General features: G+C 44.5%; 2 protein-coding genes and 1 long non-coding RNA gene across 3 annotated transcripts; 2 read left to right on the top strand and 1 right to left on the bottom strand.

The window, feature by feature from the left end:
* The first annotated feature begins 5436 nt into the window (after window positions 1-5436).
* On the top strand, window positions 5437-22525 carry LOC111954421 (homeobox protein Meis2). Its single transcript, XM_023974159.2, has 13 exons — window positions 5437-5956; window positions 6234-6466; window positions 6842-6983; window positions 7207-7257; window positions 7952-8002; window positions 8226-8372; window positions 11198-11312; window positions 15796-15935; window positions 18258-18334; window positions 19431-19489; window positions 19741-19830; window positions 20636-20733; window positions 21887-22525. The coding sequence occupies exons 1-12, from the start codon at window positions 5939-5941 to the stop codon at window positions 20692-20694; spliced, it is 1182 nt and encodes a 393-aa protein (XP_023829927.1). The 5' UTR covers window positions 5437-5938; the 3' UTR covers window positions 20695-20733; window positions 21887-22525.
* A 17125-nt stretch (window positions 22526-39650) lies between these two features.
* Window positions 39651-68445, bottom strand: LOC139023237 (uncharacterized). Its single transcript, XR_011474384.1, has 3 exons — window positions 68364-68445; window positions 40019-40207; window positions 39651-39799 (listed from the first exon to the last, which is right to left on the bottom strand). It is a non-coding gene; the product is annotated as an uncharacterized lncRNA (long non-coding RNA).
* Window positions 49011-53567, top strand: LOC111954629 (zinc finger protein 770-like). The gene is made up of 2 exons (XM_023974497.2): window positions 49011-49158; window positions 49647-53567. The coding sequence occupies exon 2, from the start codon at window positions 49780-49782 to the stop codon at window positions 53008-53010; it is 3231 nt and encodes a 1076-aa protein (XP_023830265.1). The 5' UTR covers window positions 49011-49158; window positions 49647-49779; the 3' UTR covers window positions 53011-53567.
* Window positions 68446-72089: the final 3644 nt, after the last annotated feature.

Here is a 72089-nt window from a genome sequence, read left to right as displayed (position 1 = left end):
CTTCCAGTGATCGACATCTTTATATGTATAGCATGTGCTTCAACACAGAGGTCGTTAACACATCCAGATACACACAGCAACATCTCTCCTATCCACAGCCCCATGCACAGCTCCACTCACCCAGACGCTGAGACCTGCCACATGTATACTGTTTACCATTCATCACCCACCCACCCTCTCTCCATCTCTCCCTCTCTCCCTAGACACGACACTGTGTACCATTCCACTACACTGCCTCACACACATGCACACAGATTTGCATGCAAGCACACACACACACACACACACACACACACACACACTACACACTCACACTACAAATGCATGCAAGCTAAAAAATGCACGCAACACAACACACCACACACACCATCCCAGTCTCTGCTGGCCTCCTTTCCAGGCCCAGTACTGACAACGCTAATGATTCTCACTAAGGCACTGGATGACGGGTGACAGAGTCAGCCAGACTAGGGCTGAGGATAGGGGGTGGGAGTGGGGAAGATGGGGGGGGGGGGGGGCGAGGAGGTCAGGGATGGTGGTTGGCCTGGGTCCGCTTTCTGGATGGTGGAAGGTTGGAGGATGCTCAGACACGAGGAAGATGGTAATTTATTACATTTAAGACAGGCATGACACCCTGAATCAGCCTGCGTTCAGATCACTGGCCGGGCGAGAGAGTGGGAGGGGGAGGTGGGGAGGTAAACACAAAGGAGGAGAAATGGGGAGCAGAGGAAATGGAGGAGAGTAGTAGGAAATAACGTGCAATGGGAGAATTTAGCCTCAGGCATGATGCATGTTTTGCCTATTTCTGTATAGTTAGTGTATTTATAATTCAAATAGCCTATATGCCTTCAATAATTCACCAGAATAGAATATCAAAGGGTAGTGCATAATGATATTTTTAAAGAGAATAAATAATAAAAGTGTGTTGTTTTGCTAGAAGAAATGACCACATGATTAAGGCTATTTCATTTCTTCCTCACTCTGTTGGTAATGATGTAGATAAAAGTGAATGGTTGTTTTTCATTTGCTTGTCAATATAATTATATAAAGGATTTTTTTTTTTGCTAGACTGTATTTTTGTTAGTTTTCTATAAGGTTATGAATCATATTTATTACACATAACCAAATGCCTATATATTATAGGCAAAACTATTTTTAACAGATTGAAAACAAAATATTGTTCACAAACACCGGGAGGCTTGTTTCCTCTAAACGCTAGATGGCAATGTAATTCAGTCATTTCATAAACCATTTCAGATCCAATTGATTTCATGTGTTAACTTCAGAAGTTTGGGCAGGTGGCTCCTAATGCTTCTTCAATGCTACAGAGAAATTGGAGTAGCCTAAGAGTCACATCAGCTCTAGTAGGCCTTCAGTTGGTAGCTATAGGACTAGCCTACAGATCTTCCAAAATCTGTGAGCACTCAGGCTTACATTTTTTAAGTGGAGAGTCAGATATCATACAGTAGGTCAGTGAAGAGAGGTAATGTTCTTGTTGACCAAAAGTTTATTGTTTTAGTAGGCTAGCTACTTATAAAAATTATTATGCTGCGTTCGCAACCAAGTGGGAAATGGGAATTTACTACCATAGATAAACCCCTTTTGGCATGGATTTCTGACATGACAGGAAATTACCTCTAATAGCATTTTCATCAGTTAAATGCAACTACCAAACTGAAAGGTTGATGGTTAGAATACCTGAGCAGACGAGGTGAAAAGTATGTTGATGTGCCCTTGAGCAAGGCACCTAACCCTAATTTGCTCCAGGGGTGCCGTACTACTATCACTGACCCTGTAAAAACACTGTTGGAAAAGCATTCCAGTTGGCTGGTTGAGAGAATGCCAAGAGTGTACAAAGCTGTCATCAAGGCAAAGGGTGGCTACTTTGAAGAATCTCAAATATAAAATAAATGTTGATTTGTTTAACACTTTTTTGGTTACTACATGATTCCATATGTGTTATTTCATAGTTTTGATGTCTTCACTATTATTCTACAATGTAGAAAAGAGTACAAATAAAGAAAAACCCTGGAATGAGTAGGTGTGTCCAAACTTTTGGCTGGTACTGTACTTCCATCTAGAATGTGTTATTTGAACAGGTTTAAAGCCAAGGGTGGTAATTCACTGCCATCTACAGTTATGGAATTTTTGCTCACAAGTATAATTCATTGGCTGATCCCTCCAAATGACCCGGATGGAATCATGTGACCCTTCCTTCATCCATAGGAAGTCCCACCCAGTTGACTACTTTAAAATGGTGTAGCCCTCAATGGCAATGTCCATGCCAAAACAGGTTTTATCCATGTAGAGTCCTGTTCTATGGTGGTAAATGTCCACTTCCCACTTGGTTACGAACGCAGCACTAGCCTGCAGGAGTCCTATAAGAGGGAACAGATTTACCAAGATCCAACTTTTTATTTTTGTATTCCACATTTTAATCATTTTAAACAAACAAACAGAAGACATTTGGTCATTTTTTATTTTAAACATTGGAATAAAATAAGCTTCAGTCGAAGAACAAGATGGTTTAGGCCATATTATATCACTAATATCGAGTTTGTATTACTCCAATGCACTTTATTGACATGTCATGTATTTCATTTTAGTGGAATAAAAATCTAGGACAGTTCTTTATTACAATCTAATAATAAAGCGAATATTTGTATTTTGTTATTTAGGTGTGCATACATTGCCTTCGGAAAGTATTCAGACCCCTTGACTTTTTCCACATTTTGTCACGTTACAGCCTTATTCTAAAATGGATTAAATAAATACAAAGCTCTGCAATCTACACACAATACCCCATAATGACAAAGCATTTTTTTTAAATGTATTAAAAATAATAAACAGAAATACCATATTTACATACCTTGTCAGACCCTTTGCTATGAGACTCGAAATTGAGCTAAGGTGCATCCTGTTTCCATTGATCACCATTGAGATGTTTCTACAACTTGATTGGAGTCCACCTGTGGTAAATTCAATTGATTGGACATGATTTGTACAGGCACACACCTGTCTCTATAAGGTCCCACAGTTGACAGTGCATGTCAGAGCAAAAACCAAGCCTTGAGGTCGAAGGAATTGTCCGTAGAGCTCCGAGACAAGATTGTGTCGAGGCACAGATCAGGGGAAGGCTACCAAAAAATGTTGCAGCATTGAAGGTGCCCAAGAACACAATGGCTTCCATCATTCTTAAATGGAAGAAGTTTGAAACCCCCAAGGCTCTTCCTAGAGCTGGCCACCTGGCCAAACTGAGCAATCGGATGAGAAGGGCCTTGGTCAGGGAGGTGCCCAAGAACCCGATGGTCACTCTGACAAAGCTCTAGAGTTCCTCTGTGGAGATGGGAGAAACTTACAGAAGGACAAACATCTCTGCAGCACTCCACCAATCAGGCCTTCATGTTAGAGTGGCCAGACGGATGCCACTCCTCAGTAAAAGGCACATGACACCTAAAGACTCAGACCATGAGAAACAAGATTCTCTGGTCTGATGAAACCAAGATTGAACTCTTTGGCCAGAATGACAAGCGCCACGTCCGGAGGAAACCTGGCACCATCCCTATGATGAAGCATTGTGGTGGCAGCATCATGCTGTGTGGATGTTTTCAGCAGCAGGGACTGGGAGACTAGTCAGGATCGAGGCAAAGATGAACAGAGCAGAGTACAGAGAGATCCTTGATGAAAACCTGCTCCAGAGCACTCAGGACTTCAGACTGGGGTGAAGATTCACCTTCCAACAGGACAATGACTCTAAGCATACTTACGTAAATGTGATAGTCTATTTCAGATACTGATATTTCATTTTTTTTATTTGTAATACATTTGCAAAAAATTATACAACTATTTTTGCTTTGTAATTATGGGGTATTCTGTGTAGATTGATGAAAACAATTTAGTCAATTTTGGAATAAGGCTGTAACGTAACAAAATGTGAAAAAGTCAAGAGGTCTGAATACTTTCCAAAGGCACTGTATACTGTTTAGGATTCTTTTTTTTCTCAAGTAAATGATTTAGTAACACAAAATGAACATTTCATTTAAAAATATTAGAAACTAATTTCCAATTTTAACATGTATTGTCATAAATGTTCCTGTTCTTCAAAATGTAATCATAAGATATGCCTATTATTAGCCATATTAAAAATACTGGCTTCATGTTATGTGAATAAAAGTTTATATGTTGTGTAAATGCATTTCATAACTGCCAATGCAGCGAAATATGTGTTCATCTACAAATAACTTACACTTGGACTAACTACACCTTACCACCAAATCTGCATGTTTCATAATGTATTTCACATGCAGTATTTGTCACCACAAAATGATAAGGCTATCTATCTTTATCTGTCCACACATTCCTTTATACACATGTTGGTCCAGTAGGCATGACTTGGTCGAAGAAAAAGGAGGAATGGAACGTCGAAAGGCAGAGAGAATTCGAGCCAACACGCCAACAGCATTCTTACAATCTGAAACACAACCTCTTCATACGCTGACCACAATATACATGTATAGTGTCTGTAGCCTAAACTCTGTTTACGGATGCATTGTTATCCAATCCTGGCGCTGGACCGGAAGGCTTACTTCAAGGTACCCATATCTGTCATAAAGAGCAAAATATGTGCCCAAAATATATCCGATTCAACCTATATATATGCCACACTCATAGAAAAAAAGGTTCTAGATAGAACCAAAAAAGGTTCTGTGCTTGCTTCATACATCGTTCTATAAAGAACCGATATTGGTTCCGCATATAATCTTATATGGAACCCAAGGGTTCTATATGGAACCCTGCAAAAGGGTTATAAATAGAACCTTTAGGGGTGCCATATATGAAGCAAGCACTAGAACCCTTTTTGGTTCTATCCAGAACCTTTTTTTCTAAGAGTGTATATCAAAATATGACTGAGTGACCAATGTCAAGGCTGAGTGAGGCTATTTGCGCCGAAATTCAACTCCTGTTTTATATCCTATCCATAGCCTATACTATGCATGCTATAATGTAAGCCTATACCTTGATCATTAGTACAGAAAGTGGAATATAATTATATTTTCTCAAGACTGCTCTAAAAATAATCAGACATTTGGAAAAGTTAGATCATTAAAACAAATAAGTACAGTTTTCTTGACGGTTACGTTCAAGGGGAATAGTTAAAGTGTTGAATTGTCATCCACCAAATTCCTTTCTAGCGCTAATTGCAATGGATATCCTCACCGCCTTGGTGACAAGATGTGACAGTTATTTTGCGTCACCCTCTGCCTTATCCAATGCAAACAACATTCGTTGGCGTGTCATGGGCTTCACTCCAGTCCCCCTTTATTTGGCAGTATGGGACTGGTTAAACCCTCCCTCTTTCCAGGTTCCGTCATCACCTTCTACCGCTGATCAGTGGAGCCAGTCTATCCTATAAGCGCGCTCACAGCCAACCTGCAAACATTCACTGACACCTTCACATTTCAGAGCAGGAGGCAATGGCCACGAGGACCGACGCATCGATATAGCCTGTTTATCCTGGGAAGTTCTTTCTTCTTAGGCTACATTTCATTCAAAAAGGGAAAACGGTGCGTTGGAAGCAATATACGGCCTTCTGGAACGAATCCTCTCTATCAACTGTATGGGCTATAGATTACCTTGACAAGCAGTCTCGGTGATTGACAGCAGGACCAATACACGAGGGTTGTCGATGCGCTTATTAGAAAAACTTTTAACCGAAGGTTCTTAGTTAGTTTTATCCGTCATGGTGATTTCGCCATTTAGGCTATTGCATTAATTATTCTTGAAAAAATACACATCTTCTCCTTGCTGCGGGTTTCCTTTTTATTGCCACTGCGGATTAAAATATTCAATTGGACGTAAAAGTCTCAACTTCATACACCACCTTCTCTGCGGACTGAGTCAGTAGCTGTTTCTTATCTCTCTGTATCTCCAAGACAAGCGCATGTCGATGGCGCAAAGGGTAGGTCTTAGTGCACTTGCAATGTGTAATTTCTGAGTTGATCAAACTGAATGCAATTTCCTTTTGGAATACCCATAAGAAGTCTGGACCCTGTATTCGATGCATTGTTCTGTTTTCCATGCATGGGCAATTTGATTAGATTAATGTTCACTGTCATCCTCATGCATAAAGGCTTGTGTTTGGAGGGGATGTCTGTAGCCTCTCTTATATCCGTGATAGAAGCATGCCAACAGACAGTCCTCGAGTTTCTCACACTTAACTGTATTTCTCCGTCCAGTACGATGAGCTGGCCCACTATGGTGGTGGGATGGACGGAGTTGGACTCCCGGCGTCTATGTATGGAGACCCGCATGCTCCCCGGCCGCTTCCGCAAGTCCACCACCTGAACCACGGTCCGCCTCCACATCCAACGCAGCACTATGGAGCCCACGCACCCCACAACATCATGCCCAGCAGCATGGGCAGCGCTGTCAACGACGGACTAAAAAGAGACAAAGATCAAATCTATGGGTGTGCATCAGAATTTTCCCATGGTTTACACTGGGTTTTCTTATTTTTGATATAGCCTACAAATTACAGTTACAAGTGAAGTATTTAAAAGCATTTAGTCAGACGTTAGAACCAAATCCTAACTTGACATGATTGAGTAAATCGAATTTCATTCATTTTGCGCAAAACAATCTAGGCCTATTTTATGAGCATATTGCATCTCAAGATTCGGCCCTTACTCTGAGTGGAGATACTTCCCTTTTGTCAGCTATTGTAGGCCACCCAGAAATATAAAACACGGATCAAGTGCAATGCAGTCCACTTAAAACATGTTTTTATTTAATATTCCTGGAAAGTGGGAACACATATTCACGTTTTGTTTCCATCATGTTGCAGTCACCCGTTATTCCCTCTGCTAGCACTGGTGTTTGAGAAGTGTGAGTTGGCGACCTGCACACCGAGGGAGCCTGGAGTAGCGGGCGGCGATGTCTGCTCCTCAGACTCCTTCAACGAAGACATCGCTGTCTTTGCAAAACAGGTAGGCTACTTGTGGTTTATTAAGCCACGTTTTGTCAGCAAAAATAGGGATACAGATATTATTGTTGTGAAGGCTACTGTAAATGTTAAACATGTTTTCCTTAATTTATTTAATGTTTGATTGATAGGTGGATGGATTGATTGACTGATTAATTGATCGATTGATGGACTGATTGATTGCTGTATGCAGACAATCGACTCATATTATATATATTTTTTTATAGATACGTGCAGAGAAACCGTTATTTTCATCGAATCCAGAGTTGGACAACTTGGTAAGCAAGTTAACCTGTAAATCCACTGATTACGCATCAATTGCGCAGCTGGATAAATAGTGTGCTATGGGCTTGTTTTGAGTTCACTTTATTTGAACACAACACGGATATTCAGAACGTTCATTTGAAGGAGCAACAGGAAACGCAGACGAGTCATCTATCCAAAGACACATTCCCACTCTGCAGTGGGAAGCCGCGAAGGTCCTTGCCTTGGGCATCCCCAAAGCAGGGACTCTAGGAACCATTGCTGTGCTATTGAATCCATTTGAATAAGAAAATACATTGTTTTAAGTCATGTAGAATACTGTTACATATCACTTTCTTTACTGTATATGCCTGCAGTGGGCGTTCATGCATTTATGGGGTTATTACATAGCGTTGCTGTCTAATGAAAACCTCATCTCCGTTTTCGCCAATTTTCTTCTTTTTTTTTTTTACATTAATTGAAAGCAGTAACTCCCCTCAATGTACTCTGAACATTTCATGACTCTAGGACCAAGAAAATATATTCAGAATAGCTTCTGAAGTTTTATAATATGCTCGTTAATAGGAAAATATGGGCGTTTTATTCTTTTTTTGTTGTTGAGAAGTTTCTTTAGATGAGCTTTTCAAGCGACGATAGGCTAGTTAATATCCATTTGAGGTCAACATGCCAGCATGAATAAAGCCTAACTCGTATATTTTCCTTTTCCAGATGATCCAAGCTATACAAGTATTACGATTTCATCTTTTGGAATTAGAGAAGGTAAATTATGTTGCTATATTGTAGACCTATATTTAATGCTTTACTCTGTGCTTTTTTTGTGTTATTCTATATTTTTGTCAAAACGTCCTGCAATCACTGATAATCGCACAGTTGTACTCATAACTGCATATTTTACTCGAACACACTAAGCATATAGTTTACCTGGCTGCTGCACGGATGTCATGTGTTAAGAGTGAGGCTAACACGAATTTTCATGGAATAGGTGCACGAGCTCTGCGACAACTTCTGCCATCGGTACATCAGTTGTTTGAAAGGCAAAATGCCCATCGACTTGGTCATAGACGACCGAGATGGCTGCAAATCAGACTTCGATGACCTGACAGGATCTGCCACAAATCTAGCAGATCACGTGAGTGGCTCGGCTTTGAAATTAGCCTACATATTGGTGCTACTTTTGACAAGGTGTCCCAATAACATGGTGTTTGTGACGTACAAAAAAATATAATTTCAAGAAATGTGCGTAATTGTGAGTCAGTTTAATAGATAACAAATGTAATCAACAGCTTTTAAAATAAACGGTAAAAATGTAATTTACTGGTATTAAACGATTTTTGTATTAATAACCTATTAACAAAACGTTATCTAATGCACATTAGTGTGTGCAAAACTGAGACAGTCAGTCCCTTAATTCATGTGTGTGTGTTTCCATTATATTTTGTCCTGGTGGTGTGTAGGGAAGTTTCATAGAGCCTTCTTAAATAGAGGACGAATTAGAGAGGGAATGATTTATTTCGTTCTTAACCTTCTTCTGCTCTATTGTATAAATCATCTACTTTATCTGTTTATCAGAGAGAGAGCGAGAGAAAATGACAATTGTATGCACGCATGACTGTAAGCCGCTTTGGATAAAAGCGTCTGCCAATGGCATATTTTGTATATTAGATGAGAATGTGCTTATTAGAAATGTCCTAAGTCAATTTTCTATAATTTTCTATTCTTTCCTAAATTGCATTTTTGATGTTTTTACTTTGAGGTAATGGATTAGTACAGCTGGATGTGTCCTGTTTGGTCTTTCTCCTCTCCTTCCCCTTCTAGTGTTTGATTTTACACTTGAATGCTAATCCAATCAGATTATTATTGTCAGTAAAGAGGGGGGTCTTTGTCAATCCATGTGCCCATAGCGTGCGCCCTACTCTGGCTCTTCCTCTTCCCAATACCCACTCCCCCTGGCACACATGTCATCTCAGATGGCATGGTTCCTGAACCTTAGCATTGGAGCAATGGCAGGAACTTTGTGTTGAGGGAGATTCCTCACATTAGATTACTGTCATGTATAGTCGATTTTTCAGAAGTAAGCCAAAGAAATGCTATCCACTGTCCACATCCACTTCCATTTTTGGATGATGTTGCACTTTGTTGATTCGGCGGTTGTAGACACAAACAAACATTGTCAAGGTTCATTCGTCTGTCAAGACAGAACATTTTCCTGCTGGTCATCCTGGGATCCAGTTCACCTTTCGTAATATAATATATGCCGTTTAGCAGACGCTTTTATTCCAAAAGGACTTGCGGTCATGTGTGCATACATTTGATGTATGGTAGGCCCCGGGAATCAAGCTTACAATCCTGGTGTCGCGAGCGCTATGCTCTACCACCGGAGCCATACAGGACCACTTCATCCGCTGCATTATGTATGAGCTGTAGTTCTCTGGGTGTGAGGGCACACGCAGTACACACACAGAATGGTGTATGTGAACGCCAACCACACCATATGTTGGGCCTAGTTCAAGTTTGAGAAGAAACACCAGCTGTTTGTTTATGTTAGCTATGTGCTGGCGAAGGCAACTTTAGCCTCCGTTTCAAGTCTTGCCCATTTGCATGATTTCAGTAACATTTGTGTGACTTGTGATACTAACGGCTACTAGTGTATGTGTGAGAAATTTATCAAAAAAATCTTGTGGAGTTTAGAACTATGTTTCCTCTACTCATTCTATTTCTATAGTGAAGGCTAACCCTCACAGTGATACAATGTGTGAGGGCAAGAAAGTATATTGGTCTGAGTATGCTTCTCTAAGTGGCATCAAGTTCTGCCTCTCTTTTTCCATCCCCTGCTCTTATGCAAATGTGAGCTCATCTCCCTCTTTGAGTGCACAACCCAGCCCATAGCCAAGAGACAGCACCTTTTTATATCTATGTTTAAATCGCACATTTACAGACTCATTTGAGTTAAGGTACGACTGGCTTGAAAAATTGATATTTGAATCAGGTTAACCAGCTAGTTGATACTGCCATTTTTAATATGATTTGAAGACCATGTGAGTTGAGAAATCAATCCAGATATCATAATGTCTTATTTATCTCATCAACTTCTCTGCCTTTATGGGTCTCAGTTTTTATGATACATTTTAAAGAACGATGGACCACACTGTATCAGTAATTAATGTAATCTTAACAGCTGGAGTGTGTGTGAGTAAAGAACCCCCTTCGTTTGCTTGATACACGTGAAAACACATGGCACTTTGAATGGGGCCGCCACACAAACAGCTTTCTAATTACTGTGTGTTGGGATGGAAAAGGGGTCTGCTCGTCGAGCTCGTCGAGAGGCATCATTCACACTGCGCTGCCATTGTTGCCGTGATTATTCTTGTCGTTGGCTGAGCTCTTCATCTGAGCACCATCCGGCAAACAGCTGACGCCAGGAGGCTGAAGAGGTTGCTCTGCTGTTTGGCCCTCAGCTTAAGTCTGTCTAAGTACCATGGTCCCTGCCCTTATATGGCCCAATAAATAGGGGTTCGGACAGATACTGGGCTTCTGATTCAGGATAGGGAGGAGTGTTGCTGGAGCTCTGATGCTGATCGGTTTTGCTCTACAGTATTAGCAGGTTTAGCTGAATATAAACTCTATTTGTTTTTGTTTGTTCTTTTTTGGGGGGCCATCTCAGTTTCAGGGAAAATGGTAACTTAGAGTTTGGGATTATCGATTGTTTGGAACTTGTTCTATTTTCTTATTGTGGTCAGGGTCATATTGTTCCATATTGTGTGCTGTGGTATATCGGCTAATAATGAGGAGAGAGAAGCGGTGCGTGCGTGTGTGTCCGGGAGTTACATTGATATTGAGTAATGGCATACTGTTCCACTGCTTTCTAATGTGATCTCTCTCTCTCTCCCTCCTCTCCTGGTGTGTGGCCGGGATGTGGGATATGTTTATGACCCGATGAACCTCTGTGGACCCCAGAACCCGGCGTCCTGGAGAGACCTGGAAGACGCCCACTCCACGCCTTCTGTGGGCACCCCGGGGCCCTCCAGCGGGGGCCACGTCTCCCAGAGTGGGGACAACAGCAGTGAACTCGGTAAGAGACCCACAGCTTCTCTTTAGACTCAACTCCATATCAAAGGTTGACCTCAGTGCTGACCCCATACAAAGGCAATGGTCTTTTCTTTGTAGGCTATAGGGTAAACTTAGTCTTTCCAGAGATCCTAATGATAAGCGGTTGTTGTTGCTCTATCCTTATCATTCAGATAAAGTTGATGAGATGTTGTTGTTGAATCAACAGCTATTTGATTGAGTTTTGATAGTGACTTTGTGGTTTATCACTTATCGAGGTCAGGTCATGGAAAGAGTTCTATAGTTTAATCTGGTCTCTGTTATATGATGGCTTGTCTGATGAGTGTCATTACTGCCAATTACTGGTTTTGCATGATTCTGCCGAGCATTGCTGTAGTGTAGCCTACTTGGGTTGCTGTCCGTGTGTCGGCTGTTAATTTGGCCTGTGATTTGCTCAGTGGAGTCTATAACGGTTTTATGACTTGTTTTTCTTTTTATCTCCTATGGCCACAGTAAAAATAGAATAGACTTTAAAGCAACTTACCACCCTCTGCCCATCAGGCATCAATAGCCAGGGCATTGAGCTAAACAATGGGAGGATGCTTTGCAAGACAAGAGCAATTCAGAGGATGAAAGGACAGTCAGAAACACAGATTAAGTCTCTTCCTCCTCTGATTTTACCACAGTTTCCTCACTTATCCTAACTATCTGAAAACATGTCAAACAAATTGCACTTAATATCCATGCCTGCATTTATTTGTAATGTAATTGGATGCTTTAACACAGTAACACTGTGTATCTGACTTGTATGTCAGCAAATAGAGGGGAAGAGGATGGGTGTGAATGACTTTTTCCTTGGTTCCTCGGGAGGGCTTTTTTTAAACAACAGCGGGGGAACACCCAAGGTCCATGCCTCCCTGCCCTTTTGACCTGGGTAGAGAATGCATAGAGGACGGGGGAAGCACAATCCCCCCTGCCGTGGAGCTGGGAAGGACAGAGCCACTTTATGTATGGATGAACAAAGAGGAGAAAAAGCCCCTGGTAGCAGGATCTGATGCTGCCGTGCCTACCTGCTGCTCCTCGTGCTCCTCCTAGGGCCCCTTTGCCCTTTTTCATCCCTCGTTTCCATCCCTTGTTTTCATCCCCTTTTCTCATTCAAGGGGATGAGGAAAGCAAACACTTTTAACATAGGAAGGGAACTGGGGCCCAAAGTGGGGCCCTTACGTCAGTAGTGCAGACCTGGGTAGGAGATTGCCGATGCTCTTCAAAGCACCTGCTACTATGAGGGAGCTCCTATTGTCCTAATGGACATTAGTCATGGTTTTCTGGGCCAATGATAAAAGCCTTTAAAGAGTTAACGTACAATCTTAACTAATCTGGGAGCCTTATGGTTGGTTGCCGCGTGGTTGTCGTGTAGTATCAACCACATGTATTTGATATGTGGTTAGTTGGTGGTGGTATGGTTATGGCTGTGTGGCTATGTTAGCCATGTGGCTAACCGCTAACCCATGGCTTATACAGTCTTTGGTTGTTTCCTTGTAAGCTGTGTGATGTGCAGAGGGCTTTCTCTTTGATAACACCTCCCCCAGGGTGACTCTCTCAGATGGGGCACAGGGGCAGAGCTAAAAAGGCTGAGATATCCTAGGAATGTTTTTTTGGGGAGGGGTTTTGAATGTCCATGACAAAGGCAAAAAGGAAAGGAACCCAAGGGGAGATAGCTGGCCGCAAAGCTCCTGTACAAGAGGGGAATGCAGAGAGGGAAGAAACAGGATGCAGTCAGTGCATCTTTTAGTCTCCTCCGGATTCCACCGAAGATGGCATCCGGAACAGCAATGACACTGCAGGCTAATGTCCCTATAGAACCTGTCACAAAATGTTCTCACAAATAACAAGGGAGTGGGACAGGAGAACTATAAGTGTTCATCTCCATCTAACCCCTATCAATCACCACTCGCCGTCAATAGGATATAGGCCTACGGAAGGCACAATTCTAGACATATGCATGATCTGGGGAGAAGATTCAGCAATTATCAAGATCTTCACGCTATGGATTCGGCCGTGTTTTGGCAAGCTGCCAGACAGCAGCTCCCATTTAGCAGCGTGCATCATGGGTAATAACAGGAGGGCTGAGAAGTGTCACTGGTGATGGATCAGGTCCCGGTGAGCTCATTAAGCAAGCTGCACTGGGCTCGCATCACCGATGCAGGACCGGGATACAGCAATCAGTTCTGCTAGCTAGTAGCCCACCCTGCACTTTGTCATATGGACATGTCATCATGGGGATTCTCTTGCCTCTAGTTGTCCCAGTTTATACCTGACTGTAGGACAACTGGTCTCTGCTGTTGTTGATGGGAGAGAGGACGAGAGATAAAAAGAGAGAGAGGCAGGGAAGTGGGGGGGTGGAAGCGGAAGTCAGACAAGGATGCCTCTCTTCTTCATATCTTAGGGTACTGTTTTTCCTAAAGCGCCCGAGGCGATACTCCAGCTTTCTTTGCGCCAGAGGCCCGCCCCCCCCCCCCCCCCTCCTCTATGTTACGCGTGTAGACACTGGGGCATGCAGGGAGGGAGCTGGGCAAGCAGGCAGGCGAAGGGGGCTAGGTCACGGGAGGAGAGTTCCATGGGTACAACTTTGTGAGTAGTGCACCATCACACTGGTTAGATTGGCTGAGTTGCCAGGGAACAGTCAGAAGTGATTAGCGTAGCGGAGGATCTGCCCTGAGGCCTTCCCTCTCTGGAGCAGGAAAAAAGAGAAGGATGGGGGAGAGGAGGAGGGGGGCAGGAGGGGGGTTGACGTTCCTTAGATATAATTAGGCCATGCTAGTGAGTTCTGTCCTGTCTTTCTTTCTTTTTTTCTCTTATTTTTTTCAGTTATTTGCTTCAGGGACAAAATTACTTAAAATGACCAATATTGGTTTTGGTCATTTTGATTTCCCGCTAAGCCCGAGCGTTTAACGTTTAATGATTGATTGGCATAGTTTGTATTGATTATTTCACCACTCAAGGCATGTCTTGAGTGGTGTCTCTCCCAGCCTGTGAGACGGGATACTAACTGTCCTCTCTGAAATGACAGATCTCTTCAACACCATCCTTCAAGTACTCTGCACCCACAACAAACCTCATCATTTCCTTAGAGAATTAAACTGTTATAACAACTTGTTATAACATCTACAGACAGAGAAGGTGGGGTATGGAGAACAAAGTGAAGCATCACCTATGCCCTGTCCGGTCCACGGATTACACCATCCGTCAAAACTCCCACCCCCCCTCCTCTCCCTCCCCTCACCCCCGTCCCACCCCACTCAGTCCAACTCATCCTTTTTAATGTCAATATTCATTAGCTTAAATATTTATGCATGAATATGGGTGCATATATAGAAGCCCCTTTGATTGATGCATCCCCAAAAACAAAAAGACATGCCAGGGCAAATCTTAAGAAAAGTAGGGTTCCTGTCCCGCCCTGGGGGAGGGGTCTCTCAGATGCATTATTCACATGCCCTCCAGGCAGGCTTTCAAGGCATCTCTGCCCAGAGGGCAAGAAAAATAACCACCACTGTTAAAAGTAAATCATCTCTGCTGATGCACAATTAATGGCGGAGAGGGAGAAGGAGAGACATGGAGAGAGGGCACAGAGAGTGCTGTGATGGGGAGCAAGGGCAGGGGCAGAAGCCGCGGAAATCTCAGTTTAAAAGGAAGCCTTGATCCGTGTGAAGGTTCCCGCAGAAATCGAACGAAGATGCCCTGCTAATAATGCCAGGAGGAGAGGTGGCGTACGGGCGTGTGTGTGCGTGTGCATGTGTGCGTGTGCATGCGTGCATGCGTGCGTGTTTGTGTGCGTGTGCGTGTGTGTGTGGGTCCGACAATCCAACACAGACAGACTGGAGGGGGGTGTGGAAGGGGTGGGGTGTGGGTCACTGAACACATGGGGGGGCTTGAGGGGAAATGACCACAACCCCCCCAACCATCCCCCAACACATCCCTAGCCAAATGTTTGATATGTTATTGTCCTCTTATAGCTTTAACCATGAGGTTACAATTGTTGTTTTTGTTATTGTTCGTGTTTTTCTTTTTTTATAACCAAATCATTAGTCTATATCAAACGGCGGCGTATATAAATAAATACGCTGCTGCCTGTGCATTGTGTCCGGCCACGGCACTAACAGTCATTATTCATGTCAAGTGTACAGCCCGGATCCCGCAGTCATTACTTCATGTCAAACGTGTAGCTCAGATTGAGTTAATAACTTGGCTTTTTCATTGAGGTCTCTCAGTACAGCATACTGTATGAACCTCTCTTCAATATCCAGACACTGTAGCAGAGTGTGGATGAGGAGATGCAAATGTGAACGATATGTGGAATATTGTGTTGCTATGCTGTTGCCGTGCCCTAGACCTCTGCTGCACTTTTAATGTGTGTTCGTGGCGAACGGAGGCGACGTGCCGAAATGAAAGCCTTCTCTCTCCTAACGTATCCCGCCACCTCTCTTCTCTACTTCTTCCTCTTATCGCAGGAGACGGCCTCGACAACAGCCTCGCGTCGCCGGGCACAGGGGACGAGGACGACCAGGACAAGAAGAGGCAGAAGAAGAGAGGCATCTTCCCCAAAGTGGCCACCAATATCATGCGAGCGTGGCTCTTCCAGCACCTTACGGTAAGACGGCAGGCCGAGCCTAGCACCAGCTCCAGACATTCTCCCTTCATGCAGTGGTTCTCAACCTTATTTTGGGTTATTGTACACCAATCACACCGTCAGGTGCAACTGGTCATGACTATTATCGATTTAACCATGAAGCCTATTATTTGTCCATATCTTGTCCATATCTTATGGCTCTTGTCTAGTACCCCCTGAGAGTAGGCCAAGTACCCCTAGGGGCAATAGTAATAACGGTTGAGAACTGAAGGCCTTGCATCCAACACTCAATGCGCAACAACACAAGGGCGTCGGCCTGTGGCTTTGTAGTCCTTCGCCGGGCAGTTTTCTCCCGGATGTTTTCTTAGTGAGAACAGTCATTGAGACAAAGGCACAGAGAGCTGTGTAAAAGACAAGTAGCGTATGTTGTCTAAACGTGGCCTCTCCATCATACCACACTTGTTAGGAATGATGCCACTTTACTCAGCGTCTGAACTACGTTTTACAAAAACAGAATAGGCTACTTTCCCAAAGTGAAAGGACTAGCTCACATTCCAACGACTTCCAACCAATCGTCAATGAGGAGAGTTTCACCTTTTATCTACGGACCTAAAAGACGCCGCCACTGCCTCTTACTCCTCAGTTTTTCTACTTTTCTCCTCTTCCCGCTCTCAGATGTTTTCATAGCCTCTTATTTGGTTGCCGGGTGAAAAGCGGCCACACAGCTCCTGTACACAGGCAGCAATCCTTTCCCCTAAAAACCCACCTTTAGATTCCCCAGTTAAAAAAGAAGAGGCAAAGAAGGGCTAATTTAATTATCCCCTCTCTGTTCCCCCTTTTCAGCCTAATTGGTTAAGCACAAGTGTTTGTCGTGGCAGGATGTGCCTCGTGAACACTGTGTGAGGGCCCCTCAATGTCCTCTGAATGGTCCAGTTGCAACACCCAGGCGATCAAGCATTCATCGGGCCGCGGAGGGTGTGAATTGTGAAAGGAGCCGGATTATGTTTTGTCCCGACTTTACCGTTGAGGCTGGCATCGGAGAAGGGACAGGGGGGGGGGGGGTTCTCTGGATGGTCTTAGCCTCCAGCTTTTGTGGTCCCTATTCTGAGGAAGAACTCTAAGGATCCTCCTCTACAAAGCTATAGAGAAAGCAGCTGTGTAAGGTTTACATTACTTCTAGGATTCCTTATTGGCCCATTAGCATGGCCATACAGTAACTGTTGGTTTCCATGCGAGCCATTCTGTTTGAAGACCTCCATCTGCATGCTGGTGAAGACAGATCTTTGTGAAGCTCTGTTCTAGACAATGTATATAATTAGTTACGACAAACATACATTGCGTTTTGAAATGCAGCTGTAAAAGGGTCCTCTTGTTCAACCATGAGACCCTTTCCTCTGCTAGGAGATAAAAGGATTAAGTCCACAGCTCAATGACAGGTTGCCCCAGAGTGACCTGAGTAAATTTGGTTGTACATTGGAGAGAGGCCCCAACGTGACAACAGTCTGTGGGATATTAGCAAAGTGTTGTTGTTTTTTAGACAGAGGGGTTCTGCTGGGTTGAGGGAGGAGCACTGAGCCATCCGTCACTAGACTGTCAGCCACCAAGCTGGGAGGTGACCATGACGATCACTTGTGGTAACAGTGGCCTTTGTCACTACCATGTCGGTTTCTGTGTGTGTGTGCTATATGCTTGCATGTGTGTACACGCTTGTGTGACTGAGTGTGTGTATACATGTGTGTGTGTGTGCCTGAAAGCCTTGTTTAAAAATGAAGTGCTTGGAAGCTCATCCTTCACCCGATGACCACAGGAGGTGGCTGCGGCCCTGACAGCGCCAAAATGGGGACGCGCCTCCGACCCTGTACCCTGTACATGGGTCACCTCTGTCTGCCATCTGCCACCCTCCTCCCTCTGTCACACCGCCAGCGGAGAGGCAGGGACAGGGAGACAGGGGCCGGGGCCCCTATTCAGGCCCTAACAAAGGCGGCAATTGTGTCCCTTTGTATCGCATCTGATCATTTGTCAAATAATGTCAAATAATGTCAAACAATGCCACACGCTTTAAGCCCAAAGTGTTTGGGGCGGGGGCCAAGCAGTGGTCAGTCTTGGTTGTTCACTTGTGCTTATGCTAACTAGAGAGAGAGACTTGTATGTATATGTGCCAAGGATCACTGTGGATGGGAGTCGGTCACAGGGCTTGATTACATTTCCTGAGCGACTTTCCCTTTAAAAGGGTGTTTCAGGGTGTTTCCTTCTAGACGTGATCATTCTAAATGAATGCAAGCTGCGTGTTCTTTTTTCGACTGAAGCACAGACTCTTCTCTTTCTGTCCTCTGTTTACCACAGCACCCCTATCCTTCAGAGGAACAGAAGAAGCAGCTAGCACAGGACACAGGCCTCACCATCCTGCAAGTGAACAACTGGTGAGTAGCTAACCCCAATGTCCCCACTCTAACCCTAACCCCTGCACTTCCTTCTCTCCTTCTTTCTTCCTTTCCTTCTTTGTCTGTCCTTTCTTTTCCTTTTCATCTTTCCTTCTTGCCTCCTCCCAGCACTGGTGAATATGCTCTCATTCGCAACTACACTACAGCCATGTTTTAAGAGAAGCAGAGACGTTCTAAGCTCAGCTCTTTGGAAATGGAACTGAAATGGAACTGTTTTACATGCTCTATCTATCTTCACTGTCTGGGGGACACACTGAAACTTTAAAGGGGAGGTGTGTGTGTGTCCCTCCTCCCCACACAATCCCCCAGCCTCATTTTACATGTATAACATGATGGATTAAAGTATATTTAAGGCCCAGCACCCTTGCCCCTTTGTAGATGGCTTAGCATATTTTGGGAAAGAGGAACAGATACAGGGGGATTTGGGATTTGGTTTTGAGGATACAGTTCTGGTGTGTCATCTAAAAGGCATCATTTTACTTGGGGCTTACACAGGGTCAGTTTTGGATTAATTGAGATGACATTGGCTTCTCGCGATTAATCCTCCCCCGTCCCAGAATCCCATGGTAGGGTCTTTTTTAAGTGTATCAGATTCTCAACAGACCTAATTACATAGACGTGCACCTCTAATCCCAAGGAGTTAAGAAGTCTATGGATTTGTCTCATGGATCTACTTCAATACACTAATCAAAGCAGGCAAATGCTTAGTTTACCTAGCTGTCCGTTCTTTTGGGTAGTGGTACGTCTCTGCCCAAAATTGGCAAAACGTTTAGCCTTATCACAGCCCAAGGCTAAAGGGGCTAAACCCAAATCAATAGACTTGGTAAGATACTGTATGTGGCTTTCTCCTAACACCCTAGATCACGAGAGATTAGAACGCTAGTAAAACTGGGGTAGGAAATTGTCACATTCTGTTTGATTTCTGAATGCTTTGATTGTGTAAGATCAAGTAGACCCGGGAGATAAATGCAAAGGAGATCTAAAGCAAGGAGAAGCTTTATGAACTGTATATTCCATGTTTGTCCGGACAGTGATTGGCTATTTTCTCTCCATTCTATCTTCCCTATCTCTCCAGGTTCATCAACGCCAGGAGGAGAATAGTACAGCCTATGATTGACCAGTCTAACAGAACAGGTTAACCATAACTTACATTTGTTAATTGATAATAATACGATGAGATGATAATGTTGCTCTGTCATATATTTAATTGTACTATACTATATGATTATTTTTATGTAGATAATGATTTTTTGAATGCCACTTTTATTGTTACGGTGTATCTCTTCTGTTTTATGGCCTCAAAACATACTGACCATAGAAATAGAATTATAATCTAGTATTATATCTCTATTTTGACCCATTTCTGGTTTATTTTACATCCACAGTGGGCCAGGGGACAGCATACAGCCCTGACGGTCAACCAATGGCAGGCTTTGTACTCGACGGACAGCAGCACATGGGAATTCGACCTGGCGGTAAGCAACCTTTATTCTCACCATGTCATATGCAGTGGTGGAAAAAGTACTGTATTGTCATACTTGAGTAAAAGTAAAGATACCTTAATAGAAAATGACTAAAGTAAAAGTGAAAGTCACCCAGTAAAATACGACTTGAGTAAAAGTCTAAAAGTATTTGGTTTTAAAAATGCTTAAGTATCAAAAGTAAATATAATTGCAAAAATATTCTTAAAATATACTTAAGTATTGAAAGTAAAAGTAAAAGTATAAATAATTTCAAATTCCCTATATTAAACCAACCAGATGGCACCATTTGTGTGTTTTTTTAGTTACGGATAACCAGGGGCACACTCCAACACTTAGATATAATGTACAAACAGAGCATTTGTGTTTAGTCAGTCCCCCAGATCAGAGGCAGTAGGGATAACCAGGGATGTTCTCTTGATAAGTGCGTGAATTTGATCATTGTCCTGTCCTGCTAAGCATTCAAAATGTAACGTACTTTTGAGTGTCATGGAAAATGTATACAGTAAAAAGTACATAATTTTCTTTTGGCATGTAGTGAAATAAAAGTAAAAGTTGTCAAAAGTATAAATAGTAAAGTAAAGTACAGATACACCAAAAAACTACTTAAGTAATACTTTAAAGTATTTTTACTTAAGTACTTTACACCACTGGTTATTTGTTCCTTTCTACCAATGTAGCCTAGAATCAGTTTTGGTTCAGGTTTGTCTATTCATGGGTTAAATATTGCAGAGTTTTATATGAACCTGTGTATATTGCATCATGTAATTGGTTCCTCTCTCTGTCACTCATTCTGCAGGACCAATGGGTGGCATGGGAATGAATATGGGTATGGATGGACAGTGGCACTACATGTAAACCCTCTCCAACCAAGGCAAGCCTGAAGAAGATAGTGAAGTAAGCACTGCCTTAATCTCTCTCCCCTGCTACATTTGTCACCCACAAGCCTCCCTCCTCTGTCGTTTCTCTATTCCTCTCCATCACTCCCTCTCTCTCTTTCTCAATCTTTCTCCCACTCCCTCCTCTCTACTCCTCTCCTCCTCACCCTTCGCCTCAATAGTCCCCCTATTCCTCCACAACACCCCATCTATTTAAAAAATGTTCTTGCTCTCTCCCTCCTCTCCTCTCCTTCTCACCCCTTTCCTCAATCGTTCCTCGATCCTTCTCCATCACTCCATCTCTCTCTTTCTCCATTTTTCTCCTCTCTCCATCCTCCTCTCATCTCCTTCTCGGGGCCCGATATGATTAAGAGTGTGGGGTTCTCGACTCCCTCTGTCCCCCTCCAGCCCTATCAGCTCTCTGGGCCCTGCTGACAGTTCACAAATCAAGATGTATCGCCTGCCGGAGGCACTGGAGCTCACCGTATTTTATTTAACACCCACACTCCACTGCTCAATGAGCCACGCTATAATGACACTTACCTTGATTAATTGAGCTCTTTATATGTAAATAGGGAACCCCGCGTTTGCCTCACTTTTCACTGGGCGCCAATTCCGCCAACACAGCCCCTTTCCCTTCCCGATAATCCACAGATTTTGCTAATGAAGTCCAAAGAGCATGATGGTGATTGCAGCGACGGCACACCGCCTAAATTTTAAATACAGCCCACATAGACATCTTATGCACTCAAGCTGAATAAATGTTGGCAATGTCATTTTTTGACTGTTTCATCCAATCATTTCTCATTGAATGATCATTGACCGGTTACTGTAATGGCGTAATACAGGAGGCTGTTCTCCTCACCTAATTTAATCTGTAGTGAGACCGTATGCTGATTGTGATGGCAGTAAATTTACCCATGGACCCATGTGGGGTTGTTTTGCAGTAATATGTGGTTATTCTATGCATGATGGAGTCAGAGCCATAACAGTTATCTATTAGGGAACCCTTAAGAATTACACCAAAGAACCAACACTGTCCCAATGTATGTATATGTTGTAAGGCCTAAGTTTGCCTCTGTCATGTGTGGCTTTGTCTTTAACTTATAAGATTTAGGTTCCATGTTTGTTTTTCTGTAGAGACTGACCCAGGCTTCTTCTTTGTGTGACAGGCCTCCATGGTTTGCTCAGGGAAAATTCCATCCTGCCGCGTGGTCCAATGAAAGCGTGACTCCGCCCAAGTCGCACCTGTACCCATCATCTGACCACGCCCACCTCACAACCGCACTGGAGCATAGAGGACCACACCTACCCTGGGACAACCCACACCTGTACAGACCCTGCCCACATTGACCTTTACTAACTAACCCCATGGCTGGAGGAAGACCAGGATCTAGGAATAAACAACAACAACATTTACAGACAACAACAACAAAAAATACTTCTGAATGAACAACAGAAGCTAAAATGACCTCAACAACATTTTGACAAATTAGTTTTCTTTTTTAAAATTATTTATTTATTTTTCTACAATGGTGGACCATTGGGACAAGAACTTTCAAGTATTTGCTCAAGATATATTGTCACAATTGTACATACACACACACACACACACACACATATATTCTCACACACACACACTTCATCCTATGAGCACACCATTTGAAAACAACCACTGTGGAATATCTAAAAAGAGGATGGAGACTAAGACTTTTAATAACTGTTGTGATGTATAGACTTGTGCTTTTTCATTTGACTGTTCTGTCCATGTTTGTGCTTTGTGATCACTAGTTTATAGAGTGAGAGTTTATCACTGATCCCACCTTTATGTGCTGTGGAAGAGAGAGAGAGATTGACTCAGTCTGCAGCTCCATCCAGCTCCCAGCAAAATACCAAGCCCGCTTTTTATACGAGTAAAAGACTGAAAGAGCTGATGAACTGACTCCATACTGGTAAGGTGGATCCTTGACTGACTTCCATTTAGATCATATTCAAATAGTTTTATAGCACACAGGAAGAAGGGAAGGATTTCTACACTAAAAACCAAAATAAAAACTCATTTTAAAACTTGACCTCAAATCTTTTGGAGGAATCTTTTTTCAGCACATATTCCCTTTCATCTGGGAAATAAATAACCTTTTGGAGAGAAAAATAAGAGGTATGCCTTGAGTTAATAATATTTTGTACAAAATATAATACGATATTGTGACCCAATTCATTTGGATAACATTAAGAACTGAATGCATTTTTTGGTTTGGTGTTTGGTGGTTATTTGCACATTAGCTACCTCCTGCTCTGTATCTATGGTAAACATTTATGAAATACCGCATATCTTTGTAAATTAAAATGATTTTCGTAATAACACACAACAATTCGTATTCACACATGAGGTCAAGTTACAGTTTTGGTCGATATGGGACGAAATTGCTGTCGCTGTTTTCTTACTCGATTGAGGCTGACAGGAATGATGGATGACCTAGGACTACCGGTATTCGAAATACAGGGAGATACGCTGAATACCAAAGCCACACTAATTCGTTTTTATCAAGACACAATAGGCTTATGCAATAAAAATTAAGTGGAAGCCTCGAGGAAAATGTCATATATTTTCAAATAATTTCGTATGACATCAGTCCCCCGACAAAAAGGGGGAAAAAATATTTCAAGATGGGTCTTGTAACTTAGCCTAAACAAAACGTCGATTGAGATAAATTCGTTGGTATACGGTTTAATAATGAGTCTTGTTGATATTGCTGTATTTTTCAAGGATATATTCGTTTGTCTAGCTGGCTGTCTGTATTGCGGGGTGTGAATTGGACTGAGAAAAAAAATGTTGTGGGCTACTTGGAGGATCGTTTATCAATGTCAACCAGTAACGATATTGTGTGCTGTATTGATGAGAAGAATTACATTATGGCGAGATGAGAGACTCATGGGCCAATGGTAAATGCGCAATTATGAGTTAGGCATACGAGTTAGACCTATTTATTTTTATTCATCATAGTTGGGAAAATTGTCCGTTGATAGGCTATGACTTATAAACATTAGGCTATACGTTTTATATATATTGTATCTATAAATTATGATGATTATTACTAGGCCTATTATTATTATTATTGGTATGTTATTTAAGCCGCATTTAATTATGTTTGTTATTTTGATACTTATTATAGTCCTAATCAATGTTATGCCTTTTGAAACAGTTACTATTATTGACGTGTCCTGTTTTTATCTCACACCAAATAGCAATTACACCTATTATACCACCGTCAGTGAACATTTTACATAACTCACCAAAAGATACCATCGGTTTTGTGAGATTCAATTTAAGCTTTCATATAAGAGCTTTTTACGTGTTAGAATCACACTTTTCCATCTCCTACCTCTGTCAACTCAATACGAATATGAACAAATAGGCTATATATACATATATTATTTTTGCGACGCAAAATGTTCACTACTGTGAAGATTTTTATCCTCACGAATTGTTCACAAATTAAATACAACTCAGGGAAATTGTTTTCTCGAAATAATATAGATGCTATAACCTGCATCGTGATTTGTGCACCGCATGGGTCGGTTATTGGAAATTATTTTCAAAAGTTAGTGTCAAACATCAAAACTGGTGGCCTAGGCAAAATAACAACTTGTAAGCCTAATTCTACCCTTATGGATATTATTTATTGTGTTTAATTGATCAGCTATGTCAAATAGCATCTTAAAGGCAAATTCCTTCATTTATTTTGTTTGTTTCATTAGTCCATGGTTGATATATGCCCAAACTGTTTGCATGCCAGCAATGAAGTTTTCAAGATATATAACTTTCAAAATACAGAAATACAGCTTGCGCGATGCATTTCAGACCAATGGCCTTAAACTAATGGTTTAATCCATGATAGTGAGATGTCTTTATTCCTTAGCCTATGTAATACGTAATTTCATAGCTGTAAATTAACTTGATATTGGTCTAAGAAAAGTATACATTTGACAAGAAACGTTCAAGCATTTCTTCCGTTATCCTCATGTTACTTAAATTAAAATCAACGAAATCTGCTTCCGCAAACAAACAAAAGGATTGGACGGTTGAATTTTCCAAGACACTAATTATTTCAATTGGAGATGATAATGATTTCAGAGTCACAACATAAAAATATTGAAATATAGTTTACACTGCATACAAGCTAAAATCATTGTGATAAATTAACTGCATAGGTCTGGATACCCATTGTATTTTCCAGATGTAGGCAACTTAACACACACAAAACAAAGAGCATACTGAAACGCATGCAGCCTTTTCCCGACTGTAGTTAAGACAAATGCGTTTTGAAGGCTGCCGGAAACAAGCGCCTATTCACATGAAATATGGGTCATCCCTCCCGCAGAAAGTAACATCACGTGGGAGAGAATTCTTATTTTCAGAACACGTCCATTCACTGGCGCGCGGAATACTGCCAACACTTCTGTTAAACCAAACGGAACCTGCGCCTCTACAACCGTAATAAGTGAGTAATGAATTAATTACAATAGTCCAGTTAACTTATCCCATATAGATAGGCCTACATGAACTAGCACACGAGATAGATGCATGGTTAGTCAGGAAAACAGTAACACATCAAATGAAGGCGTGTTTCTCTATGCATGCACTGTATTTTCTCCAACAAGTTTGCATCAACAATGAACATTGCAAACTGGGTGCATGCTCTGTTCAATTATGTTCTGCCAACGCGTTGCAGCAACCAACTGCACACTATAGCCATGATCTTATGGCCAGGTAAAGATATTAGGCAAGCGAGTCTGAACGTGCCCTCTGAAATTGCTCTAACTCTCCCTCCTTTAAACATTTATTCCATAACACCAAATGTCTTTTCTAATCTGAGGATCTCTCTTTCCCTTTATCAACCTTTTTGTCCAACACGCACACACACACATGCGCACGCGCACGTACACACACACACACACACTCTCACTCCTCCCCTCACCCCTCTCTCTCTCTCTTCAATCAAGGAATGGAGGGATCGTCAGAGGGTGATGCGGGTGGTTTTATTTCACCCTCTGGTCACAAAATCGCAGCCTACTCACCCAGCTCATCTTCTCAATCATGTCTTCATCCTGTCACGGCAGCAGGCCAGGCACCCATGTCCCAGATACAGGCTGACATCACCCAGAACAGGCTGGGGAGGTCTCCAGGCTCAGGCCCTGTACCGGTAGTCATACAGCCTGGAAGATGCTGTGAGAATCTAGCCTCTGGTGGGAAATGTGGCTTTATCAACAGGGGGTCAACAAGTTAACTGCAGCCACATGTAGGGTATAGAAAGCAGTGCTTATAGGTTACGTTCGGGTTAGGGGCTATATAATGTTTTTGTGACCAAAAAGTTGAAGGTTTTGTTTTGTTTTTAAGTTGGTAACACTGTCATCTACCCAGATTGTCACATGACTATATACTAAAAATAGGTAGATTTGAATGGTAAGATATTTCAGTAGATGACAGTATTTATTGAGGATTTATTGACTGACGTGTTGATTTGAACGGTAATGACAACATTCACCCCTAATCATTTCATGGACTACTGGGCTGCAGTAATAGGTCTCCTCTTAATACAAGCATAGAATTACTCCACACCCCCTTGATTTCATCCACCATCTGATCCCAGGTAAGGTAATCTGAGTAATATCTACAGACATGCCATGACAAAACCCCTGAAGCTGCCTTGTCAAACACAATCTCATATGTGTATATCTCCCCTCTCAGAATCGGCAAAAAGTTTCTTTGAGACTCCCTGCAACATGAATAGATGTTTAGCCCATGGTTCAATTCCCTGTCTGGGAGCGATTGGTGTTTAAATTTGAGATCTTTGGGGGATAAGGAAAATCAGGTGGGGCAGCTTGGCGGCAGCAGTCCTCTCGTCAGTTTTATTTACAGCAAATGCATGCCAGAGGTCAAGGGTCAAAGTTGAGAGAGGGGCCAGCAGGGCATAAATAGTGCAGTTCGGATGGGATTCTTATAGGAGGGCGGGTGGTGATGTTTGATGTGTCAGGTCTTCTAAACATCTCTTCGGTATCAGCCTTGACATGCCTCATGGCGCTAAGCAGGGAGATACTATTACGTCATTCTATATCAAATGGTGACCTCATGTCTTCAATGAAACGCCTTCCCTTCAGGAAGAAAGGCAGCGTATAGGTCGGTTTTGGACCTTTTTAACACTACTGTAGTCTTTCAACAGCCATTTTATTTGGGGTTAAGGCACACAAGAATTGACTGACTATTAATCGCCATGGTTACTTGAATATCATGTTAACTTTGCTATTCAGTATATGCTGTTTACTTTTCCATTGGATCCAGAAAAAGGACAACAGTGTTGCATACAGTAATATTGGTACATTGTTCATGTAAAATATTCTGATGAGGACACATTGATTTACTACCTAACGACAGTGTAATGTCTCTGGCATCATATGTGTTTATGTTTCTATGTAATGTATATGTCTCTTGACATCAGCGGGTTAAGCCAAGGTGTCAGACACCCTTCCTCTCCATTTTAAGATTATATTAGAGAATTTCTCTCATCCTGTCCAGCCTCTCCCTCAAGCCCTGTCCTTCTGCGTCTGGGATCTCTGGACATGAGAGTTTTCCCTCGGATTAGGGTGAGAGAGAGGAGAATTCAGATAGGCACGCTGGACTGTGAACTAGCAACACCGGATGCTGCTCTGAGAATCAAAGTGACAGATGTCGTCCCAGGTTATTCACCTGACAACTTTGTTTCCACTGTTGTCCAGTGTATGTGACATCCTCTCACACTATAGCTTCCACATCTGAGCCCTTCTTCATTCAGACACATTTACCACCTATTTTATTGTCCTCGGTCGCTCATGATGAGCCTGTAAAATGACAACACCTACCCATAAATGTTTACTATCGTGACTTCTGGTGTTCGCACATCATTCATTGCATGTTCATTATTAAGTCACAAGCTCATAAACATTTACATCTCTTTTGTTAATAAAAGTCAATTCATACTCTGCACTATATTAACTCATGTTTATCCTGAGTAGTAACAACACTTAAATAATGTGTTAATGTAACAGAACATAAAATACATTAGTAGTCTAATAACTGAGTCTCAAAAAGGTTGAAAATAGGTTTAAATGAGCAACCAACATGTAACCTAATTATTTGCACATGTGGAACAGTCTGAATAGGGAAAATCATTGACAAATGAGATATTGTATGTCAGTGCAAATTAATGAGAAATTAAAGGTCAGAGGTCAAAACAGGACCTCAGAAAGCGCACATGACTTTGATTAGCTGGCCCCTCTGTTTGGCTACAATTGTCACAAGCGGTCAAGTCATTAGGCAATCACTGAGAGGCAGAGAGCAATAGAAGTGAGATTTGTTTAGGCATATTGTCTAAGGCATGATGACGAAAAGACAAATGAATACTACAGGGAAGGACTGTTGTTTTAAAAAGCACATTTAGACATTCAGATGTTAGTTCACCATAGGTTTCTACTGACCTGTTCACGTGAGTTGAACATTATTTATTTCATTTATGTTCTAGCTATCATCTCCTTGCCGAACAAGTGTTACAAAAGTTATGTATCTGATCAGATGATAAAATACCTGACGATAAAATGTCCAGATGTTCCCAGCACATGCGTTAGAGGTAGGGCTGTCAAAGTTAGCGTGTTAATAACGCGATAACGCGACATGTTTATCGGCGGTCAATTTTTTGACATTGTTAATCGCGTCTCCATTTTTTCACCTTAATGTACCTTTTAAGCGCACATGTTTCCCCGCAGAGTCTTTTAAGTGCAGAACACAACACGGAACACAGCTACAGTCAATGTTTGCACCTTTACATCGCTGATAACCGTCATGAGGTTACTATAACCTAGCCTAGTGCTCAGGTCGAGAGAAAAAATTGGAGTAATTAAGGTGACAGACAGTGATAGATTCAATACCGCCTTGCACACTCTTGCTTGCATCTAACTGATCTAGGATGTAATCATTAGTCCAACAGTTGCAAATGAGAGTTTCTATTGGACAAATTCAAGTATGTTTATCCCCATTTCGTCCTGTTTGCATTTAAGAAACGTATTTCAACAGAATCGGCAGAATTAATACACCCCTGATTACCGTAAACACAGTTCACTTTCATAGCAGCCACATACAAACAGCATGATTTGAGAGAGAGGAGTGTGTGTGAGCGCCAAGCAACTTCGCCGAGCTCATCTGGTTCTCCATTACGACAACAAAGTCTGGGTCGGGCCTGACGGATGGAGCGGGCAGACAGAGGTAAAGTGGGGCCTCTACGGGGGAACGGTCGGGGTTGAGAGAGAGGACAAGGCTCCAGAGGAGGACTGAGCCACAGTGTATTTATAAACAGAAACTTAATCCAAAGAGGAGTTCATTGCCACAGCCATTTCAGTCTGATATTGACATTAGGAATCTGTGTATATGTGTTGTAAATTATACAGTATTTTCTTCCATTTTGGCTCAAGCTCATGCTGGTGAGTGGGCTGTTTGAGGTCTACATTTAACACGGTAAATTATATTGCAAATTCTTCCATTTTCGCTCAAGCTTGAATTACAGGTGTCCACAGTTTCTGTGCTGAGTAGTGCTGTGCAGCTGTTTGTTTGAGCTCTCCCCTGGGTTAGTCACCTCCAAGACAGAGTCTCTCTGAGAGGAGTCAAGGGTGTACGCTGTGCTCAAAAAACATTAGGCCCTATCACGGTTCCCTCCTCTTTTGGATAGGATAAAATCCTGTGGTGAGAATCTCTCACGGCCGTGTCCATGTGACAAATGCCTCTGCCCTCCGACTGCGATGGGATCTGACAGGGTCATCCCAGAGAACAAACGTGCCCAGACCACTCACATCCCATAAATCTTTGCAGAAGCCGACAACACAGAAATGCAGAACGGTCGTTTTGGCATTTTTACAGACAGGGCCCCATAACAAAACAGGCATTTGTTCCAAAGACATGTTTCTGATTCGGTTTAGTTTAAACTTAATTCCTCAATGCCCTTTTCATGTTGATTGTTAATGTTAAAAACATTTGATGTCATTTAAAAGTCAAGACTTTTAAACTACTGAATATTCATTGTATTATCCATTTCCTTTTCAGATCATGGAAAGTCTACTTGTTCTTGTTCTTCGTTTTTGTTCTTCTTTTTCTTATCTTGGGTTTTCAGAGCCGTTCAACAAAGATTCTTTATGATCTAAAATAATAATACAATTTCCCTCATACAGGCAGGCAGAGGAGTGGAATTCTATCCAAGGACCAGAGTGAGAGTCCACAGCTGCTGAGTGAGAATTAAGCAAAAAAAGAATAAGAATACTTATTTCACCTTTATTTAACCAGGTAGGCTAGTTGAGAACAAGTTCTCATTTGCAACTGCGACCTGGCCAAGATAAAGCACAGCAGTTCGACACAAACAACAACACAGAGTTGCACATGGAATAAACAAACATACAGTCAATAATACAGTAGAAAAAATACAAATCTATATACAGTGAGTGCAAATGAGGTAAGATAAAGGAGGTAAGGCAATGAATAGGCCATGGTGGCGAAGTAATTACAATATAGCAATTAGACAATGGAATGGTAGATGTGCAGAAGATGAATGTGCAAGTAGAGATACTGGGGTGCAAAGAAGAAAGATAAATAAATACAGTATGGGGATGAGGTAGTTGGATGGGCTGTTTACAGATGGGCTATGTACAGGTGCAGTGATCTGTGAGCTGCTCTGACAGCTGGTGCTTAAAGCTAGTGAGGAAGATATGGGTCTCCAGCTTCAGTGATTTTTGCAGTTCGTTCCAGTCATTGGCAGCAGAGAACTGGAAGGAGAGGCGGCCAAAGGAGGAATTGGCTTTGGGGGTGACCAGTGAGATATACCTCCTGGAGTGCGTGCTACGGGTGGGTGCTGCTATGGTGACCAGTGAGCTGAGATAAGGCGGGGCTTTACCTAGCAGAGACTTGTAGATGACCTGGAGCCAGTGGGTTTGGCGACGAATATGAAGCGATGGCCAGCCAACGAGAGAGTACAGGTCGCAGTGGTGGGTGATATATGGGGCTTTGGTGACAAAACGGATGACACTGTGATAGACTGCATCCAATTTGTTGAGTAGAGTGTTGGAGGCTATTTTATAGCTGACATCGCCGAAGTCGAGGATCGGTAGGATGGTCAGTTTTACGAGGGTATGTTTGGCAGCATGAGTGAAGGATGCTTTGTTGCGAAATAGGAAGCCGATTCTAGATTTAATTTTGGATTGGATATGCTTAATGTGAGTCTGGAAGGAGAGTTTACAGTCTAGCCAGACACCTAGGTATTTGTAGTTGTCCACATATTCTAAGTCAGAACCATCCAGAGTAGTGATAGGCAGTGATCGGTTGAAGAGCATGCATTTAGTTTTACTTGCATTTAAGAGCAGTTGGAGGCCACGGAAGGAGAGTTGTATGGCATTGAAGCTCATCTGGAGTTTAGTTAACACAGTGTCCAAAGAAGGGCCAGAAGTATACAGAATGGTGTCGTCTGAGGTGGATCAGAGAATCACCAGCAGCAAGAGTGACATCATTGATGTATACAGAGAAAAGAGTCGGCCTGAGAATTGAACCCTGTGGTACCCCCATAGAGACTGCAAGAGGTCCGGACAACAGGCCCTCCGATTTGACACACTGAACTCTATCAGAGAAGTAGTTGGTGAACCAGGCGAGGCAATCATTTGAGAAACCAAGGCTGTTGAGGCTGCCAATAAGAATGTGGTGATTGACAGAGTCGAAAGCCTTGGCCAGGTCGATGAATACGGCTGCACAGTAATGTCTCTTATCGATGGCGGTTAAGATATCGTTTAGGACCTTAAGCGTGGCTGAGGTGCACCCATGACCAGCTCTGAAACTAGATTGCATAGCTGAGAAGGTACGGTGGGATTCGAAATGGTCGGTAATCTGTTTGTTGACTTGGCTTTCGAAGACCTTAGAAAGGCAGGGTAGGATAGATATAGGTCTGTAGTAATTTGGGTCTAGTGTCTCCCCCTTTGAAGAGGGGGATGACCACGGCAGCTTTCCAATCTTTGGGAATCTCAGACGATACGAAAGAGAGGTTGAACAGGCTAGTAATAGGGGTTGCAACAATTTCGGCAGCTAATTTTAGAAAGAGAGGGTCCAGATTGTCTACCCCGGCTGATTTGTAGGGGTCCAGGTTTTGCAGTTCTTTCAGAACATCAGCTATCTGGATTTGGGTGAAGAAGAAATGGGGGAGGCTTGGGCCAGTTGCTGTGGGGAGTGCAGAGCTGTTGACCGGGGTAGGGGTAGCCAGGTGGAAAGCATGGCCAGCCGTAGAAAAATGCTTATTGAAATTCTCAATTATAATGGATTTATCGGTGGTGACAGTGTTTCCTAGCCTCAGTGCAGTGGGCAGCTGGGAGGAGGTGCTCTTATTCTCCATGGACTTTACAGTGTCCCAGAACTTTTTTGAGTTTGTGCTACAGGATGCAAATTTCTGCTTGAAAAAGCTAGCCTTAGCTTTCCTAACTGCCTGTAAGGCAGTAAGGCACTAGGGGGTGTGGTATATGGCCAATATATCACAGCTAAGGGCTGTTCTTACGCATGACGCAAAGCAAAGTGCCTGGATACAGCCCTTAGCCGTGTTATATTAGCCATATACCACTAACCTCAGAGGTGCCTTATTGCTATTATAAACTGGTTATCAACATAATTAGAGCAGTAAAAATACATGTTTTGTCATACCCGTGGTATACGGTCTGATATACCACGGCTGTCAGCCAATCAGCATTCAGGGCTCGAACCACCCAATTTATAAAAGAAAATAAAACCATTGGAGTTAATTGGTGTGCTCCACAGTGCAGGAGACGTTGATTTGCCCTTGTCAGGCGAGTCTGTTTCATTCTGATCACATCTATCACAGTGAGCCTGGTGCAATTACTCTCTAAAATAAACATGTCCGCCGATACACACGCTGTTACTGCTTGTCTGGAAGGCGAGGACGCTCAATCCAAACCATTGATAACTTATCACACCAATGTCCTGTTGTTATATGATACTGTTTTACATGTGAGGTAAGATGAAATGCAGGTGAAATACGCACACATATGCAAGCACATGTACATACGTACCAGTGGAGGCTGGTGGGAGGAGCTGTAGGAGGACGGGCTCATTGTAATGGCTGGAATGGAATAAATGGAACGGAGACAAACATGTCGTTTCCATATGTTTGATGTGTTTGATACCGTTCCATTAATTCCATTCCAGTCATTACAATGAGCATATGCTCCTTTAGCTCCTCCCACCAGCCTCCACTGATCTGATATTTACGTACATATACACGCATACGCACACATGTGTACTCACAAACACACAACCCTCCCAGTAAATTTGATAGTGGGTGGACACTTCTTAATTAAAAATCATCTAAAAATCACAGCGTAACATAAAATCACCGAAACGGGATGAGCCCCAAATACAACGTCAGACAGCAGGTGATGAATGGGAGGGGGCTCTGGTCCGGGTCATCCATCATCTGCCCCGGTTCGCCCAACAGCACTGACGTGACAGGAACGGTCAAATAACGTTAAGCACACAGGACCCTGTGTTTGGGGGGAGATTATTACTGTCAGAGCTGTAATGGATTAGCTTGGTTGCTTGGTCCGGCGCAGGTTCCAACCAATCTGCTTGTTGGGGTGGTTATTAGCATAACTATCAGAGGTCCAGCCAGGCTGCAGCAGGTTGGTGATTGACAGATGGAGGTGGCCGCCCCGGCAGACATTAAGCCAGACTCGGGCCAAACAGCCAGAAGCCAATTATATGGGGAGAAACAGGGACATTCATCATTCAGTTAGACACCTGCCAGACAGCACAAAGGAGAGAGGAGAGAGAGAACAGAGGAGAGAGAGAGAGAGAGAGAGAGAGAGAGAGAGAGAGAGAGAGAGAGAGAGAGAGAGAGAGAGAGAGCGAGAGAGAGCGAGAGTGAGGGGAGCCACAGCCCGCTGCATCCAGGGACTGAGAGGATGCTCATTAGATTGGACTAGGGAGAATAAAGGAAGACCAGGGTTCACACTTAGAGCACACTGCATAGAGACAAGATGGAGAAACCAGGAGAACTTCTCTCTCAAGGTGCAGAGAGAAGAGCAGGGGCAGGGGCTGTGGTGTTGGCAGTAGATGTTGAAGTGAGGACCTTATATGTGACTTGTGACTATACATTCTCCATGTATTATATACATGTATACTGTAATAACCTTTTCACACTGCTGAGCTGAGCCGAGCCGAGCTGTACTGCGCCAGTCTGGTTATGCAACCACCGTAGTTGCTGGAACCATGCTGTAAAAGAGAATGTGAAAACAAAATCCGAGCTACCACAGTTCAGGTTGACACAATTGGGTACATATACACACCCAGTTTATTAGGTACACCACCCCATTCACGAAAACGGTTCGCTCCTACAGACTGTGAGTCACATGGCCTTGGCTTGCTATATAAAGGAGGCAGACAGGCATCGAGGCATTCAGTTACTGTTCGATTGAACGTTAGAATCGGCATAACGAGTGACCTAAGTGACTTTGAGCGTTGTATGATCACCGGTGCCAGGCGCGCCAGATCCAGTATCTCAGAAATGTCCGTCCTCCTGGGATTTTACCCACGACCGTCTCTAGGGTTTACCGAAAATGGTGCGACAAACAAAAAACATCCAGTCAGCGGCAGTCCTGTGGGTGAAAACAGCTCGTTGATGAGAGGTTGAAGGAGAATGGCAAGAATCGTGCAAGCTAACAGACGGGCCACAAACAGGCAAATAATGGAACATTACAACAGTGATGTGCAGAACAACATCTAGGAATGCAGAACTCGTCGATCCTTGTCACGGATGGACTATTGCAGCAGACAAGCACACCGCGTTCCACTCTTATCAGCTAAAAACAAGAAGAAGCGGCTCCAGTGGGCACGTGATCACCAACACTGGATAATTGAGGAGTGGAAAAACATTGCCTGGAACCTGAAAGCAAGTTCAGTTTACTTGAGTGGCCTGCGCAGTCCCCAGACCTTAACCCAATAGAGCATATTTAGGATGATATGGAACGGGCTGTTCGCAGCATGAATGTACCGCCGTACAATCTGCAGCAACTTCGTGATGCCATCATGGACCAACATCCCTGTGGAAAGTTTCCGAAACCTTGTACAATGATCCAAAGAATTCAGGATGTTCTGTAGGCAAAGGGGGGTCCAACCAGATACTAATAAACTGATCGGTAAGTGTATATCTGCAACTACTATGCCAGACCCCTTGACCTGCTCTAAGATCTGGGGTGTGTCTGTATCTGCGTGGCGTGCAACAACTCCTCCTCAACACCCTGCCGTGAGGTCACGCCTCATCAGCCCCTTAGCCCTCGCTCTCTCCACTCCCTCCACTCCCTGATCACAGCCCATAAACCCGGAGCTGCATAACGCCAAAATTAACAAACGCTTGACATTTGCTCCACGTCCAATTACTCAATATCCAAGGCTGAGCACATGTTTAATCAACATTCATATCCCCCAGGGATCCGGAGTCAGCTCTCTGCATCACCACCCCGGCCACATTAGGCCCCTTCCCCTGGGCCACTACCACCACGGCAGCCAGGCTCCACTGTTTACCCTTATCCAAACACACTGGAGACACTGTCATCTTGGAGACAGTCAGCCACAGCCAAATCAAATCTGGGGTTTGGTTTAGGGTTATCGATCTATCCACCTATTACAGTGGGGTCAAACATTCTATCCGAGCCCCCAAATAGACCCCCATCCCCTGGCCAGCTTCCCCTGTCATGCTCCAGCAGGTCCTGGCCAGACCTGCACCCCCCCTAGGAGGGTCAAGAGCAGGCTGGACATGGCAGGGGAGTGACAGCAGTGCGGAGGTTGATTTCCCCTCACTGCAGGGAGGAACAGCATGGGGGCATGGGGAGGCATGGAGGACAGATGACTCCACAACATCTGGGATGTACTGGCTCAATGCATGAGAGACTTGCCAATATGCATAGATGGTAATGAGCTCTGTGCTCTGACACTAAACCAGTCAGTGTTGTTGTAACTTGGGATAATAAGTGTCACTGGGATATACAGTGAGCTCCAAAAGTATTGGGACAGTGACACATACTTTTTGTTGTTTTGGCTCTGTACTCCACCACTTTGGATTTGAAACGATACAATGACTATGAGGTTAAAGTGTAAACTGTACGTTTTAATTTGAGGTTATTTTCATTCATATCGGGTGAACTGTTTAGAAATTCCAGCAATTTTTGTAAATAGTCCCACCATTTTAGGGGGACCAAATGTATCTGGACACTTATTTGTGTATTAAAGTATTGTGTATCAAAAGTTTAGTATTTGGTCCCGTATTCCTAGCACACAATGATTACATCAAGCTTGTGACTCACTTGTTGGATGCATTTGCTGTTTGTTTTGGTTGTGTTTCAGATTATTTTATGCCTAATAGAAATAAATTGACATTTTGGGGTCACTTTTATTGTAAATAAGAATAGATTATGCTACCATGACTACGCAAACCTTTTCTAACCTCCCCTTTTATTGTAATGGTGAGAGGTTGCATGCACGCACGCACGCACACACACACAAACACACAATCACACACACACAAACACACAATCACACACACACATCAACACACATTGGAATGGGGACATTTTCAAACACATACTCTCGTCCTTCCACTGAGCGTGCATTGTATAACAATAGGGAGATCCATGATCAAACAGAGTATTACATCTGTATGTGTGTGCGGTGCAGATATAAGTGGATGTGTCAGCCGGATGATGGATGACTGGGGGAATGTGCTGCTTCCCAGCAGCCTGATACAAGCAGCCCAATCCCCCCCCCCCCCCCACACATCCATCTGAGCCTGCTCCAGCCACAGCCACCTCATCTGTCAGAGAGAAACCATTTTCTGTGCAGCAGTGCATAAAGCTTAAGGTTATTTCATTTCTTCATTGCAAACTGCTGGGATAGAAACAGGGTGATCCTAAAATTCTAAGCTTTCCACACACAGACACAGACACAGAGACAGAGAGAGAGAGAGAGAGAGAGAGATGAACACAGCTTGGTATACGGATCACAGTTGGCCTTGGTGTAGTGAACGTGGTTTAATGAAGGTTTGTGCGGGGAAAAAAATAATACATGTTTTTAAAACATATTTTTCATTTGCTTTACTCATTGCATACCTCACACAATCAATATAGGTAGCCTTTAGAGCAGCAATATAGCATCGCTTCCACACCACTATATATTTATTTTTCTTCCATTAAATGTTATAGAATTATAGCCTACATTTTTGTATTTTTATCCCTCGGCATTGAACTAAACCACAATACAAGCCATGTGATGCCTCAGTGTCCAATATTTACTTGTCATTGTGCATATTGTGAACAGATTTGTGAGGGTTAATGTGAGACGGGTCATGTTTGGAGACTGTGTTTGGCACAGGACAGCCACACAGAGAAACAAAGACGGGGCCACCGTCGTCATTAATCTTAGTCAGTGGCCACAACGCTGTCGCTGGCCCAATCTGCATAGCCAGGGAGGAGGCCAGTGACAAATGCCACTATTGGACTGGGGCGTCGCATCTCCCTAGCTTCGTCTCCCGTTAATGTCACATCCATCACGGGCCAAGCCCATGTCGGGAGAAATGAGACCGGTCGTGGATACGAATTCATTGGAGGGACAAGCACAAGTTGATATATCTAGGCTTGCAAGTGCCAAAAACAAGTGTCCCTACAGCCTGCATTGGCTTTTGTACTTGTACAGAAGTTCCAAAGCTGTCTACAGTCTTGGTTGAATTGTAATTTTGATTCATTTTGAATCACGACCTTTGTGATTGTATTATTAATTACAAAATTGTACGATAAGTAAGAGTAATAGCATCTAAAGTGATGGTTACTTTTTGTGCAAAATTGTATTGCCTCTCCCCTGTATACTGAACGAGGCCATACCTTTGTAATTTATCTGTGGAGCACTGCCACTGCACTGTGACTTACTACTGCCACCTAGTGATGATAATGTGCCATCATCTATGAGTTAATTACCGGTCTGCGCTATCCTTGGGACGTCCTTACCCTAAACCCCATACCTTAACCCCTACCCTAACCCTAACCTGTACCGTAGCCCTTACCTAACCCTAACCATTACCTTAACCATTTTAAATTTCAACTTCAATGGGGTATGGATGTCCCAAGGACCCCGGAGAGCACGGTCTGTTAATTAACCAGCAATAAACACCTAATATGTTCTACATCCCTGGTTATCTAAAATGTGTGTTTTCTTCAATGAGCTCAAATGTGACATTAAATGGAGAGAACACTCACTCTCACATACCCACGCCCACACACACACGTACACACACACGTACACACACACACACAATATAATAAGCTCACATCAGCAGACCATGTCAATTAGCATCTACAACCAAGCACACATTGGTTATTATAAGTGGCCTCACTCCAAACTGAACTGTGTTCACGTCACAGAAACATAAAGTGCACAATCCCTGACATGGCATAGACTGTCAGTCACAGACAAGAATGAAATATGAACGTAATCGACAAGCTTATTCTGTGACAAATGGGAATAATGTGTTTTCATCACACTGTACCAGAGGAGCGTAGGGTTTAGCATCAGAGTCAATCGAGCCCTGCTTGAGGAGATGCTTCAGCAGCCTGACAGCAGCATGATACGGGCACGTCCGAGGGAGCCACTCCTGAGTGATTCAATCAGGCAGCTTGCCCCTCAGCCAAGTGTCAAGATCTGTCCATCCCTGTGTGTTACGCCGATTAGCTGCACATGCATGATGAGGGATGAAAGAATTTGTCATCCTTTGCATCATTCCACAGAGATGCAGGCTTAACGGGAAGAGCGATGGGTCCAGGGCTTGTCATGTCCCAGGGGCAGGCTGCAGAGGGAGTGGAACAGGGAGATAACATTTTTCACTGTGAAGAACAAAAATCTCACTTTGAATTTGTAAAAAAAAAAAAAGATCAGATTTAAGGGAAGTAGGCACTTGCCCTCACAATGTTGTTCATCATTGTGGCAATATCAAAAAAAGGTTTAAGTTGGATAGGACTATTGTCAAATATCCTACTGTTTGAATACACTCAAGATACTGTATGTCAGGCTGAAAGCATCAGCAAAATGTAAAGCGATGTTGTAACATGATCCCTCATAAAAGGAGAAGGTGACTTGATGTTTAAATGGCAATTCCTGCTATTTAAATTTCCCCAGAATGACGTTTAGAGAGGTAATTGGATCCCTCATTAGCCATTGAGTTGAGGCTATTCCAAATACAGAATGAACAAATAAAATCTATTAAAACACACATTATCTCACCACCCCTCTACTGTTAAGCGCCCTGAGGACTCTGAAGGGTTTTTGACTCCTTACACAATCTTTGCTTTCTCTTGTCTATGCAATCATTATGATTTTACTTCCAGCTCTTTGCAAGTGTTCCACCATGATATACAGTCCTTTTGACCTATTTAACTGTGGGGATAAATGTTCTGAGTGGTTACACTTTATTGCTACTGTTTTGAATATCTATTGGGAAAATGGTAGCCTGGGTACCAGTCTGTTTCTGCTCTCTTGACAAACATTTAGCTTGACACTGACAATGGAGTAGGCAAAAGCACAAACAGATCTTGGACTAGGCTAGGAAAATGGTGCATGCGTCACCCAAGAAACACCTGCCAACTTTTGAAGAAAGCTTGGAGTGAGATTTGCTATGTGAATTGAATTGCCCCATGGCACAGTCCCTTGATGGGGGACAGGGGTTCCTCCCCCAGGAAGATTTTTATAAGGGCACATGGCGAGACCCAGATGCAGACACAGGAGGCAGATGGTTAGGGTCCAATATGTTTATTAGCAATCCAAAAGGTGTAGGCAAGAGAATGGTTGTGGACAGGCAAAAGGTCAAAACCAGTTCAGAGTTCCAGAGGTACAGAATGGCAGGCAGGCTCGAGGTCAGGGCAGGCAGAATGGTCAGGCAGATGAGAATGGAGTCCAGAAAAACAGGAAAAGGTCAAAACTGGGAGGACTAGTAAAAGAGAATAGAAAATCAGGAGCATGGGAAAAACACGCTGGTTGATTTGAACATACAAGACGAACTGGCACAGAGAGACAGGAAACACAGGGATAAATACACCAGGGAAAATAAGTGACACCTGGAGGGGGTGGAGACAATCACAAGGGCAGGTGAAACAGATCAGGGCGGGACAGTAACCCCACTCTAGGGACGTCCTACCTGGGCACATACCTGGCTGACCAGGGTGTCGGCGGTGAAAATCGCCGATGAGGGCCGGTTCCAGGATGTCTTTAGTCAGAACCCAGCATCTCTCCTCCGGGCCATAGCCCTCCCAGTCAACCTGCCCCGTGGTCAAACCCTCAGGAGGCGTCTCACCGTATACGTTGGCTAGCCAACGATGACACGGGGGGAGGGACGGCCCTATAAGCAGAAGACAGAGGACAGTGAGACAAGGGTTTAATCCTGGAAACATGAAACATAAGGTGAACACAGAGGGTACGGGGCAACAGCAGACGGACAGCAGTGGGACTAATGACTCTGGAAATGGGGAAAGGACCAATGAAACAGGGGGAAAGTTTTCGGCATTCTACCCGGAGTGGTAGGTCCCGAGTAGACAGCCATAACCTCTGCCCGACCCGATAGCGAGGAGCCAGAGTTCGGGTGGCGGACCGCTTGTCGACGATACCTTTTCCAGGTACGCCGACAGCGGCGGACGAACATCTGGACTGAAGGTACGTTGATCTCAACTTCTTGCTCTGGGAAGAGCGGGGGCTGATATCCCGTGGAGCATTCAAAGGGGATAGTCCAATAGCCAAGCAAGGGAGAGTGTTCCTGGCATATTCCACCCAGACCAGTTGCTGACTCCAGGTGGTGGGGTTACTGGCAACCAGACACCGGAGTGCCGTCTCCATATCTTGATTGGCTCGCTTCGACTGGCCATTAGATTGGGGATGAAACCCAGAGGACAGGCTGGTTGACGACCCAATAAGAGTGCAGAACGCCTTCCAGAATTGGGACGAGAACTGAGGACCCCGGTCCGATACAACGTCAACCGGGAGTCCATGGATACGGAAGACGTGCTGCAGCATAAGCTGGGTCATCTCCTTGGCTGAAGGTAACTTAGGAAGAGGGATGAAATGGGCGGCCTTGGAGAATCTGTCTACCACCGTCAGAATGATGGTGTTGCCATCTGACAGAGGAAGCCCAGTGACGAAATCCAGAGAAATATGGGACCAAGGGCGAGGAGGGACAGGAAGTGGCTGTAGGAGGCCAGATGGAGCTTGCCACGGATTCTTGCTTTGCGCGCATAGCATGCATGCGACGACGAAGGCCGAGACATCAGGAACCATGGTAGGCCACCAGAGGCGTTGATGGAGGAAAGCGATATTCTCCAGCCTGTGCCCAGGGTCCCTTGCCGTCCATAATCTCCTCCCTGGTCCAGGAGTCCTGCGATCGCTGCTGCTGCTGCTGCCCGTTACCACGCTGCTTGGTCCTTTGGTGGTGGGTGATTCTGTCATGAACGTCGTCCTCCTCATCATCTGAGGAGTAGTAAGAAGGATCGGAGGACCAAAATGTAGCGTGATGATTATCCATTTTAATTAGAAAACTTGAAAACAAAGAACAAAACAATAAACGGACAAACGAACGAAAACGCAACAGTCCCGTATGGTGACATACACAAAGACACAGAAACAGGAACAATCACCCACAACCCACAATACAAAACAGGCTACCTAAATATGGTTCCCAATCAGAGACAACGACTAACAGCTGCCTCTGATTGAGAACCATATCAGGCCAAACACATAGAAATAGACAAACTAGACATACAACATAGAATGCCCACTCAGATCACACCCTGACCAAACAAAACATAGAATATTACAAAGCAAACTATGGTCAGGGCGTGACAGTCTGCTTTAATGTTTTTGGATTTGATAGGGAAGCTGAGAGATCAAATATACTGTTTAGGTTTTCTAATGCAATGTTTACACCTTCACTATTACAGTGAAACATTTTGTCCAGGAAATTGTCTAGAAGGGATTGAATTTGTTGTTGCCTAATTGTTTTTTGGTAGATATCCACATTCCTCTCCTTCCATCTAAAGCATTTCTTAATATTATGCAGCTCCTTTGGCTTCGATGCCTCATGATTGAGCAAAGATCTGTTCAAGTAGAGTGTTATTTTGCTATGATCATTTAGAGGTGTCAGTGGACTGACTGTGAACGCTCTCTGAGACTCTGGGTTGAGGTCAGTGATAAAGTAGTCTACAGTACAGTCGTGGTCAAAAGTTTTGAGAATAACACAAATATACATTTTCACAAAGTCTGCTGCCTCAGTGTCTTTAGATATTTTTGGAAGATGTTACTATGGAATACTGAAGTATAATTACAAGCATTTCATAAGTGTCAAAGGCTTTTATTGACAATTACATGAAGTTGATGCAAAGAGTCAATATTTGCAGTGTTGACCATTCTTTTTCAAGACCTCTGCAATCTGCCCTGGCATGCTGTCAATTAACTTCCGGGCCACATCCTGACTGATGGCAGCCCATTCTTGCATAATCAATGCTTGGAGTTTGTCATAATTTGTGGGTTTCTGTTTGTCCACCCGCCTCTTGAGGATTGACCACAAGTTCTCAATGGGATTAACGTCTGGGGAGTTTCCTGGCCATGGACCCAAAATATCGATGTTTTGTTCCCCGAGCCACTTAGTTATCACTTTCGCCTTATGGCAAGGTGCTCCATCATGCTGGAAAAGGCATTGTTCGTCACCAAACTGTTCCTGGATGGTTTTTTCCGGATGCCCCAAACAATCGGAAAGGGGATTCATCAGAGAAAATGACTTTACCCCAGTCCTCAGCAGTCCAATCCCTGTACCTTTTGCAGAATATCAGTCTGTCCCTGATGTTTTTCCTGGAGAGAAGTGGCTTCTTTGCTGCCCTTCTTGACACCAGGCCATCCTCCAAAAGTCTTTGCATCACTGTGCGTGCAGATGCACTCACACCTGCCTGCTGCCATTCCTGAGCAAGCTCTGTACTGCTGGTGCCCCGATCCCGCAGCTGAATCAACTTTAGGAGACAGTCCTGGCGCTTGCTGGACTTTCTTGGGCACCCTGAAGCCTTCTTCACAACAGTTGAACCGCTCTCCTTGAAGTTCTTGATGATCCGATAAATGGTTGAGTTAGGTGCAATCTTACTGGCAGCAATATCCTTTCCTGTGAAGCCCTTTTTGTGCAAAGCATTGATGACAGCATGTGTTTCCTTGCAGGTAACCATGGTTGACAGAGGAAGAACAATGATTCCAAGCACCACCCTCCTTTTGAAGCTTCCAGTCTGTTATTCGAACTCAATCAGCATGACAGAGTGATCTCCAGCATTGTCCTCGTCAACACTCACACCTGTGTTAACGAGAGAATCACTGACATGATGTCAGCTGGTCCTTTTGTGGCAGGGCTGAAATGTAGTGGAATTTTTTTGGGGGGGATTCAGTTCATTTGCATGGCAAAGAGGGACTTTGCAATTAATTGCAATTTATCTGATCACTCTTCATAACATTCTGAAGTATATGCAAATTGCCATCATACAAACTGAGGCAGCAGACTTTGTGAAAATTATAATTTGTGTCATTCTCAAAACTTTTGGCCATGACTGTACTACTGCCAAGAGATGAGCTATATGTGTACTTACCATAGGAGTCCCCTCGAAGCATACCATTGACTATGTACATACCCAGCGTCCGACAGAGCTGCAGGAGTTGTGACCCGTTTTTGTTGGGAATGTTGTCGTGGTTGTGTTTAGGGGGCATATGGGGGAGGGAATGTTGTCACCTCCAGATAGGTGTTTGTCCCCCTGTGTGCTGAGGGTGTCAGGTTATTGTTCAGTTCTGGCATTTACTGTAGGTCGCCACAGACTAGTACATGTCCCTGGGCCTAAAAATTGTTGATCTCCCCCTCTAGGATGGAGAAGCTGTCATCATTAAAGTATGGGGATTCTATTGGGGGGGATATAGGTAGCATACCAGAGGACATTTTTCTCTGTTGAGATCATTTCCTTATTATTTTCTAGCCAGATGTAAAATGTTACTGTTTTGACTAATTTAATAATAGAGTGGGTTAGGTCTGCTCTATATCAAATTAGCATACCCCCTGAGTCTCTTCCCTGTTTCACACCTGGTAGTTTGGTGGATTGGACTACCAGCTCTCTGTAACCTAGAGGGCAACCAGTGGGTCCGTCTCCTTTATACCACGTTTCTTGTAGGATGAGAATGTCTGAATTTCCAATTTCTTTGATGAAGTCTGGGTTCCTGCTCTTTAGGCTAAAGGCAGATGTCCTCAGACCTTGTATATTCCAGGATGAGATAGTTATCTATTCCACTTGCTTTGGCATTGTAAACATATGTTTCCCATGACAATAAAGCCCCTTAAATTGAAATGTTATATAAGAAGTGTGCCATGAGAGCGTGAGAAGAGGGTCAAATGCGTGTCTCACGGCCAATGCGTGAGAGTTGGCAGCTCTGTTTTGTTGCAAAAATTATACATAAAACTGCCTTCCCGTGCCGCTCTTTTAACAGTTTATAAATTCAGTTTAGATTGTTCTCTGTCCATTCAGCTCCACTCTTGAGTGGCGTTTCATTAAAACATGCATCCAATCCCCTTGATCCTGTTCATATTTAGACCAATTATATGCTTCAATGTGCCGTGGTTCACAGTGCTATGGCCAGGGTTGCCATGTCCGTAATTTCACAAAAATGTGGCTAGTTTGAAAATGATATCGCGGGTGAAAATGTATTGGTTATGGGGTTTTGGGCTATTTCTAATTTACACCGCGGCCACTGTAGAATGTCTCTTAATTATATATATTTCACTGTGACGTGCTGTTGTCTGTAAGGCAGTGAGGTCGGCTGTTACCTGAGTGAGTGAGAGGTGGGGAGGGCCGGAGGGGTGTGTTTTGAGAAAGCGCTACAGCTATTGTCTGAGTCACGTGAGCAAGAGGAGCGCATGCAGCACATGCGCACGTCATGGCAACTTGTGGAATATCCAGAGAAATTTCAGAGAGCCACGTCAAATAACATAAATACTCATCATAAACTTTGATGAAAGATACATGTTTTACATAGAATTAAAGATACACTTGTTCTTAATGCAACCGCTGTGTCAGATTTCAAAAAGCTTTACGGCAAAAGCACAATATTCAATAATCTGAGAACAGCGTTCAGCCACAAAAGGAAGCCATACAGTTACCCGCCAAATTGTGCATTCAACAAAACTCATAAATAGCATTATAAATCTTCACTTACCTTTGCTGATCTTTGTCGGAATGCACTCCCAGGACTCCCACTTCTACACGAAATGTTAGTTTTGTTCGGTAATGTCCATCATTTATGTCCAAATAGCTATTTTTGTTAGTGTGTTTGGTAAACAAATCCAAAGTCAGGAAGCGCGTTCACTAAAAGCAGACGAAAAGTCAAAAAGTTCCATAACAGTCAGTAGAAACATGTCAAACGATGTATTGAGTCAATCTTTAGGATGTTTTTAACATATATCTTCAATAACGTTCCAACCGGAGAATTCCATTGACTTAAGATGTGCGATGGAACAGAGCTCCCTCTCATGTGAACGCGCATGGTCAGAGCATGGTCAGCTCATGGCAGACCTGACTCATTCCTGTCTCCTTCGGCACCACTTCACAGTAGAAGCATCAGAAAAGGTTCTACAGACTGTTGACATCTAGTGGAAGCCGTAGGATGTGCAAACTGACCCATATCCCACTGTGTATTCGATAGGCGATGAGCTGAAAATCGACCAACCTCAGATTTCCCACTTCCTGATTGGAATTTTTCCTCAGGTTTTTGCCTGCCATATGAGTTCTGTTATACTCACAGACATCATTCAAACAGTTTTATAAACTTCAAAGTGTTTTCTATCCAATATTAATAATAATATGCATATATTAGCAACTGGGACTGAGGAGCAGGCAGTTTACTTTCATCCAAGCTACTCAATACTGCCCCTGCAGCCATAAGAAGTTAAAGTGGAAGTTATCAAAGCTCTATCGCAATTGCCTATCAGTTATTAGAACGCATTAGATTGACGGTAAAAGTAGTCAGATTAGGCTATATATTTATATATTTAAGTGATAATTCCCGAGAAGCCGGTGTTTGGAGGATATATTGGCATGGGTGTTGTTAGGCCCGAGACGAAGTCGTGTTTAAATAAACACTGGCTTTTGACAAGCATATTCAGTTAATATACATATGATTGATCTTTAATTCAGTGATTGAAATTATGACCCCATCCTTAGTAGCCTATTCCAGCAGGCTATTGGGAAACACAAGCACTTACCTCAAAATCGCCTCGCTATTCATGTTGAATACATTAGTCTGTAAATTTCAACTAAGCAACTTGCTATATCGTTCAGTTTACATCTTGCTTACATCTTGTCTAGGCTACTGTAGACTATCTGAAATGAGATGTAGGCCTATCAGGGGCTATAAACTACCTGCCTTTATCTAAATAAAAACATGGCAAAATTGAATTACAATCATAAACCCAGATTTTAGTCTGTACCTGTTGAAATGATAAGTCAATCACGCATATGGGCCATTTTTAACGGTTTGTAGTCTTAACATCTGGCACAATTGCCAGAAAACAGCCTAACATTTGTTTTTTTTAAGTTCGTCCATGTGTTTCTTGCTCAGAGATTTCGAGATCCTCTGTCCAACTTTCATCACTCAAACTCTCTTGTCGGATTTATCTATTGTTATGCACATGCGCAAAATTGATTTATTTACAATTATTAACCTGGTTTAAACCCTGAATGCTGATTGGCTGAAAGCCTTGGTATATCAGACCATATACCATGAGTATGACAAAAAATATATTTTTTACTGTGGTAATTATACTGAACAAAAATATAAACACAACATGCAACAATTTCAACGATTTTACTGAGTTACAGTTCATATAAGGAAATCAGTCAATTTAAATGAATTCATTAGGCCCTAATATATGGATTTCACATGACTGGGCAGGGGCGCAGCCATGGGTGGGTCTGGGAGGGCATAGGCCCACCCACTCGGGAGCCAGGCCCAACAAATCAGAATTAGTTTTTCCCCACAAAAGGGCTTTACTACAAACAGAAATATTCCTCAGTTTCATTAGCTGTCCGGGTGGCTGGTCTCAGACGATCCTGCAGGTGAAGAAGCCCGATCCGAAGTTCTTGGGCTGGCGTGGTTACATGTGGTCTGCGGATGAGAGGCCGGTTGGACGTACTGCAAAATTCTCCAAAACGACGTTGGAGGCCGCTTATGGTAGAGAAATTGCACACTCCTTCAAAACTTGAGTTATCTGCGGCATTGTGTTGTGTGACAAAACTGCACATTTTAGAGTGGCCTTTCATTGTCTTCAGCACAAGGTGCACCTGTGTAATGATCATACTGTTTAATCAGCTTCTTGATATGCCACATCTGTCAGGTGGATATGGATTAATGCTCACTAACAGGGATGTAAATACATTTGTACACAAAGTTTGAGAGAAATAAGCTTTTTCTGCACATGGACAATTTCTGGGATCTTTCAGTGTATTTGAAGAGGTTGAAGCACTTCTGACACAATTTTATGATCTTAGTCTGATACTGTATGACAGTACTGCACAGCAGAGCATGAGCAAATGATTCAGCTTCAACATTTTTGTGATCAATTTAGTGATACCCGAGCCCTGTCCATACACGGGACCAACAATTTACATGTTGCGCTCAGTATATGTTGGTAACCAGCTTATGATAGCAATAATAGCATAATAGCAATATTAGCACCCTGGAGTTTGTGGTATATGGCCAATATACCACTGCTAACGGCTATATCCAAGCACTCTGCATTACCTCAAGAATAAAAACACCCCTTTGCTGTGGTGTATTGGCCAATTACCATACACCCGTGTGCCTTATTGCTCAATCATAGTAGTCAAACGAGTTAAATCAACATCCATTGATGGAAAAGGACCTGGCGAGTTTAATAAGGGCAAATTGTCTTTGCTCTTGCGACATATTGAAATTCCTTTATTATGTCATGTCCTAGCTCGCAGTAATAATTAATTTGAGGAAAACCGAATTTAGCTTCTAACGTCATTGCAAGTTACTACGATATTCCTTCTTAATTGGCTTGATAAAGTTACGGAAAAAGGGTATATTGTATAATTTGTGTTACGTTTTTTTTGTTTATTGCCTAATTAGTATGCCTTTTGTGCGGGTTTTGAGTGGTCAATGGAAATGCTCTTGACCTGGCAACCCTGGCTGTCGCAAAACAGGACACCGATAGAGATTCTGCTCGTGAAGTTAAATTGCGGGCGAAATTTCAAAACGATTTGGAGCACAGTTGAAAATGTTACGCGCTGACTATACAATGGACTAATTAGAAAAATAAAAGCAGTACTTTTCAATGAATTAAATATAAGAGGTGTGCAGTGAGAGCGTGAGAAGAGGGTGAAATGTGTGTGTCTCACGGCCAATGCGTGAGAGTTGGCAGCTCTGACCCATTGTCACTGTGAATTTTCAGGAGTAAATCAGATTAGGCTACTGAATATTTTATTGTGCTGCCTCTGTAACAGTATAACTTTAGTACGTCCCCTCGCCCCGACCTCGGGCGCGAACCAGGGACCCTCTGCACACATCAACAACTGACACCCACGAAGCGTCGTTACCCATCGCTCCACAAAAGCCGCGGCCCTTGCAGAGCAAGGGGAAACCCTGCTTAAGTCTCAGAGCAAGTGACGTAACTGATTGAAATGCTAGTAGCGCGTACCCGCTAACTAGCTAGCCATTTCACATCCGTTACACCTCAACAGAAAAAACTCGACTTCGGGACAGCCGCTATCTGTCTTTCTGAGTTAAAACTGTCCTTTATGAGAGATGTGATCGAGAGTGTTTAAAGCCTTCCTGTTAGGTTGTTTTTCTTTTGTTTATATTGTATTCGATTATATTTTATTATATTATATGAAATAGTTGTTAATTTCATCGAATAAAATATTGTGTTACTTTTGTCATTTGTAAAATAAAAATGTCTACCATCAAATCGAACCCATAGCCTACCACAATTATTGCATACAATCGGATTAATCAGATAATCTGATCACATTTAAATGTTCAAAGAATTGCATTCTGCAGTAGCTAAAACGACCAGGAACAAATAATGGCGAAGACGTTTCCGCCCGTGCACTAATCATGGACGGTAGTTAAAGGCTTGTTTTGGGGAAGGTGGAAGTGTTAGCTCATATAGCAAGCTAATTCTTTGTTTAGTAAAAATAATAATGGTATTTATTACTTAATTATTAGTTCGTGAGACGTGATTTAGCAATTTATAAAGGTTGCCATATGGTGAGTTGGCAGAAATGAGTCGAATCAATGAATTGTGTTTCATACATGTTTTAGTAGCTAGCTTAGCTAACGTTAGCTGTTTCAAAAGCAGCCAACCTCCCATGTTGGGATTCACTAAGAGCAGGTTCTGACTAGAGGGAGTACAGCTACGACCGGAAATTACTTTTCCGTAGCAGGTTAGTATAATTTACTCAGCAGGTTAGGATAATTAACGTGGCAGGTTAGGAGACTTAGGTTAACGTTAGGAAAAGGCTTGTGTTAGCTAAAATGTTCTCCTAACCTGCAACTAAAAGTCACTTCCGGTCGTAGCTGTATCGAAGTGGGATGTTTTTAGGGAATCTCGTCTCACATGGCTAGCGAAAGTTTAAAATTGTATTCTGTTCGATATAATTTATTGCATATAAGGTAGCCCGTGTTGGCAATTTAGTTTACAAATACTATAATATTTTACAATATTTGTAAATGACTAAATGATTTGTTCACTACAGATGTTGTCCTCCCATATTGGCAGCTGGGCTGTGCCACAGAGGAACTAGAATGATGACATCCTAAGAGTGGAAATAATACTATATTGTTAGTGGACACAATGCTAGCCAGGCACCATGGAACACAGGAGGCCTTATGGAGAAGACGCCACAAAGCAAGAATTATCAGTGTGTCACATGCTTGAAATGCTTTCCTGCTCCATCCAAACTACAGAGACACATCCTTTCGCATACAGGACAAAGACCATTTGTGTGTCACCTCTGTGAAAAGGCATTTAGGCAACTAGCACACCTGAAACTCCATATTAACACACACCTTTATCCAAAACATATTGAACGGAAGAGCAATGTAAAGTCTAGCTTGCATCCAAGTGGATATGAAAATGCCCCTCCTATAAAGATAAATAACTCAAATGCATGTTTGCAGACAGGCTCCTTGGACACATTTGGTGCAGAGGGCACATTGGAGGTGGGCATCAGTCCAACTGCACCTGTCGACAGAGTTGAGGAGAAATCTCTCTGTTCCTCTCACTGCACCGCTGAACTCAATCCCCTACACTCCGCGGTCGAGAGGTTTGAGAAGCAGCACACAAAAGACGAGCCAATGACGAACCACGATGACTGGAGTGAACCTGAGAAACAGACACTGCATGAGGATAGATCCTCCAGAGATGAAACAGTGGCCAAACAAACAAAAATAATTGAGAATTCAAACTCTCATAAATGCCCTGAGTGCTTTAAGTGCTTCAGCGCCCCGTCCAAATTAAAGAGGCACTGCCTGATTCACACAGGCCAGAAACCATTTCAGTGCTACCTATGCCGGCGTGTTTTTAGGCAGCTGGCCCATCTAAAGGTACACTACAGCATTCACCCTGGGGTCACCAAGTCGCGGAACTCACTACCACGGCAAAGTCTCAAATCTATTTCCCAACCCCAGCGGTCAAAAACCTGGCCAAGGAACTATCCATGTAACATGTGTGGAAGGAGATTTAAACAGAAGAGACATTTGATAGTCCACCAACAAACTCATAACGTTTCAGAGACTGCTGTGCACCCTCGTAAGTTAAATAAATTAAGTAAGGCCTACCTTCCCCCTCAAACTAATTGTGCTTCCAAAGTATATTTCCTAAACTCTGAAAGTTCTATAACGTACAACATAGAGCTGAATGGTAAGAGACAACTAGATGTAGTTGAAGGTTTATGCAACTTATCAGAAATATTGCATGACGGTGCAAAACATGCATCACAAGATCACATTGATCTCACTCGCTCCTCAGACAACAGAAACAAGTCGCCTGTGTCTAATCGCACAGACCACACACATACAAGCACACGTAAGGTAAGGGAAAATCAGTGCATGATATGCCTGAAGAAGTTTGACTATCCCTCCAAACTCTCCCGACATCTATTGGTCCACATGGGCATTAAGCCTTTCGGATGCACCGTCTGTAGTAAGTCCTTCAGACAGCTCTGCCATCTACAGACTCACATGAAGGCCCACTACATAAAAAGTGACAATGTTTCGAAAAGAGTAGAAGATACCCCCGACCAACCAGGGGATATTATATTAAAGAACAAGCCTGTTTCTGCAGTGAAGAGAAATCAAAGTGAACATTTAGACCAAGTTTCTCAACCTCGGGAAGCCAGCAGAGGCCTCAATGAAGTTGATTGTTTCCTCAGCCAGGATGTTTTACCTGTCAGACCTACCTTCAGTCATTGCTCCACTGACAGTCTCTCCAACTATGGTGCTCAACAACCTGCATGGAACCCCAGTGAGAAGCTGCTACCTGGATTGGACACTGACACAGACAGGAAGTCTTCAGCAGAGCCAGTATCTCTCAGACAAGAACATAAGACAGACTACAAGAAGACCAGTGATGTATTTGACAGCACACCGACACACCATTCACTAATAGGCAAATCTAAACTAAGGAGTTGCATCTTACAAAAGAAACCCGCAATCCATGGCAGAGGGCGCTATTGTTGCCCGGTTTGTTCAAAGCGCTTTGACGCTCCATCCAAGCTACAGCGGCATTCCCTGGTTCACACAGGACAAAGGTCCTATCAGTGCACCACTTGTCCGAAAACGTTTAGACAAAAAGCTCATCTGAAGGTGCACCAGTCTGTTCATGAACAAGGGAAAGAGGCTAAACCCTCTTTTAGTCATAATGAAGACAGGCAGACCAAGTCTTTATCAAGACTGAAAAGGACCCCATGTTCAAATAGAAAGGACGTAGTCTTCCGTAATAGAAGTGAAAATACTTTATTGAGTGGCAGTGATCTCTCTGCTGTCCCTCTAGCTCAGTTCAACTGCCCCCCAACAAACGACGTCGACAGCCAAACACTGCTTTCTGTTGCACCTAGGAAATCAGGGGTGTACCAGTGCATGGCCTGTCTGAAGAAGTTTGACTATCCTTCTAAACTCTCCCGACATCTATTAGTCCACATGGGCATCAAGCCTTTCAGATGTACCGTCTGTAGTAAGTCCTTCAGACAACTCTGCCATCTACAGTCTCACGCGAAGGTCCACTATAATAAGGCCACACTGCATGGGGATGAACAACAGAGGAACATCAACTTGGCTCAACTGGACAATATTCCCCTAGAGGATGGGACTGTTTCAGAGGGACACATCTTTGCAGCAGGTCTTCATCAAGATGAACCAGGCCCAAGTCAAAGTTTTGGAAATTACGAACTAAATAGTAATTACAGACAAAATGGTCATGGTGGTGAATCATACAATCACTTCAGTTTAACAGAAAGCGCAAACCAATCAACAGAAATCAACAGAAAGCATGAACCAACCCCAACCCCTGAACAGCCAGAAGACGTGAAAAGCATGAAGTCCGAGAATAACTGGAATATTGCTGAGGAGAAACATGTGGAAAAGTTTCCCTCGCATGAATATTATGGGCAGCAAAACCACCCCCAGCTTCCTAACTGGTTATTAAGCCCTTATCCATATCACCAAGAAACTAACCAACACGTTCCTTATCTGGAGGATAGACCTAATTCACAATATGGTGCTAAAGAGGAGGACGGGTTAGAGGGTGGCCTTAGGTCAGAGTTTAATGTTCCATATAAGTCAGAACCTCCCAACGACCTTCACGTCTGCGCAGGCTGTAGTCAGTGTTTTACCACCAAGAGGAAACTGAATCATCACAGGTGTTCTCCGAGACATTTAGAGAAAGAGAGACAGGCGAGCTCGTATCAGTGCGCCATCTGCTTCAAAAGCTTCGAGGCTCCCTCGAAATTGAAAAGACACTATGTTATCCACACAGGCCAGAGGCCATTTCAGTGTACAGTGTGTGGAAAGGCTTTCACCCAGGCGGGCCATTTGAAGACACACCTGCAAATCCACAGGTAAAAGACTTGGGACCGTCATCTACTGTTTAAGGACTAATAACAGATCTCCACACACTCATATGTTACTTTGACTACTTGTTTGACATGCTCCTCTACTCTCCAACATCAGCTTTTTGGATTGCAGAATATGTCCATCCTGATGAAAAAGTCAATATTTTTTATGTTTCTTTTTGTGCCTTCTATTATAGATGGCGTTATATGGTTTACTGAGTTTGTACTAATGTAATTATGTGTGGTGTATTAGTTGATGCTAACAATCTGCCTATCGTATCGCATACTGGTATTCACAGTGGCTTCAGAAAGTATTCATAACCCTTGGCTTATTACAAACTTTGTTGATACAGCCTGAATTCAACATTGATTAAATATATAATTTTTTTCTGAACCCGTGTGAGTCAGGCCGTAACACAACTAAATGTGGGAAAAAGTCAAGGGGTGTGAATACTTTCTGAAGGCACTGTATTTGTAAATAACTTATTAATATGTAAGTACAACAGCAGTCAGTTCTTCTGTTTCACACACGTGAAGTATACACTAATAAAAATGTCTTCAATGCAATACTCTGGCTGGCCATATCATTATGTTGCTATTTGGTTATAGCTGGAAAATATTTAATTTGGCACTGAGGCTAGGCATTGTTTATTCTCAGATGACAGGATCGATGCCATCTGATAACACTTACTCAGCGGGTCATTTCATTATGGTTTCGCAGTACCACTTCTTCACACAAGATGGCATCATGTCTCTGTTTTGGTTAGTTGAGATGCACTTTGAGGAGGAGAAGCGTCTGATTAACTTGTAATGTGGAGACGTGTCAGTGTGAAATAAACTAGTTTCAACATGGTACATGAAATACTGAGTTAGGTTTTAACGTGAATTATTGCTGTTTTTTGATCACTTGTAGGATTATCAGTTAGAATGCCATTTTCTGTTTGACGTTGTCGATTAAACATCTTACTTATTTATAAATGTGTACTCATTGGAAGGTTTTGAACTGTCTTTAAACCTGATGTAAAGGTTACCTTTAACTGGGTGTCCATGTTGTGACAAGATAAAAACGCTTTTTGACCTGTTAGGGATTTGTGGAGTATGGATTAAAGGGATTATTTTTCTCTTAAAACCATTCAAGATTCAAGCGGTTTCTTTAAGAATTTCACAAGATTTTATGTTATGTGAAGTATATACAGTATTATATTGTATGCAGTTCTACTGTATATGCTAATGAATAATAGCAGTTTTGTCCAAGCTTGTTGGAGCAGTTCATTGGTGTAGATACATCCATATTGCTTGTGGGTGAGTTGTTTGCACTCCCTGCCATCACGCTATGGGGATGTGGGAAGGGATTGGGAGAGGGGTTAATGTAGGTCATTATGGGTATCTAAATAAAAATCTCCCTAAATGAAACATTTTGGTCTTTACTGAGGCACCCGAAAGTAAAATTCCAATTAAAGTAATGGAGGTCAGATATTTTTGGAGGTCCCTGTCCACATCAAAATATCTCAAAATACCTCAATATAGGCGCAATTGACCAACGGCAAAAAAACACAGAGGATGCTACGCTGAACCATGGACTTTACCCTCACACAATTGTTTTTTTGTTTCTGAAACACACAGTTGTACATTAAATGCATCTTCCTACTACTCAGAATGTCATCAGAGTCCTCAGAACCTCGTTTTAGAGGTCATGTTGTGATTACAGCGCTGTGGAATAATCTCTGACATGCCTCTGGTGTATGGCGACATGGGATCTAATCCTAGCAGTAATAGCCCCTCTTGGATTAGATAGCCTTATAGTAGACCGAGAGCATCAACCCTATGGAGAGACCTGTTAGGATTGGATAGATAATCGTGATTTATATCACTTTTACAGTGCTATTCATTACATAAAGAACCTAAAAGCGCTGTAAATCAACAACAACAAAAAAGCTATACATTTTTTAAATTTTATTCATTATGCTAATCATCAAGAGTAGATGGACGGTCAAGAGACTGTTCACGGTGGATCTTTATGGAGAGAAAGGGTTTACTAAGTGGAGAGCAGTAAGGATAGATTTACACTGACTGTACAAAACATTAAGAGCATGTGCTCTTAGGTCAGCAGGTAGCCTAGTGGTTAGAGTGTTGGGCCAGTAACCAGAAGGTTGCTGGATCGAATCTCCGAGCTGATAAGGTCAAAATCTGTCTTTCTGAGCAAGGCAATTAACCCACTGTTCCCTGGGTGCCAAAGACATAGACGTCGATTAAGGCAGCTCCCCGAACCTCTCTGATTCAGAGGGGTTGGGTTAAATGCGGAAGACACATTTCAGTGTGTCTAAAACTAACTAGGTATCCCTCTTTCCGTGACAGACTGACCAGGTAAATCCAAGTGAAAGCTATGATCCCTTGTTAATGTCACTTGTTCAATTGACTTCAATTGAATCCAAGATGGCGTAGCAGTCGGACGTGTGTTGTCTTGTCCCGTGTAAATAGTCTTCGTATTTTTCGTATACATTTCGTATATATTTTAATTTCACTTTCCATCTAGGAACTGAATATACATTCCTACATTCCGCCTCACCCAATGTGGTACGGACCTGCTATTTTTTATACTTTAGAACCGTAACCCCAATCAGAAGCTAGCCAGATAACTAGCTACTAGCTAGTAGTCAGTTAGCCACTGCTGCGGTCTTCACCCTCAACTCGGACACAGCCAGCTTCAATACCGGGCCAATACCTGCCAGTCTGCAAGCGCGATATCAACCCAGAGCATATAGCGACTGCTTTTTCTCTACCACATCACCGGATTCCTGACGCAAGCTCTGGACAATTACACCGTATCATCACAGCTAGCTAGCTGCAACCGAGTGGCTACTACTGGCTAACACCTCTGTCCCGAAGCAAGCACCAGTTAGCCTTGAGCTAGCCTCGAGCTAGGCCCATCTGCCGGCTAGCCGAAGAGGTCTACCAGCGAATTCTTGGGCTACAATACCTCTTTTGCCAATTGGACTGGACCTTTTTTTGCCGACACAGAGCCCTGCCAATCCATCACAACTGGTCTAAATCAGCTACAAGCTAATTTAGCCATTTTTAGCCATTTTTTTTTTTGCCGCTGCTAGTAGCTTTTACCTTCCGCACAGACACCAGCCCTGTTATTAGCCTGGATATTACTCACCAATTTACCAGCATCGGACTGTCTCTCGACAACAACGCCGGATTCCTGCCGTAATCCCTGAGCCACTACTTCTGATCCTCACAGCTAGCTTGCAGCTAGCGCAGCTACGCCACTGCCACGAAGCTAGCACCAGTTAGCAAACACCAATTCTACAATTCACAACCTCTCTTTCGCCATCCGGTTGAACATCAAACCCAGACACTTATATACAGAAAATCCTCATCATGACCTCCTCACTCCGCAAACACTCTCAGCTTCGATGCACGAGCAGAACCAGTCGCCTCCGACACACTACTGTATAAGCGACTCGTGTAATCCTATCGTACTTATCCTCTACGGCACTGAGTCTCCTCTCTCTATCTCCTGTCACTCTGTGCAATCGTCGTCCACCTCGCCTCCTCTCAGGTAATACCGACTCCTCGAATCATCTGCACATATTACACCACTGCTGTAAGCATGTCTTTGACTATGACCGAGTTTATTATTTCTACTGTCTGTCTTCTGGCAATATTCACGTTCCTTGAGTGTCGTTTATGTTTCATACCTTGTGTATCTCATCAGTGTTTCTGTTCCTCAGCCTGTTGCGTTTCCCAAGTCTCGCTTTTCTCGTCCTGCATTCTAACGGTCTTAGATTCTGATGCTCGTTAGTCCTAAGTCCTGACCTCCTTAGCCCCGTCTCTAGCCTTCCTCAGCTCATCCTTAGCGTCTCCTGTATCCGTGAGCTCTGGCCATCTGCTTTGATACGTATTGCCTAGCTGCTCACTCTTTATGATATTATGGACCCCCTGCTTGCTAGTCTACCTGTACCGTTGTGCTCTTCCCCTGCTGTAGCAATCCTATCTCCAAAATCAATACACCTTCTCACTACAGTTCCACAACTTACTTTGTTACTTTAGCACTAATTCCTTGATAAGATGTCTCTACTCAAAGAGTGAGTTCTATCATATTTAGCCTTTCTATTGACTTTATATCCAAGCTACTAAATACATTCATCTAATTGTCCCTTCGCGATTAACCCCATTTGAGTTATTGCCTAACAATAAGAAAATTGTGTCATAATGGAGCCCTTGATAACTTCTCAACCTTAACATCAACTCTCTCCCCTACTCTAGATACCTCCTATCATAGGCCTCGAAACACATCCGCCTCAACGACCAACCTGACTAGACTGTGAAAAAGCTGATCACTGCACCCCATATGAGACTCTCAGCATTCCAGAAATGGCACCCACCTCTCAGTTGACCCATCATCACTCAGTGGCCGTCTGGCAGCAATTGCCTAAAATCGCTTTTGACTCGCCACGCCACACAAAGTTCTATCGCCACATCTGATACTGCATCTGATAACATGCCTCCAGAATACTTATTCTACCAAAACCATACAGAGCCTGTTCTTCAATCTTCCATAAAACCTCTATGCTTGGTGGCTGAATCTTAATACACGCTCCCATACTTCTCGTTATAACGGACCCCATGTCTTAAGAGAACCTTAGCCCACTGCTGCATACAGTCCTACTAGCTCCTTCTCGTTCTCACCCGCGGTTATTGAGAAACCGGGCAACCCAGTCCTAACTGTCATGTCCCACGAAACACGTCATAAATTGTTGAAACTTCTATGATCGAAAAACTGCCCTCAGTTTCATGGTCCACAACATACAAACCTCCTACCCTCTCGAAGTTATCAAGTAATACCTCATCCGCCTTAAAGCACGATCCTCTCCCAACCTGTACATGATGTTGTCTCTGCCCGTGCGTCCGGGAGAATCCGCGCTTAGATAAGAGGCCACCCTAGAGAAAGTTCTGAAGTGTCCTGTTACCCAAACGTATAAAACCTCCGTCTAAGATAAGTAGACTGCCAAAGGGGGAGAAGTCCATGTTGCAATTTCTAACTGAGAGATAGCCTGAAAAGTTCTGTCAGTATTTCAGGTCTATGGCCTCAAACAAAGTTCGAACTCTAATTTAAAGAATTACATCTCTCCAGAAATAAGTCTCTCACTGTTGCCGCCTGCTACCGACCCCCCTCAGCTCCTCAGCATAGTGCCCTGGACACCATCTGTGAATTGATCGCCTCCCCATCTAGCTCAGAGAGTTTCTGTTAGTGACCTAAACTGGATATGCTTAACACCCCGGCAGTCCTACAATCCAAGCTTGATGCCCCAATCTCACACAAATCATCAAGAACCCACCAGTACAACCCTATAATCCGTAAACATGGGCACCCTAATAGACATTATCCTGACCAACCTGCCTCCAAATACACCTCTGCTGTCTCAATCAAGATTCAGCGATCACTGCCTCATTGCTGTATCCGCACGGTCCGCGGTCAACACCACCCTCATCACTGTCAAACGCTCCCTAAAACACTTCTGCCGAGCAAGCCTTTCTAATCGACCTGGCCCGGGTACCCTGGAAGGATATTGACCTCATTCCCGTCAGTTGAGAGATGCTGGTCATTCTTTAAATGTTACTTCCTACCATATTAGACAAGCATGCTCTCGTTCAAAAAATGCAGAACAAGAACAGATATGCCTTGGTTCACTCCAGACACTGACTGCCGCTCGACCAGCACAAAAAACATCCTGTGGCGAACTGCAATAGCATCGAAGACCCCGCGATATGCAACTGTTCAGGGAAGTCAGGAACCAATACACGCAGTCAGTCAGGAAAGCAAAGGCCAACTTTTCAAGCAAAAATTTGCATCCTGTAGCTCTAACTCCAAAAATTCGGGATACTGTAAAGTCCATGGAGAACAAGAGCACCCCTCCCAGCTGCCCACTGCACTGAGGCTAGTAACACGGTCACCACCGATAAATCCGTGATAATCGAAAGACTTCAACAAGCATTTCTCAAGATGGCTGGCCATGCCTTCCTCCTGGCGACTCCAACCTTGGCAACACGCCCGCGCCCCCGGCTACTCTCCATCTGCTTCTCCCAGCTTTCTCCTTTACCCAAATCCAATAGCAGATGTTCTGAAAAGAGCTGGAAACCTGGACCCATAACAAATCAGCTGGGCTTGACAACTGGACCCCCTATTTGACTAATACTGATCGCCCACATTGTCGCACCCCTATTTTACCGCCTGTTCAACCTCTTCTCTTCGTATCATATCTAGAATCCCCAAGGATTGAAAAGCTGCCGCGGTCATCCCCTCTTCAAAAGGGAGAGACACCTCGGACCCAAACTGTTACCGACCTATATTCCATCCTGCCCTGCCTATCTAAGGTTGAAAGCCAAGTCAACAAACAGATCACTGACCATCTACGAATCCCACCGTACCTTCTCCGCTGTGCAATCCGGTTTCGACGAGCCGGTCACGGGTGCACCTCACCACGCTCAAGTACTAAACGATATCATAACCGGCCATCGATAAAAGAACATACTGTGCAGTCTTCATCGACCTGGCCAAGGCTTCGACTCTGTCAATCACCAATAATCTTATCGGCAGATTCAGTAGCCTCGGTTTTCTAATGACTGCCTTGGCCCTGGTTCACCAACTACTTTCGAACAGGAGGTGTCAATGTGTCTAAGGAGAGGGCATGTTTGTACCTCCTCTGCAGTCTCTCTCATGGGTTGCTCACTACGATGGTTCAATTCGTCGACGCCTGACTGTACTCTGTATCATCAATGATGTTTGCTCTTCTGCGGGCGATTTCCCTGATACTCACCCCCCTACTACGCAGCGCATCACCATTCATAGGACTTTATATAACTTCCGTCCACTGTCCTTGTGTTGGTAAGGGGGGGGCACTGGAGGGTGGGGGGGGTGGTCCGGAGAAGGTACAGCGGAGAGGAGGGGAGGGGGGGGGGGGGGGTGGGGGGCAGGGGTGATGGAGGGGGGGAGGGGGACTGTTTGCGAGGGTCGAGAGGGTACGGAAGCGAGGGAGACACTGAGTGGGGTCGGGGGGAGGGGGGGGGGGTGTGGTAGAGGTAGGAGTTTTGCGGCAAAGTGCGAGGTAGGTGGGTCGGTAGGGAGGAGGTGTAGGGGCGGTGCGTATAGGGTGGAGGGTGGAGGGCGGGGAGGAAGGACGGAGTTGAGGGTAGGGGCGACGGGGCGGGGGGGGGGGCGCGGGTTGATGGGGGCTGGATGGGAGGTGGGGTGTGGGCGGGCCCCTTTCGCCGCTGAACGGGCGGGCTGCATGGTCATCGGGTGGGTAGCTCTAAAGGGGTATGCGGGAGGGAGCTCGGCAAGGTGCGTGGGTGCCGATGTTGGCCCAGAGTTCCACGGGTTGTGTAGATTGAGGGGGGGTGCCTTTGGTGGTGGGGAGGCCTGTCGTGGGTGGGAGCATGGGAGACGGGAAGGTGGTGTGAGAAAGGCGCAGCGAGTGTTCAGTTGCTTGACAGCACGTGAGGAGTACCGGGGCTGCCTGGGGCCGTATGGGGACGATACTCGTGTTTCGAGGGGAAGTGCGCACGGTAGGGAGAGGTATTTTTGTCTTTCCCAATTGCACCGCTGGAGATGGGCACAGCGGTGACCGAATCCGAGTTTCGTCAGGAAGGGAGGGATATTTGAGATCCTTCCGCTGCCCAGAGTGTGGAGTTTTGTTTTTAAAGTGCAACCTGGTAAGTGTAAAGGGCGAGGTAGGCAATTGGGGAAGCGAAGGGGTGGGCTGCGAGGTGCAGAGCTGGCGACGGGGGGGGGGGGGGCGTGGGCAAAGGGGGTGGAAGCCAGGTGGGGGGCTGGGGGAGGGGAGCTACGGGAGCAACACAGATGTACACGGATGAGTTAGAAAGGACGAATAAAAAGGGGGAGGCGGAGATGAGAGGCAGGTGTGAGGGAAGAAGAAGGAGGAGAGAGGGGGCGTGAGGGTGAGGTGGGGGAGTCAGAGGTGTGGTGCAAAGAGATATAGGTGCGCGGAAGGGGAAGTCAGGGAGTAATTTGAGGAAGGGTTTAGCAGATGAGGCAAGCGGGGAGTGATAGGAGATGGCAGTCAGGATGATCATGTGCATGGAAAGACGGTGTGCGGGAAGGAGGAGTGGCTAGGGGGCAGAAGGGATTAGGGGAGGTAGAAGTGAAAGGAGGGGGCTGGGAGGGGTATGGGGGGGTGAGGTGAGGGGTAGGTAATTGGGGTGGGGGTAGGGGTAGAGGATGGGGCTAGGGTGGGGGACAGCTGGTGGGCGACGTCGGTTGGGTGCTCGGATAGCAAGTTTAATTGTGAGAGAGGTTGAGGGAGGAAGTCGCGAGGAGCTGCAGAGATTTGGGGGCGAATTGTGCCTGTTGCGCAGCAGGCAGCAAGGGAACTGAAGGGAAAGGGCTGCCGGAGATGGGGAGTTTTGGGCTAGGGTGGGGTGATTCATGAGAGAGGGAGCGCTGCTGGACGGCGTGGTGGGGCGGGGGGGGGTGGTAGCCATTCCAGGAACAGGAGTACGCAGGCTTGACGCTTAGCGAGGCTGGTAGGAGTGCCTGGAGGGGGCCATGGTGGTGCTGACAGGCCCGGATGCGGGGAGGCGAGGGCTAGGGGCATACGCGCGTATGGGGTTCTGATGTAGGTCCGTGATAAAGAAAGACGATGGCGGCCGGGTAAAGACGTCCGAGTCCCTGGGTTGCCTGAGTGGGGAGGGTGGTGTGGTGAGTGGGAGGTGCGGTCCGAGGGGGGCGGGGGTGCAGGTGGTGGTGAAGGAGGTGTGTCGTGGGTGAGGGGAGCGTGGCCGGGAGTGAAAGGTGCAGTTGTGTGGAATATTGTGAGGGGAGTGGTGGGAGAGATGTGGGAGGGGGGGGGGGGGGGGGGGGGGTGAGGGGGGGGGGGGGTGGGGGGGGGGGGGGGGGGGGGGGGGGGGGGGGGGTGTGGGGGGGGGGGGGGTGGGGGGGGGGGGGGGGGGGGGGGTGGTAGGGGGGGTGGGGTGAGGGGGGGGGGGGGGGGGAGGAAGGGGAATGAGGGGGGGGGGGGGGGGGGGGGGGGGGAGGGATGGGAGGGAGGGGGGAGGGGTGGGGGGGGGGGGGGGGAGGGGGGGGACGGGGGGGGGGTGGTGGTGGTAGGTGCTGGGAAGGAGGGGGTTGCGAGGTGCTGGCCAGCACCTAGGGTGACTTCAGGTAGAGTCGCACAGAGGGCGTAAAGGGGTCGGGAAGCGGGCGGGTGCCGAGGGGGGGGGTGGGGGTGATGGCGAGGGTCGGGGCGGGGGCGGGTGGGCCAGCCGAGGGGGGCGGAGACCGGTTGAGAGAGGGCGGGAGGTGGCATTGTGGGTGGAGCGTGGATGGGGGCGGGTTGGAAAGAGCGGTTGGAAGCCGGCCGGAGGAGTGTGTTGGGGTAGGTGGGGCATTGAACTCGGTGTGAGGTGAGGAGGGGGAAGGGCAGCCAGTTCAGAAGGAGAAGGGGGCGCGGGGGATAGACCGGCTCAGCCGGACAAGGGTGGTTCGGGGGAGGTGTAGGTAGGAATGTGGTCGTGGGGGGGGGGGGGAGGGGGGGGGGTGGGGGGGGTGCGTGGGGGGGGGGGGGTGGGGGTTGCGGTAGAGGGGTGGGAGTCAGGGGAATGGCGGCGCCGGGCGAGAGAGCGGAGACGGAGTCAATGGGGTGGGGGTAGTAGCGGAGAAGAAAGGGGGGAGAGGGAGTCCCGTTGGGGGGAGAGTTAGGCGGCTGGTGGTCCGGGCAGGGGTGGGTGGAGGGGGGGGGGGGGGCGGGGAGGGAGGTGGTGGGGGGGGCGGTGGGGTGGGTTTGGGGGGGGGGGGGAGGGTTGGGGGGGAGCGGGGGTGGGGGGGGGGGGGGGGGGGGGTGGGGGGTGGGGGTGGGGGGGGGGGGGGGGAGGGGGGGGTGGGGGGGGGGGGGGGGGGGGGGGGGGGGGGTGGGGGGGGGGTGGGGGGGGGGACACTGTGCATCTAACCTCCAAACGAGCTTCAATGCCATACACACTCCTTCCGTGGCCCCAACTGCTCTAAACGCTAGTAAAACCAAATGCATGCTTTTCAACCGTTCGCTGCCTGCACCCGCACGCCCGACTAGCATCACCACCCTGGACGGTTCCGACCTGAATATGTACATCTATAATACCTAGGTGTCTGGCTAGACTGCAAACTCTCCTTCCAGACTCATATCAAACATCTCCAATCCAAAATCAAATCAAGAATCGGCTTTCTATTCCGCAACAAAGCCCCTTCACTCACGCCGCCAAACTTACCCTAGTAAAACTGACTATCCTACCGATCCTCGACTTCGGCGATGTCATCTACAAAATAGCTTCCAATACTCTACTCAGCAAACTGGATGCAGTTTATCACAGTGCATTCGTTTTGTTACTAAAGCACCTTATACGACCCACCACTGCGACCTGTATGCCCTAGTCGGCTGGCCCTCGCTACATGTTCGTCTCAGACCCACTGGCTCCAGTCATCTACAAGGCTATGCTAGGTAAAGTGCCGCCTTATCTCAGTTCACTGGTCACGATGGCTACACCCACCCGCACACGCGCTCCAGCAGGTGATTCTCACTGATCATCCCTAAAGCCAAAACCTCATTTGGACGCCTTTCCTTCCAGTTCTCTGCTGCCTGCGACTGAACGAATTGCAAAAATCTCTGAAGTTGGAGACTTTTATCTCCCTCCAACACTTTAAAAATCTGCTATCCGAGCACTACCGATCGCTGCAGCTGACATAGTCCATCTGTAAACTACCCACCCAATTACCTACCTCACCCCCCATACTGCTTATATTTATTTACTTTTCTGCTCTTTTGCACACCAGTATCTCTTCTTGCACATGATCATCTGATGATTTATCACTCCAGTGTTAATCTGCCAAATTGTAATTATTCGATTTATTGCCTACCTCATGCCTTTTGCACACATTGTATATAGATTCTCTTTTTTTTCTACCATGTTATGACTTGTTATTGTTTACTCCATGTGAACTCTGTGTTGTCTGTTCACACTGCTCATATGCTATCTGGCCAGGTCGCAGTTGCAAATGAGAACTTGTTCTCAACTAGCCTACCTGGTTAAATAAAGGTGAAATAAAAAATAAAATAAAAATCAGTGGAGGGAACGGATTAAATAATCATTTTTGAGAAATGGATTAGGTATGTGTGCCATTCAGAGGGTGAATGGCAAAGACAAAAAATATTCTAAGTGCATTTGAAAAGGGTATGGTAGTAGGTGCCAGGCGCACCGGTTTGAGTGTGTCAAGAACTGCAACGCTGCTGGGTTTTTCAAATTCAACCGCTTCCCCATGTGTATCAAGAAAGGTCCACCACCCAAAGGACATCCATCCAATTACACAACTGTGGGAAATATTGGAGCCAACATGGACCAGCATCCCTGTGGAACGCTTTCGATACCTTGTAGAGTCTATGCCCCGATGAATTGAGGCTGTTCAGGTCGAAACGGGGTGCAACTCAATAGTAGGATGGTGTTCCTAATGTTTTGTGCACTCAGTATAGCTACGTAGTTCTAGATTGAGTTTGTGCATCTCTTTCACATACAGACCATGTACAGTCGGTCTACTGTTGTATTGATGACAAACAGTACATCCCATCTCATGCATCCCTCCATTTGGCTGTATGTCTGACACCTCAGTGCCCTAAAAGCCTTTTAAAGTCCTCCATGTTTACACAGTCACCAGTTCATGTCTGACAGAGGAGGGAGGGAGGAGTACCAACCAACCATCTCTCAGGTTCTCCCATCCTGTTCCTGTCAGCCATTAGTCTAGCAGCGCTGCATGAAGCTGCAAGACGGTTCTAAAATAACTTCAGGCAGATGGGACTGTGGGACTTATGTATTTATTATGAGCTGGGAAAATGTATCACTCTGACAGCATCGCGATAGGCTGGCAAGCGCTCTGTGGCAGAGCTCTGCTACCCAACCCGAGCCCAAAGGGCCCCGACATTATGAATCGGGTTTGAATCAATAACTAGGGTACGGGCAGGGCTCGGGTATCACTATATTGATAACTATCATTTTGAAACAGCCATTTGCTCGTGCTCTGCTGTGCAGTCAAACTATAGCTTAGTTTAAAGTGCCACTTCTACAGTTTTACCTGACACTGCATGCACACACTTAGTAACTCTAACCCCCTCTTTAAAATGACTGATTCACACTAGTTCTTTAAAGTGCCTCTCTGACACACACGTGCATGCATACAGAGACACATACACACAGCAGAGACTATTTAAAAGTTCCTCTCAGCATAATTGTCACGGAGGCATGGTTCTTCTGTCTGCATATTTAATGTGCTGAGATTACAGAGAGGGCCGTGAGCACTAAGCTTCACATTGCTTCTTCGCGGGTTAACAAAAAAGGGATAAACCTTTAAGATTCAGCCACCCACAGAGGTTTTGACATCATCGGCGCTGTTTATACTCCAATGTCGTTTCAGACTTGCTGAGCAATGCACTTTGTCTGAGCCCACAGAGTATAGCCCTGCATGGGCATGAATTTTGCTACCAGCTCTCACAGTCTCACGTCAGAATTAGACATGAATCCATGTTTCTCAAATGTCAAATTTCGAAGTGTTTAAGGTTAAGTTCAGGCCATAACTCCAATTTCTTAATGTTAGGCATTAACTCCAAATGGTTATGGTAAGGGTTAAGGTTTGGATAGATTTAAGACAAAAATAAAAAATAAACTTTCTATCTATCAGGAATCAATGTAAGACCCAAGTGCAGACTGTGTGAAGGATCAATGTTTATTGTAACCACAGGGGGAGGCAAACGACAGGTCACAGCAGGCAGGGGTCGATAATCTAGAGCAGAGGCCAAGGTACAGGATGGCAGGCAGGCTCAGGGTCAGAGACAGGCAGTGGTCAGGCAGGCGGGTACAGGGTCAGGACAGGCAAAGGTCAAAAACCAGGAGGACGAGAAAAAGAGAGACTAGGGAAAACCAGGAGCTGAGACAAAACGCTGGTAGGCTTGAACAAACAAGACGAATTAGCAACAGACAGACAGAAAACACAGGTATAAATACACAGGGGATAATTGTGAAGATGGGCGATACCTGGAGAGGGGTGGAGACAAGCACAAGGACAGGTGAAACAGATCAGGGCGTGACACTATCGCTGGATTCAAACTTGCAACCGCTGTACACTTCTGGCTCGACGTGATGGTTCGTCGGAGGGCATAGCAGGATTTCTTATAAGTGTCTGGGTTTGTGTCCCGCTCCAAACCTGAAGCTCCCTGTTTCCCCAGCAGGAAAGACCAGGAAAAAGTGTTGGCTTAAGGTACAATTTCCTATTCCTTCCAAGGTCATATTTAGATTTAGAGTTACTGACATGAATAGAAGCATATACAGGCAATCAATCAATACAATTAACTTTACATTAAAGATACCCAGACTAAAACACCAAAAAGCAAACAATGCAGATATAGAAGCACAGTGGCTAGGAAAAACTCCCTAGAAAGGCAGAAACCTAGGAAGAAACCTAAAGAGGAGCCAGGCTCCAAGGGGTGGCCAGTCCTCTTCTGGCTGTGCTGGTGGAAATTATAAAAGAGTACAGCCATTTCGGCTAGATCATTCTTCAAGATGTTTAAATGATCATAGATGACCAGCAGGGTCAAATAATAATTACAGTGGTTATAGAGTGTGCAATACTTCAGCACCTCAGGAGTAAACACCTGTTGATTTTCCTAGCCAAGCATTTAGAGGTTGATACAGCAGGTCCGGTAGAGAGAGAGAGGGTAAAACAGCAGGTCCGGTAGAGAGAGAGAGGGGGGGGGGGGGGGGGGGGGTAAAACAGCAGGTCCGGGCAAGGTAGCACGCCAGTGAGGTCAGGGTTCCGTAACTGCAGAGACTGGATCAGCAGCACGACCAGGTGGACTGGGGACAGGGGTTGATCTGGCCAGGTATTCCTGAGGCATGGTCCTAGGTCAGGTCCTGCATCCTTTATTCAACGTGAGTGTAGACTAACTCCAGAGGTTTTGTAACTTCGCATGATTAAACCTACCTGTCAATCCAGATCTGAATTTTTTATATCGTTTTTACTGTACGCTGTTGATGATAATTGTTACCAAAGCTAATCATGAATGTCCTACTACAAGGTTGACAACTTCTGAGTCACAATAACACAGAGACACGCACACACACTACAGATTGCAAGTGCAAATACAATGAGCAACTGGAAAAATGAAGTCTGCGTGGATGCCCCATACACACACACACACACACACACACACACACAACACACACACAACACACACACACACACACACACACACACACACACACACACACACACACACACACACACACACACACACACAACACCACACAGACACACACACACACACAACACAACAACACACCACACCACACAACGACACACACACACACACACAATTTAGGTTAGTGAGTAGTCAAGGCTTTGTCATTAAAATAATATTGTGTCTATCTTTCATATCTATCAACCAGGCACGGCGGGTAACAGGTAACCGTGCCACCACCGAGCTGTTCCAGGCCTGAAGTGGCACGCTGGAACTTCCAGAGGCTTGTGGACCTGAAGCAGTGTGATGTGGTCCAGGTAATTATCACACAAGCGTATATACACAAACACACACACACACTCACTCAATCACTTAAATTGTGCCTCTCTCCTGTAGATCTGATACCCCTATCAACTCAACCACAGCCCTCACAGCTGCTGTCGTCTGCCTCCTGCACCTGCTACACTGACCACGACAGGTGATACAGGTAATTATCACACACATGTATACTCTCCCTCCTTTGAGGCTCTATTCAATCAGGTCTGCTTTAGTCGACGTCTGCATAACGGTTGTTTTGGCGGTGTCAGAGGTGGGTCTGTGTTAGAGCTGTTCACATGCGGCTCCTGGCATTATACCTTAAGCGGACATTGCCATTAGCTGCACGGAGTCGCATTAACGGAAATCCCATGCAGCCTTGTTTAAAAGTTGAAACACTGGAATGTGAGATGTAATCTACACCTTGATTATAATGATAGAAACCCTCATTATTTAGGTGAATGATCTTTCAATTTGAGCGTCATTATTTGTATATAGCCTACACTTTCTCATACTTAACTTCTAACGGGAGTGGGGCGAATGTGGCTTCATGACAATGATCAAGAGCAGCTGTTGACCGATTTGACAGCTCCTCTGCTGTGGTATTTCATGTACCGGCGGCACCAGTTCCTGCTACACTGACCTGTGAGAGAAGGAACTTTTAAGGATTCCCAGATGGATAGAGGCAATTCAGAATTATATTACATACACAAGCACTCACTCACACCAACAGACGTGCACACACAAACATGTTGTTGAGCTGTCTACTTACTGTGACTTTGTGCATCTCTCTTTCAGATCTGCCATGCTCTCCACCACTGCCCCTGACAGCCTCACCCAGAAGTGCATGCCTGTCAAGACTGACAAAGCAGAGATGGGTGGCTGACAAGGAAAAATAAAACAACATGCACACACTCTCTCTCTCTCTTTCTCTCTCTCTCTCGCTCTCTGTCACACACACACATTATCCCCAATATAAATAAATGGTAATTACTTGTTTATTTTATGCATGCTCCATTTTATTATAGGATTGGAGATATCTAGGGCTACATATCCATTATAAATATCTACATAATTACTCTATTACTCTAAATATCTATCAAATCATAGTGTGATTGATAATATTGTAATACGGTATTGCTTAACGTGTACAGTTTGAGGAAATTATGTGTGAATTTTTCCTGAGTTTAAAAACATGCCCCCATCTCACTCTCTCTCTTTCGCACGCACGCACGCACGCACGCACGCACACACACACACACACTAGACCCAATGTAAATAAATGATAATAAATTTGTTTATTTTATGTATGCTCCATTTTATTTGAAGATTGTGTGCAATAAAGTACATTCACATTTAAAGCCAAGTCTTTGTTTTATTGGATATTTCTCTGATTAAAATGTGTGACCAAAAGGAAGTCGGCAGACCTGTAACCCTCTGGGAGTGTGTGCAGTTTTTGTCATCTGGAGCTGAAACAGGGCCCCAACAGCCTTCACATACAGTATGTACAGGGTTCCCAGGAGTGGAAGGCAAAAACGCATTTTTTTTATGTATCAAGGCCGTTCCCTGGCTACCCATCCACATTGATTCGGCCAAACTGATGTTTGTTCTCCACAATGAATGTATGTAGCGATCGATAGAGCAGCAGAATTACATTCAGGGTGAGTGGTCAGGGAACCAAGGCCAAAGAATGGAGAGAGAGATGACCTGGAGGGAGTTCCAGACCTCAGCTTTTTATGAAGCCGAAAAGCAGAGATGGGTGGCTGACAAGGAAAAAATAAAACACAACATGCACACACTCTCCTTCTCTCTCGCTCTATATTGATATATATATATATATATTGATATATATATATTGTACCTTTATTTAACTAGGCAAGTCAGTTAAGAACAAATTGTTATTTACAATGATATAAGGAAATCAGTCAATTGAAATAAATTAATTAGGCACTAATCTATGGATTTGACATGACTGGAAATACAGATATGCATCTGTTGGTCACAGATACCTTTAAATAAAAGTAGGGGTGTGAATCATAAAACCAGTCAGTGTCTGGTGTGACCAACATTTGCCAATGACACACTCTTTCCCTTAGAGTTGATCAGGCTGTTGATTGTGGCCTGTGGAAGGTTTCCCCACGCCTCTTCAATGGCTGCGTGAAGTTGCTGGATATTGGCAGGAACTGGAACATTGTAGCACACATCAATCCAGAGCATCCCAAACATGCTCAGTTGGTGACATGTCTAGTGATTATGCAGGCCATGGAAGAACTGGGAAATGTTCAGCTTCCAGGAATTCTATACAGATCCTTTTGACATGGGGCTGTGCATTATAATGCTGAAACATGAGGTGATGGTGACGGATTAGTGGCACGACAATGGGTCTCAAGATCTCATCACGGTATCTCTGTGCATTCAAATTGCCATCAATAAAATGCAATTGTGTTCATTGTCCGTAGCTTATGCCTGCCCATACCATAACCCCACCGCCAACATGGGGCACTCTGTTCCCTACATTTACATCAGCAAACCGCTCACCCACACGACGGCGGGATTCATCCGTGAAAAGGCCATCGAAGGTGAGCATTTGCCCACTGAAGTCGGTTACGACGCCGAACTGCAGTCAGATCAAGACCCTGGTGAGGATGACGAGCACGCAGACGAGCTTCCCTGAGATGGTTTCTGTTTGAGCAGAAATTCTTTGTTTGTGCACACCCACAGTTTCATCAGCTGTCTGGGTGACTGGTCTCAGATGATCCAGCAGGTGAAAAAGCTGGATGTGGATGTCCTGGGCTGGCGTGGTTATAAGGGGTCTGCGATTATGAGGCCGGTTGAAAGTACTGCCAAATTCTCAAAAATGACATTGGAGGCGGCTTATTGTAGAGAAATTAACATTAAATTCTCTGGAAACAGCTCTGGTGGACATTCCTGCATTCAGCATACCAATTGCAGGCTCCCTCAAAACTTGAGACATCTGTGGCATTGTGTCGTGTGACAAAACTGCACATTTTAGAGTGGCCTTTCAATCTCCCCAGCACAAGGTGCATCTGTGTAATAATCATGCTGTTTAATCAGCTTCTTGATATGCCACACCTGTCAGGTGGATGGATTATCTTGGCAAAGGAGAAATGCTCACTAACAGGGATGTAAACAAATTTGTGTGTATGGAACATTTTAGGGGTCTTTTAGTTCAGCTCATGAAACATAAGACCAACACCTTACATGTTGCGTTTATATTTTTGTGCAGTGTATTTGACGAGGTTGAAGGACTTCTGACACCATTTTATGATCTTAGTCAGATACTGTATGTCATTGAAATGTGTGCACGTGTTTCAGTGACAGCTACCCAATGTATTGTTGTGAGAAACATAATTGTCTGTGTGAAACATATCCTCTACCTACTCGATGTGTCTCTAACGAAGACTCCTTGTAGTTGTGCCAATGGACACCCAAGCATTGTATAGCCTGTAAGAACCGTTCTCCTACGTCAACCAATCAGCGTCTGACCCATCCTGACTAACCTTGTCACCATGCCAAGTCCATGAACCTTAAGCCAAATAATGGATGAAGTTTCACACCCAGACATTCTAACATCAGGGCCTGTGGCTGGACCTCTCTCCTTCTCAAGGCCTGCCTGTGAGCCCCACGGCGGAGCTCCAGCGAGGGGCCTCTATTGTGTATTTGTTTAGGAGGTATTAGTAGCAGAGTAAGTGTGTGCTGGTGAGGGAGACTTCATCCCCAGGACCTGGATGAGAATGAGATGCATTTCTAAGGGGTATTTTGAAAGGACCGGGGACTGGGGGCCCATGAGCTTGGTCTTGGGGGTATTTTGTTTCAAGGCCACTAGACCACAGGAATTGTTACAGATAACTGTATAAATGTTCCGGTAAAGAAGTGCTGACTCATGTCAACACGAATACAATAGTCAAGGACGATTGCAAAACGTATCTCCCTGTATGAACGTTTCTTAAATAACGCGATGACATGTCTTCTGTCAAAATGATTTCATCTCAGGTTTGGTTTGCGTTTAAACACGCACTCCTGCTATTTTTTTTTGTGTGACTTTTCCTGTTGAAAAACAATATCCCAAGTATAAATACAGAAATGTACACACACTTAAGAGGGTAAAAAAATATATGTTTTTCAAGAGTTGGCTATTCAAGTTGGTCTGATGGGTTTACTCTGATGTCATCGGGCCTCCCCCCTTGCTTGAGGAACAATAGAGGACAAAAGAGGAATGCCCACCCCCCAACTTGTGCCATTCCATGTCATACCTAGACCACATATTGAGATGTGCCTTTTGTTAAGTAAAGTGCATCTTTAAAGAGACCTGCAATGCCTAGCCATAAATGATATGCGTTGCGTAAGAGCTAGGTGAAACAATCACTGCTCAATATAGTGTGTGCAATCACTTCCCTACACACCTCCCTTCCCAACACCCTCCCCCCTTTGTCTGTCAGAAGGACTCCGCATGTCCAAGTTGGGAATTGCCCTCCAC

Source organism: Salvelinus sp. IW2-2015, linkage group LG28 (genome assembly GCF_002910315.2).
Source record: "Salvelinus sp. IW2-2015 linkage group LG28, ASM291031v2, whole genome shotgun sequence".
In the NCBI taxonomy this organism is placed as follows: domain Eukaryota; kingdom Metazoa; phylum Chordata; class Actinopteri; order Salmoniformes; family Salmonidae; genus Salvelinus; species Salvelinus sp. IW2-2015.
This window is presented reverse-complemented; position numbering and strand designations above follow the sequence as displayed.

Coding starts and splice junctions, on each gene's coding strand:
- LOC111954629 (XM_023974497.2), top strand. CDS start 49,780: ATGGAGAAGACGCCACAAAGCAAGAATTATCAGTGTGTCACATGCTTG.
- LOC111954421 (XM_023974159.2), top strand. Junction 15,936..18,257: donor GGCTCTTCCAGCACCTTACG/GTAAGACGGCAG, acceptor TGTTTACCACAG/CACCCCTATCCTTCAGAGGA. Junction 18,335..19,430: donor ATCCTGCAAGTGAACAACTG/GTGAGTAGCTAA, acceptor CTATCTCTCCAG/GTTCATCAACGCCAGGAGGA.